This window comes from Phytophthora cinnamomi (assembly GCF_018691715.1).
Source record: "Phytophthora cinnamomi strain GKB4 chromosome Unknown Contig45, whole genome shotgun sequence".
Classification (NCBI taxonomy): domain Eukaryota; phylum Oomycota; class Peronosporomycetes; order Peronosporales; family Peronosporaceae; genus Phytophthora; species Phytophthora cinnamomi.
In genome coordinates this window covers 888,100-960,188 of record NW_027150978.1, presented here as the reverse complement: position 1 = coordinate 960,188, position 72,089 = coordinate 888,100, and the positions used below count along the sequence as shown (strand labels likewise).

Genomic DNA, 72,089 nt, shown 5'->3' with positions numbered 1-72,089 from the left:
GCCCGACATAAAATGTCGGGTGGAGCCGCATGCTAGACGGTATATCTAGCCTGTATGCGTTGCCATGCCGTGCCAACACAGTGAACGGCCCGATGAAGCGCAGAGCAAGCTTACTTGCTCCGAAACCCGACACTGCATGTTTAGGCAGGTTTTTAGTAGATAACAAAACCAATGAATCCACTTTGAATTCATTTGTGTTGCCCCTGCCAATATTATCGGCGTTCAGCTTCTGTTTATCCACAGAAGCTTGTGGCGAGGCGGGTGAGCGCCTTTTGCCGCCCAGGTGTATAGCACGATGCCACGGGGCCGCCCGTCCGGAGAATTACTCCTCCTTACGGATTTTCCCAATGGGGTCAGACTCCGATAGCAGCACTAGGTGCTCCCAACGGAGGTGGCGTGTGACCTTGTGAATCCCTGTAGGTGTCGTTTATCTTCGATAGAACGAACTTCACCTGGTGAGTTGTCTTCACAATGATAAGGTCTTGAGTGTAGAGCGCTTACGTTACTTCAAACGTAGGTCTCCACGACTGGGGTTGAGATCGCAAGCAGATCCTCCCAGCCAAACCTTCAAAATCAGAGAGTTAATATGCAAATATACAAATATACAGCCGCTACTTATTCTTTGGGGGGCCCTTGAGCGGGGGGCCCGTACACCGGTCTACTGGAGTTTCTTCCGGACCACCGGTCGAGCCCGAAAGCACCCTTCACTCACGCGCACCAGCTCCCGCAAGGAGATAATTCGCTCCAGGCGGAAGACTTTCCAAACGTTCAACTCCAAAAGGGGAGAACAACCTCCGGTCAGACAATATACAATCCTATCACACAGTAGTCAATCAATCGGATCTAGGGGTGACTACACACAACCTCCTAGAGACGCAGTTAATATGAAATGGGACCTCCGAACGAAGGACCGACAACTGGAATATGAAATAGGACAGGTCACTTCGGAGCGCGCGTCGCCCGATCACCGCCTAACTTGGTCTTAGCCTTTGGGAGAGTTCCACGGCGGTATTCGCGGTCACGACGCGTCCAAGCGCAGGTCTTGTAGCTTAGGGCCGCCGGCAGGGTTAATCCCTCCGGTCGAGGCTTGTTCCTCTCGCTTACTTGACAGCACACCTCGTCCCTGGGGACGGGGAAGCACTTGCGCCCTTCTTGGCAAATTGAACTCTCTGATTATCTTTTCTTAGGCTTCTGTATCCACTGTTCTCTCTGGAATCAGCTCTTTTATCTTGGTTTCACTATAGTCGGGGCGTGGCGTAATCACGTCGCATGTCGAGCAGGTCATGGATAGGGCAGGAATCTGGTCAGTGCACAACATATCATGGTCGGTCGTCTTGGTCGGTCGTTAACATCTTGGTCGGAGTATACTTGAAACTTGGAAGGCCTTTCTGGGTACAAATCAGGCTGGGACAGGGCGCGACCGGTCGCCCATCGAAGATCTTCGTCCGGAGCCTGGTGTCTGGAATCCTGCGTCCGGGGTCCGGAGACCAATGAGTCTGGAGTTTGACTTGACTTTACTATGGCGGGAGTCTGGACGATCTTGAGCAATCTTCTTCGGCTCTCTGTCTGGACTTGCTTGAGTCTTCTTTCTCGCTTGTGTCTTCGCTCTTCTCTTGTGCTCTTCCGTCGCATGTCTTACGGGCCTGTCGCTGGCCGGGTCACTGAGCAGAGACTTGGGCAAATTTTCTGGAGCCGCTTCGTGTCAACCGTCCCTCTCATCCCAATCTCTCATAGAGGAATTTATTCCCGAACTGATAGGTTGCGATGAGACCACGCGTAGCAAGGCGGACGAAAATATCCAAACGTCGGAGTGGTCCGGAGGGCGGCAAGGTAGCCCAGCTCGCAGAGGTGGCCTCCCTTCTTTGTCCCATGTCGCGTCAGCCAATCGGGTCGCAAAACATCAATCGGAAACTTCTTTCGTCGAAACGCAGCCAAATCGCGATTTCCCATCAACCAAACAAGACGATGGTGGTCGCGCCTGCAACGAGCGCCGCGAGCAGCGCCCCAGCCGGGGCTGGCTCCGCCACATCAGGCGTAGGCGATGGACTTCGTCCGAGCGCCTCTCGTAGCTCGAGCGATGAGAGCGAGGCGGAGGAAGAGGAAGAGGAGGAGGAGATGGAGTGGCAGCCGCCCGCCCCGAAAGGGGGGACTCCGGCCTCCGGATCCAAGAACAAGACGCCCACGCCTCCACCCAGCAGAAGAGCCTCGAGCCCGGCGAATCAGCCACAAGGGTCAGGTGCCGCGGTCCTCAAGAGCCTTCAAACGCTCGACACAGAGCAAGCGAAGGTTCTCCAAGCGCAGGGTCGGCTTTCGTCCGGGCAGGGCTCCACGCCTAGTCAGCCTGCGGCGTTTGACATCGCGCCAGGGGAGGCTCCAGACACCACCGTCCGGGTTGTCGGGATTCCGGCGACCGAGAGACACAACGACGGCAGGACCTTCCTGCATGATGGCTTCGGCGGTCTGGAGGCATTGGTCCAGATGGAGAGTCTGGGGCTGCTGAGTTGGCCCACCTCTATGACTTCTTCGAGGAAGACGATGTCATCAGCGACTTCATCTTGACTCCGCGCGAGGATCCGCTTTCGGAGTCCGAGCTCACGGCCCAACTCAAGAGCTTCCGTGTCAAGCGCGAGCTGGCGAGCATCCTGTCTCAGTTCGACGCCAAGCAACTGGCCTATCGCACATTCGGAACGGTATCCCTCCTTCGGAAGGTGACAGCCAAGTACGACATGATCAAGCGTCGACTGGGACAGGACGCAGCAGTGAAGTCGGAGGTCGAACTTCAGGAGGAAGTTCTTCGGCTCAAGCGCGCGCAGCAGTTCCAAGCGGACTACTGGGTTTCCAAAGTGGCGGGGCTCCAGAAAGAGAAGAATGCGGCCATGGCTCAAGCGCGTGCTGACTTCCTACTTCTGATGGAGGAGCGTGAGAGCGACGTCCGGTGCTTGCGCGCTCAAGTCAAGACTTTGGAAGCGGAGTTGAAGGTCGCGCGGGCGTCTCGACCACCCCTGGCTCCACGGTCCCAAGGACCGCGTCTCCGAACGGCTCATGTGATGAACTTTCTCCACGCGCACGCGGCGGTCATGATGAATTGGCCTAGGCTCCGCGACCTCCTGGACCATCTGGAGTCTGGAACCCCAGTCCCTCCAGAGTGGCAGACTGTCATTACGGTCATGGCCAACGACAACCGGGGTTTCCAGGCACCAAGCTTCGTCCGGCTGGACCCGCCTGCGGACGAGGACGAGGAGACCAAGGAGAGTGAGCCGCCTCCGCCGGGTCCTGTCATCGACTTGTCGCAGGGTTCACCGTCCAAGGCGTCCGGGTCCAAGCGCAAGCGTTCGGGTCAAGCAGAGTCCCTTCCCAAGTCAAAGTCCAAGTCGAGCAAGGTGGCTCCGGACCAAGCGCAGGAGTTCCCAACAGACTGGGTTCCGGACTCGAGCTCTCGGTGCCGTCCAGAGGAATCGCCTCTGCCTTTGTCGAGCGCGAAGGCCCGGGCGCACTTGGCGGACTATCCGGTCGTCTGGAAGGACTTGCGTCCAGATCTCCAGCTCCTGATGAAGGATGGTCTGGAATTCCCGGATGCACTGGACTTGATCAATCAGGACAAGTGTCTCCACTCGAGGTTCCCCTTGTATCACCTAGTGGCCATGCTCGTGTCGATGATGCGCTGGCACCGTCTGGATACTGCGCTGTGGACTAAGCATGTGCCGCGTCGTTACCTGTCAGTCGCCCCGGTTGCTCTGGACAGTCTGCGCAAGGTCGACGACGATGTTCCAGAGTGGGATGGCTCACTCCCGAGTCTCAATCCCGACGCAGCCGAGCTCGAAGATGACGAGGACGACGATGATGACGAGGCTGAAGACAAGGACGAAGAATACGACCCTCAGCAAGATCCGGATGACGGTGTCGACGACGAATATGACGGAGGCAACGGGGATGATGACGCAGGCGAAGTATCCGACCACGATGAGGCAGACGATGATGATGACGGCTCTCCGGATGGCATCCCTCCTAGCATTGCTAAGCGAGCCTCCAAGCGCCGACGTCTGAGTCAATCCTTAGCTGAATCGGGCACGCCCAAGAAGCTCAAGCCGGAGACCAAGTCCAAGTCGTCGTCCAGGAAGAAGTCCAGATCCGGGATCAAGGCGGAGTCCAAGTCTGGAAAGTCGAAACGTCGCAGCTCTGGAGGCCCGACTGCACTCGCGGCCAAGCGTCCGGCCAAACTGACGGCGAAAGAGCGCCGACTGATTGAGTCACCTGGCCCGAATGAAGTGTCCTGGATGTATTTTGGTGTCTGCATGAAACCTGGTAGTCCGACCGCACATGCACCGTTCCAGACGCTGGGTTTTCCGGATTTCGAGCCAAATCGACACGATCTGGACATCTTGAAAGACCGTTGTCAACCCAACGAGCTCAAGGAATTCCTGGCTACACGCCCTTGGGTCAAGATGTCCGGCGAGCGCCGGGCGGAGTTCTTCTTCCACCGACGTTCCAGTCTCAGCACAAGTGCGATCAAGGCTATCGAAGATTGGATCGATTTCATGGAAGACAATGCAGAGGCGTTTTGGCATGCGCTCCACTGGATCGTGCTGGAACGAGACTGCGACTCCAAGTTTGTCCGGAAGCTCAGCCTCCGGCGTGGCAAGAACCATGAGAGCGTCAGGAAGCGGGCTGCCACCAAGGAGAAGCACATTGACAAGGTCGTCCCGGCTTCCATCTGGAACGAGCCGGGCATCTGGAAGTTTCCCAAGCGTGTCTGCTACTGGATCCTGATGAGTCGGGACCACACCAAGCCTGGAACCGATGTCCGCTACACTCTGAAGGAACAGATGGAGCTTCTGGATGCTCGCGAGCCGGCCCGTACGGAATGGGGACTCTGCTCTTCGGACGACGAGCGCATCGCCCATCTGCCGGAAGATGTTCGCCGCACTCTGATTCCAGCCGGACAGCGTGACTCGATCGAAGATTAATCTCCGGACCAAGTCGCAGGCGTAGCGTCTGCACTCATTATGCGTAATTCCTCTTGAATACATCTTCTACGTTTTCCTCATTCTTATCCCTTTGTCACCTTAGTCCTGAAACTCCAAACTTCTCAAACTCCAAGCTTCGTCTTTCCGAAACTCTCCACTCGTTCTCCACTTGGCACTCCGAAAATATCATATCTGAACTCACATCGCAAATCTATCGATTCAAAGCACATTCCGTCGAGGGGCACATCCGCGCAGTCGATCCAGTTCAGACATGTACTAGGCTCTGGGGTGATCGTCCCCAGCCTGCATCGTCTGGAACCGGGCTCGTGCGCGTGCACCTTGATTGAACGCGTACAGCAATGCTCCACAACTGAGTTGAGATACGGGCAACCATTCGGGGTCGTCATACCCTTTCCACTTAACGAGGTACTCTCGAGTGCGTCTAGACGTTCGGGTCCGTTTAGACCACCTGAGGTCCAGAATATTCTCCACTTCATACTCGTCACGCTCGGAGTCTGGCTCCCAGCTGTCCTCCGGAAGTAAGGCCGCGTCGAAATCATCGTCTCCGGACACTTCGACCTCTCCGACTGGACGCTTCGGGAAGAGGGCACGTGGCTTAAGTCGACTGACATGTACCCAGGGATTAACCTGGTACCCAGTGTCATCAATCTTGAGCTTGACTCGGAAGTTGTCGTGCATCTCTTCAATCCGGAAGGGGCCATGCCACATATGGGCAAGTTTACGGCTGAGACCCGGCTGGACTTTCGGAATGTATAGCCAGACCGAATCTCCCTTCTCGAACCCAGACTTCAGTCGTGCGGACAGCTCTCTCCACCTTTGCGTCTGGACCTCAGAACGCTGGCGTTTCGCCTTCTTCTGCAGATCCTCGGCACATGCTTGCGCGTAGCTATATTGTCGTTGAAGCTTCCGACGCCACTCATAGGCAGTCCGCTCCGGAACGCTAGAGGGTTTCGGACCCAACATCGCAGACAGCGTCCCTTGAGCGTCCCAACCATGCACTAGGTAGAAGGGTGTATCCAGACGCGTGGCATCGAACGACGTGTTCAGAGCGAACATGAGCTTCTCCGCGTGGTCGTCCCAGTCACTTTGGTCCGCCTCAGCAATGTACGCTCGGATACTTCGAACGACAGTCTGGACGGACCGCTCCTGTTGACCATTAGCTTGCGGACGATAAGCGAGAGTGGGTCGCTGCTTGCTTCCCAGAAGTTCTCTGAACCGTGTGAAGACCTCACTCATGAAGCGGGGTCCTGATCATGTCGGACTATGGAGCTCGCTCCAAACCTCCGGAACACACATTCTTCGTAGACCTCTGCGACGTCTTGAGCAGTAGTCGACCGCATGGGCTTGCACATCACGAACCCGGAAAACGCATCCTGGAACAACAACAGAAAGGTGTTTCCACGTTCGGACTCCGGCATGTGAGTGACAAAGTCCATCGAGACAACTTCGAACGGACGTCTGGGCTCAATATTTCCGGGCGACGGTCCTTCGTTGGGCGGTCGTCCCTTGCCACTCGCACAGTCGACACACTCCTTGACACAGCGCTCAACATCAGCGTACATCCCTGGCCAGTAGAATTCCGAACGGAGTCTCTCGTACGTCCGGGTGATGCCTTGGTGGCCACCTTGGAAATCCTCGTGTGCGTAGTGCAGCATGTCTGGCCGCAGGGATTCCGGGATCACCAGTCTCGGCTCATCTTCAAAGTTGCGAGGGCGGTCTCGAGTCGATCGGGCCAGACGGTATAACACATTCCGAGCATCTAACGCAAACAAGTCCGCCACCTTAGCAATCTTGCGGAGCCTTCTCGGCGAGAATCCGTCGATATCCCCTTTCAGGAACGACTTGATTTCGGACAAGTAAGCATCCTGATCCTGGTGCGTCCTGATACGTCTCCACCGTTCGGCCTGATACTCGAGGGGACTCATGGGTCGCTGAGGTTCACCATCACCAGGAGGAGCAATGTCCTCAACTCCCGGATCCGGATGTACGGCGTCCCTGGCCTTCGACCTCGTCAACGCAGCGAAGACTCTTGCCACACGAGAGAGCGGCGCGGATTGTGAGTCTGCAGCCACTGCGTCACTTTCCATCCGGGCCGAAGTCTCAGGACGCGGAGATAGGTCTCCTTCCAGATGGACCACCTTTGGCTTCATCAGCCTCTCCGCAATCTTCGACACTCTTTCCAGGTGTGTCCGCTCTTCGGAATCCTGAACAGTCCAGGACCCTCCGAGTGCCAGCGTCTTCGACGTCAGGTAGTCGGCAGCTTGATTGTACTCGCGCTTAACATGGACCAGTCGCAACGTCCGGAACTTATCCCTCTGGACTTCACACTCAGCCAAGTGTTTCTGGAGGTTCGGCTGGTGACAGTTGATGAGACCTTGGACTTGTTGAATCACGATCCGAGAGTCTCCCACAACCACTAAGTCTTCGACCTGACGGTCGAGCGCCATCTGGACTCCTTTCAGGAATCCATGATACTCCGCATCGTTGACTGTCACGTCGTCCAAAACGAAACCTCGGGCTTCGAGCACCTTCCAGCCGGGGAGCTGCCAGAGAATACACCCGCAGCTTCCTTGCCGAGTCGACGTCTTGGCCGCACCATCGAAACTCAGGACGACGCCCTGATAGGTATCGTCGAGCATCTCCACACTGAGAACTGGGGCTTCTGAACGCGTCCCTTGGCAGGTATCAGTGCTTCTGCGACTTCGTCCAAATGCTCACGCGGGGTGATCCCAGCTCCCATGATAGCCGCCAGACCGTCTTCATCCTTCTGGACCTTCCGGACGGTGATGTCCCAGTGTGAGAGCATAACCCCCCACGGAACACAGCGTCCGTCAGCAGACTTCGACTGGAGTATCCACTTGAAGACTGAGTGCCGAGTGTAGACTTCCAGGTGACAACCCTCGAGAAGTGTTCGGAAGACTTGAAGGACTCTTAGCACAGCAATCACCTCCTTTTCAGCTATGTGATAACGGAGCTCAGCATCATTCAGAACTCGTCCAGTAAACCGCACCGGTTGGATCTTTCCATCGTATTCCTGACCGAGGACCGCGCAAGCAGCCCAACGGTTAGCATGTGGGATGATCACGAACGGCTTTGTCCGGTCTGGATGCCGGAGCAGTGGGGTTGAAACGATCTTCTTCTTGAGAATCTCGAACGCAGCCTTGGCCCTGGTGAGATCTCGTCCGGCTTGCACTTGGTCGTCTGAAAGCTCGTACAAGACTGCAGCCACTACCGGAAAGTCTTCAATAAACTTATGATAGTAGTTCAGCCTTCCAAGGAAGGACTGCACTCCTTTCAGAGTCTTCGGGAATGGCAGGTCTTGAACTCCCTTAGCGATTTTCGGAACTGCCCGAATCCCCTCTGCACTAATTTCGTGCGACAGGTATGGAATCGACAGCTTCCCAAACTCACTTTTCGGGAGACTCACGGAAATGCTCCAGTAGCGCAGGCGGAATAGAAGAGCATTCAGATCCTCACAAAGCTTGTCACAGGTGGGCGCGCCATGTGCGATGTCATCAATGTAGGAGCTCCGTCCCAAGACGGGACCCATGTTGTCTGGAGCAGGGATGTTCCTCTGGAACACCGTCGCTGTATCCGTCAGTGCCAACACTTGGCCTTCGGAGTCACTCCTGGACGGGTCCAAGCTCAGGAAGTCCAGAACATCTTGATCCACCTCCAATTCTTCTTCCGGGGACAGTCTCACGAAACCCCACAGGCAGTTATTAATCACTGCCTGGTAGACGAGAGGGGCATTCTTGAGTCCAAACGGCATCCGAACCCACTGGAAGTGTCCGAACGGACAGACGAAGGCCGAGATCATCTTCGCTCGCTCAGGCATCCGGATTGCCCAGAATCCTCTCGCCATGTCCACACTCATAAACCACATTGCACTCTCAAAGCCAATCAATAGATCGTCGATCAAAGGCAGAGGATAATTGGACAGTTGAATGAATCCATTCACCACTCGGTAGTCGATACACATCCGGATGTCCACGCCGTTCTTCTTCAGGACGATGACGATCGGGGAAGCCCACAGCGATTCGGAGTGTTCTATCAGCCCTGTCTCTAAGAGCTTCTTCAGCAACTCGTAGACCTTGATCGCTAAGTGTGGGGCGATTGACCTCGGACGCTGAGCAACTGGTTTAGCATCACCGACATCTAGATCACACCACACTCCACGAGCCGGCGCGGGGGCAGCATTCCCGTCTCCCAAGAATATCTTGTGGTGATACCTCAGGTGCATTCGAAGTTTCTCCTCTTCGGCCGAAGTAGTCCGTCCAGGTTCTCCAACGTCGGCCTTCTCGATATCACACCTTGGACTCAACTCTTGGAGTTCCGGAAGCATGGCCAGTTCGTCGCGCAGCTGAGCCAGCAACTCACTACCTTCGTGGATGTACACGGCTGGTTCCAGGTTCAGTTCTTCCGCACTCATCTGCATGCATCGTTCGTACTCCACTTCGAGCCTTCGGACCGGAATAGACGATCGTTCAGGGCTCCGATCAACATTCGGCTCGACTCCAACGGGGATTTCCGGAACGTACTCGGTCAGACACTCATCGTCAAAACTGATCGCGTCATAAAACTCGTCCAAGTCCGAACCGGAGTCCTCATCCGGGTTCCTATCAGGATCTTCGATCGTTACCAGCTGGACCTTCGCAACTTCGGACACCGAGCTCGCATTCTCAACATTCTCGCCTGGTCCGGGTACCTCACCTGGAGCAGCCTCAGGAACCGTGTATTCTCCTTCGGACGCTCCGGATATCTCGGTTTCCGAAAGGCGAGGAGTCTGATCCGGGCAACGACCTTCCGTCTTCACGCCAGGTTTAGGCTGCAGGCGCACCATGTGCACCTTCGCCGAATCAGCCGGTGACCGAGTGAGTAACTTCGTGGGCCACGTGTAATCGGGAGTTTGGACACACGGCGGTTCGGAACTCTGCTGCGCTCGAGCGAGCCGTTCCTCACGCTCTCTGAGCTCCCTCGAGTTGGTACTTTCATAAATCATCACTTGCCATTCTCGATATCTCCGTAATCCTGGACGGACAAACCTTCCGGCTGTCGGGAAAAATCCAAACTCCACAACCCGGGCCACCGCCGTTCGAGGGTCAATCCAGACTGTCTTGTCCGAGATGTTGACCACCTTCACAGCAACTGGCCAGGACTTCGCAGCATAGATAATCTGCGTAACCCAGCGGTCACCTCGCCCAGCCCAAACGACTTCGCGTTGCGGATTGCTCTGACCGTAGTCAATTCGGACGACGGCCGCCTCACCTGGGGCTAAGTACAGACTCTCTTTCGGAGTGACGGCCAGGTCCAGGCCACGTCCCATGTGGTCCGCAGTCCGACCAGCTAACAGTACCGTCTCTTCGTCCGGCAGCTTGACCAACCCTTCCTGAGCACACAATCGAACCCCAGCCGAGTACATGAAGTTCATACCGAGAAGCACATCCACACCTTCGCCAATGTTCGCGACCCATAGTTCCATAATGTAGACCACGCGAGGTCCTAAGGTAATCTTCACCTCGGTAGTAGCCGTGATAATCGTCGGGACACCACCCAGTCCAGACACCCGGAGCTGTTTGCAAAACTTAAGCCGGAGTTTGAGCCTACGCGCAAGGTCCAAACTCACCATGCTAACAGATGCTCCGGAGTCCAGGAGGATATCCGTTCGATAATTGTTCACAGCGCCATGCACCATCGCCACTTTCTTGGTGTCCTCAGGGTTGTGCTCTTTCCACCATCCATACCTTTGGCCGGGCCCCAGTCGGAATTCGGGAGGGTCGTCTGAATTATTATCCCCCAGACGACCTTCTTCCAGCCGAGACCGCTCCAAACGCTGTTGATCGGATAGGTACTTGTCGTTTTCCTCTGAAATCACAGTCATGCATTGATGGTTATCTTGGTGCTTGTTCCTCAACTCTGGTCCAATATACACTAGGACACAAATTCCGGGGTAGTCTTGAGCCCGACGCGTTCTGGATCCCCATCCAGCGGGCTTGTTAGTTTAACTGTTGTTCCCCAGAGTCGACGTCCCCATCCAGTAGTTGATTCCGGATAGCGGACGGAAGGTCCAGTGTCCCTTGACGAGCGAGAGTCTTCACAGCTTGGAACTTCTTGCACTCTTCACATTGGTCTTCATGAAACTTCTTGCAGAATAGGCAGGGTGCCCTTTCCGGCCGCAGCGATCACACTTGAGGTCGGTCCAGCAGCTCTCCGTAGAATGTCCAAAATCATTGCAGCGCTCACAGAACTTGGTGCGGTTCGCAGTGTCGAAACGAGGGGACCGAGGTGGTGTTCGGAAATCTCCGCTCAAAGGAGGTCTCCAACCTGAATTCTCCATAATCCGGAAGACAGTGCTTGAAATATCTTGCACGCGATCTTCGTCTCGCCTGGAATCACCTCCGGTTGGCGCTCCTCCAACAGCCGAGCTTGCCGTCGACGGAGTGGCAGGAACTTCTTCCACCGCATCTTGGAACCGCACTTCCCGATCATCTTCACCTTCATCCGACACATCTTCGTCCTGAACCACATACGCGCGGCCGGCACGCTTCGACTGGAACCGTCCGTGCGGAACATTGTCCGCCCGGAAGTCTCGCTTGGCCTGAGGAGCATCGTAGTCGTCGCCTTGGGTCATCTCTTCGTGCTGCTTTAGGACGTACTCCAAGTCACGTAGTCTCCGGATGCGTTGGCCTTGCAACGTCGATCGAAGGCGTGAGTCCAAGAGCTTCTTCGTGAATACCTTCAGATGACGTTCCCGCTGCTTGGACGACGAGTCGAAATCGATACCCGCCTTATCTGCCACCTTGTTCAGGCGATAGTAAAACTCTAGCGGGCTTTCTGACTTCCTTTGAACCATCGTGTAGTAGCGTTCGGAGTCTGAGGTCTTTGCTTTGCAATACATCTCACGGAACTCTTTCAGGAACTTCTTCCAGTCTCATCTCACCTTCGGACGAAGGTTCGCGCGCCAGTTCCGGACAGCGGCGGACAACTTGAGCTTCATCTCGTATATCTTGACCTTGTCCGTCCATCCGCCCTGAGCCGCGATGCTTTGGAATCTCTCTAGCCACCTTGTCCGGACCGCCAGCGACGCCTTCTCATCGAAATCCTCCAGGCTGTTCGCATTCACATATGGCCGGAACGTGAATAGCGTTCCTCCGGGCCCTGCAACAGTCGGCGTGTTCGGGGCGACATCTTCAAACGACGAGCTATCGGGGCTGTCGGAGTCCGAAGAACTCCCGTCGGAGCTTGAGCCAGAATCGGAACTATCCGGATCACCACGGTGCTTGGGGGCTTCTTCGATTTCTCTCCACGGGACGAGGCGTCCCTTCCCCTCGCTCTGTCGACTTGCCACTCGCAGACTTCCCCCCGTCTCGCCGAGCCAGCTTGTGCCTTGCGCTGTGGCACGCCCTCCGCCTGCTCCTTTCGTTCGAGGCGCGCGTCGGCGTGTCCTCGTGCGGAGGCGTCGGGGCGCTCTCGGTCTTGGCGCGCGTCGGCGCGGTGTCGGCCTTGGTGGCGGCGCTGAGAGTCGCCCGAAGCTGGGCCGCCAGGAATTCGTCGAGGTTCGTCGAGGTCCGTGTGACATCTCCCCTGATTACGTCATCACTGATTACGCCACTGGATTCTGGACGCCTGACCTGACGACTGGTCGCCACTGGATTTTCCGTTGTCACATGAGGGTCCCGAGTTGCCTAATCAGGTCTGAATGCGAATGGTCGCGGAGGCGTCTGGGCGGATGTTGCACGAAGGTCGCGCAACTGTCCAGTCAGAAACTTCTGGACATTCTTGGCCGCCTCTCGCTCCTGGGCCCGCCCCGCGCGCATGTCTTCTAGCTCGCGCTGCAAGGACTCCATCATGGCCGCCACGCGCTGCGCTTCTTCGGCCTGACATGTCTCCGTCTGGGCACGATACTGTGCCAAGAGTGCGTCCGCTCGCTCACGTTCCAGACGCGCGGCTTCCAGTCGAGCGGCTTCCTGGTCTCCACCTCGCGGCGTGTCCAAGTGTCGTCGGCCGGGTTCCGGGTGGACTCCTCCTTCGCAGGTGGGTCCCGAGCCGGCGGTCCGAACCTCCGAGCGACTTCCAAGTCCAGCTTGGTGTTCAGCTTCTCGAGCGCGGAGTCCTGGTGCCTCTCCATCCTGGCGACCGCCTCCTGCACCTGGAACATGGCGTTCAAGGCAACTTGGGTGCTTCCAGAACTGGCTGAATCATGTGACCGTCCCGAGCGGTACGAACGCTCAGACTGGGAGCGCCGGCTGGACCTGCGGCGGCGGCTATCATCGTCGCTGCTGGAACTGTCGGATGGCGACGGACTTCGACGCTTGGAGCGACGCCGGAATGTCTTCGACCTCCGTCCCCGGGCGTGCGATCGTTCGGACTCCGACATAACGACATCGTCCTGATCCACGCGCACCGGGTTCGGGGGGAGAGCTTCCTGGGTGACGTACATGGCCATCGCGGATTCGACCGGAGCCACTCCACCAAGCGTCTGGGCAGTCATCGCCATCGGAACGGCCGGCATGTGCGATCCAGCGTCTTGACCCCAGCTCAGTCCCGAAGAACCGGACGAGCTGTCCCTCGAGGTTCGCGATCCTGACGTGGCGCTAGCAAGCGACTCGTCCGAGCCACCTGACGTTCCGAAGAGGCTTGACGATGCTCGAGATTCCGACTTGACCGAGGCATCCAGACCGGACGCCACACTGCCAGGTCGAGCGCCTTCCAGACTTCGGAAAGCAGACGACGACACAGACTGCGGGGACTCAGGCGTCGGGATGGACGACGGAGGTGCGAGCGCCGGCACACGTTGGACGCGCTTGGGTCCAGGCTCACTCACCGCGGGGCTCCTCGGACTTCGCAGCGTCTGAAGTCCAGACACCTTGAGCATCTGGATGTAGCCGCGTCCCAGCAACTCGACTTCGTGGTCGGTCATCTCCGCGTCAAGCTCCGGTGCAGCCAAGTCTGGACGCGATCGTTCGGGGCGAGCCGTCTGCGCTTGGACTTCGGTCGCCTTGGTCATCAGCTGCTTCAGCTCGGCCATCTCGATGGACAGCAACAGGAGCATCTCTTCGACGACGTGGCGGACCAAGTCCGGGTGTGCCTTGTTAGCTCGTGTCCGGAACCAGCCAGGAACCAAGTTCAGAAAACTGAAGCCGGACTCGAACAATTGCGTCTGAAGGACCGCGACACACTCGCGTGGGGAGAAGAGTCCGACCGGAATCGTCGCAGCCGTCCAGTGTCGGGTGACCCCAAACGTCCGACGTGTCAGTTCCATCTCGGCGATCCAAGTGTCCGCCTCCACGGCCATCGACGTCCGCTTCCGTAAGTACTCAGATGTAGTCAGGATAGCAGACATGTAAGCCGTTGAATCCAAATGAGCTTGAGGCCATTCATACTTGATGTTCGGAGGAACACTTCTTTCGGAGACGTCCCTCTCCCATCGTCGCACTTGGTCAGCCACATACGCCTTCACTTGATCTTCCGATGGAGACACCGGAGTCGGTCGGACTCGAGTCGGCATTCGGGCAGAAGCCGTTGCGGAGGACTTCGGCGAAGACACTTCTGTGTCCTCGAGCACTTGGTCTTCCTGAACCGTAGACAGGTGAGCTTCCTTCTTGACCGCCGGTTCGACCTTCACCAGCTGCACTTCGTCGTCCGGCTCGGAGTCGACTTCGACAACTTCGACGTCGTCAGCCGGACCTTCCAAAGGCTTCTTCGTTCCAACGTATTGGACTTCGTCGTCGACATCCGAAACCTCGACCTCATGTTCCGGTTGGGGGGAGTCCGAAACTCGACCACCCACCGGGGCTCAACCACATCGGCGCCTCCCGCAGATCGCCTTGGCGGACATGTCCGGAGCGGACTTGTCCTCGTCGTCCGGACCTAGCTTCGAGTCCGCCGACATGGAAGTGTCAGCATCTTCCAGAGCCGTCTCTTGGTCGCCGTTCTTGGACACTTGGTGCGCGTCTGGAACAGCGGGTCCAGAAGTCGTCTCGCTTGGAGCTGACGCTTCCTTCGCTTCCTTGGCAGCCTTGCGTTTTGCCGCGTTGGCCTTCCGGGCGTCACGTTCGACGTCTTCCAGAGGTCGATGCGGCTCGACTCCCAAGTTCGCAACTCGGCGCGACTGCCGGCTTGGTTCAGACTCCGCCGACTGCCGTCGCCCTTCCTTCTTCCTGCTTCCACTTCCAGCCATATCAACCACGGTTAGAAGATCATTAGCAGTCAACACCCTAGATCTCAATCAATATAATATAAAAACAACTCGGTGAAATTCCACGGACTACCAAATCCGGGCACGCGCACCAGCTGTGGCGAGGCGGGTGAGCGCCTTTTGCCGCCCAGGTGTATAGCACGATGCCACGGGGCCGCCCGTCCGGAGAATTACTCCTCCTTACGGATTTTCCCAATGGGGTCAGACTCCGATAGCAGCACTAGGTGCTCCCAACGGAGGTGGCGTGTGACCTTGTGAATCCCTGTAGGTGTCGTTTATCTTCGATAGAACGAACTTCACCTGGTGAGTTGTCTTCACAATGATAAGGTCTTGAGTGTAGAGCGCTTACGTTACTTCAAACGTAGGTCTCCACGACTGGGGTTGAGATCGCAAGCAGATCCTCCCAGCCAAACCTTCAAAATCAGAGAGTTAATATGCAAATATACAAATATACAGCCGCTACTTATTCTTTGGGGGGCCCTTGAGCGGGGGGCCCGTACACCGGTCTACTGGAGTTTCTTCCGGACCACCGGTCGAGCCCGAAAGCACCCTTCACTCACGCGCACCAGCTCCCGCAAGGAGATAATTCGCTCCAGGCGGAAGACTTTCCAAACGTTCAACTCCAAAGGGGAGAACAACCTCCGGTCAGACAATATACAATCCTATCACACAGTAGTCAATCAATCGGATCTAGGGGTGACTACACACAACCTCCTAGAGACGCAGTTAATATGAAATGGGACCTCCGAACGAAGGACCGACAACTGGAATATGAAATAGGACAGGTCACTTCGGAGCGCGCGTCGCCCGATCACCGCCTAACTTGGTCTTAGCCTTTGGGAGAGTTCCACGGCGGTATTCGCGGTCACGACGCGTCCAAGCGCAGGTCTTGTAGCTTAGGGCCGCCGGCAGGGTTAATCCCTCCGGTCGAGGCTTGTTCCTCTCGCTTACTTGACAGCACACCTCGTCCCTGGGGACGGGGAAGCACTGCGCCCTTCTTGGCAAATTGAACTCTCTGATTATCTTTTCTTAGGCTTCTGTATCCACTGTTCTCTCTGGAATCAGCTCTTTTATCTTGGTTTCACTATAGTCGGGGCGTGGCGTAATCACGTCGCATGTCGAGCAGGTCATGGATAGGGCAGGAATCTGGTCAGTGCACAACATATCATGGTCGGTCGTCTTGGTCGGTCGTTAACATCTTGGTCGGAGTATACTTGAAACTTGGAAGGCCTTTCTGGGTACAAATCAGGCTGGGACAGGGCGCGACCGGTCGCCCATCGAAGATCTTCGTCCGGAGCCTGGTGTCTGGAATCCTGCGTCCGGGGTCCGGAGACCAATGAGTCTGGAGTTTGACTTGACTTTACTATGGCGGGAGTCTGGACGATCTTGAGCAATCTTCTTCGGCTCTCTGTCTGGACTTGCTTGAGTCTTCTTTCTCGCTTGTGTCTTCGCCCTTCTCTTGTGCTCTTCCGTCGCATGTCTTACGGGTCTGTCGCTGGCCGGGTCACTGAGCAGAGACTTGGGCAAATTTTCTGGAGCCGCTTCGTGTCAAGCTGCAATCGTGTCCTGGACAAACCGAATTACGGCTTGTCTTTTGGTAAGAAAGTCAATCGCATCGGAGCTGAACTCGTTCAGCTCGCTCTCTCCAAGAGGCCCGGCCTCTGCGTGGTTCTTCGCGGTGTCTGCGCCCTGCGCAGACCCGTGGTCCTTGTTACTTGTGGAGTCTGTGCTCTGCACAGACTCGTTTTCATTGTTCTGGGGGTCAGCGCAGGGCGCTGACCCTTGGTTCTTCCTGCCAAGGTCTGCGCCCCGTGCAGATCTGGTTGTCTTGTTCCTTGTTGTCGCGGCTGACACTGTGCAGGTGTCAGCGGCTTTTTGCGACTGCTGTGTTGCAGTCGTAGATCCTCCCCCACTTAAAGTGGGAGCCATCACTCCGAGTAAACTCGGTAGACGTGGATGCCGCGTGGCATTCGCGTAGAACGGTGTATGCCCGGTCGAGGCATGCACTGAGTTGTTGATGGCAAACTCTGCCATCGATAAGCACTCGCTCCAGTATTGGAACGAGTGAGTGTAGCTCTTCAAAATGTCGACGAGCACGCGGTTCACGCGCTCGGTTTTGCCGTCCGTCTGCGGATGGTTCGCAGTCGAAATTGAAAGCTGGCTCCCAAGAAGTGTAAACACTTCTTGCCACAGGTTCGCTGTGAAGCTCGGGTCTCTGTCCGACACGATGTCGGTCGACATGCCATGGTGTTTGAACACCATGTCGATGAACAGACGGGCCGTCTGTTTCGCGGTCACCTCTGCCGGCACCGCAGCAAGATGTACCATCTTGCTGAAGCGGTCGACAAAGACCACAACACCGGTGTTCCCTCCGCTATCCGGGGGAAGACCAAAGATGAAGTCCAAAGACATGGACTTCCAACACTCCGACGGAGTCGGTAGTGATCGCAGTGGAGCCTGCGCGAATGACGCAGGCTTTACGCGTTGACATACCTCGCAAGCACGGATGTACTTGCGCACCCACTTATACTGGTGGTGCCAGTAGAAGTCGCGCGCAAGAAGGACATATGTCTTCTCACGTCCGAGATGTCCCGCAGTCGGGGCGTCATGATATTCGTACATGATCCTGAGTCGCAGGTCATGGTCATTCGGCACGACAACGCGATCCGCGTTGTCGTCGACTGCATTATAAAGCAGTATTCCGTCGTGCAGTCGAAAGCGGTGTGCACGCGCGCGAAGGTGTTTGGGCAGCTTCTGACGGGACCTGTCAGAAGGCGCTGTGCCATAGGCCAGCAAGAGCTTCGTGTCCGCGTCGTGCGCGTACGCGGCCTTCACATCGCCCAGCAGAGACGATGTGGGTTTGCTCGATCGCATGGCGTCAATGGCATTGACGTCAGCAGCTTCTGCGTAGTCCGGCCGACGTGATAACGCGTCGGCCACCACATTCAATCTTCCGGGTTTGTATTCGACCCGGAAGGTATACTCCGCAAAGAAAGAGAGCCATCTCGCCATTCTTTGTGATATGTGTGGTGACTTCACTGCATTGTGCAGTGATGCATGGTCGGTGCAGACCACAAACGGTCTACTTCCAAGCAAATACACTCGGAACTTTGCCAGTGCGTATTTCATGGCAAGGCGTTCCTTGTCATGTACCGGATAGTTGCGCTCAGCTGGCTTCAGCTGACGCGATTGGTAGTAGACGACACGATCACGGCCCTCGTGATCGTGCTGCATCAACGCGCATCCGATCGCGAAATCGGATGCGTCACACACTACGTGAAATGGGCGATCTTGGTCAGCCACTGCCAAGATCGGCGCCTCAGTCAAGCCCCGCTTGACTGCATCCAATGTCTTTTGGCACTCGGTTGTCCAATTCCACACAGCTTCTTTCTTAAGAAGTTGTGACAGCGGGCGGATCTTGCCCGCGGAATCCTCCTCGTACTTGCACAAGTACGTGGCCAAGCCAAGGAACTGCCTCAGTTCTTTGACACTTGAAGGCGTTGGCCATTCGTTAATCACTCTGACGTTGTCCGGGTCAGGGCGAACGCCATTTTTCCCTACGAGACACCCGAGGACGGGTATCTCGCTCGCCCCGAAGATACACTTCTTCAGGTTCGCGTAGAGCTTATTCTTCCGCACAAGCTCAAGCAGCTTCCGGAGATGCACCCTGTGCATCTCTACGTCAGTCTTCCCGTCCACAGCTCGGCTGTGGATGAACACATCATCGAAGTAGCTAGGTGCGAAGTCGCGCACCGAGCGCAACAAGTGCGTCACGCACCTGTTGAAAGTCGCAGGGACGCTCTTAAGCCCCTGTGACATCACTAGCCATTTCCAGAGCATGCCGTTTGGCGTGCTCACTGCCGTGAGAGGGATATCGCTCTCACGCATTAGGATCTGATAGAATCCATCTCGCAAGTCGAGAGCACTGTAAACGGTGCTCCCGGCCATCGAATCGATGATAACATCTTTTACTTGCTCTCGCGGCAGTGGCCACTGCCGCGTGACACAGTACTTCGTGCCCGACACGAGATCAATCTCGTGCTGTATGCCCTTATCCTGCGGAAGCTCCGCAGGAATCTCTTCCGGGAGTACGTCTTTGTACTCCCTCAATAATTCGTAATAAGGACTCGACTTCAGCGAGTTCCTCGAAGCGCTCTCGCTTCGTCTTCGAACTGAAAGTGTCTTCACTCTCAGTGGCACTTCCCATGAAGAGCTGCCTCAGCTCTTCGCTCTCGCGCTTTGTTCTCTCGCTGTTCGAAAGAACTCAGACCTGCTCGATGCGTCCATCGTGCAAGTCGCGCGTGAAGCGCTTCCAGCTCATGGCTGGAAGCGAAGTCAACTCCGACGCCGTGGTCGGAGGATTAGCGAGTTCCATGTCACGATACTGGAATCTAGTATCGGTGCGCGTCAAGACGCTTAGCGTCTCGACATCCGGCGTCACCGCCTCAGTCTGCTCAGCAGACTGCTCTTGATGTGTCTCGGTCCCGGACCGAGACTTGCGCAGCGTTCTCCGCTTGCGCCGTCTTCTTGTTGTTCTTCTGGTCCAGGCCCGGCCGTGGACAGTTGTTCACCGGCAGACCCTGTCTGCGGGCGCGCGATATCAAGCCCGGCTTGATCGCATGGGCAGCCCAGCTGCACGACAGCATGCAAATTGCGTCAGTGCGGTACGTTTGCAACCGTCCGCACTGTTTGAAGCGTCAACTCCCGGAGTTGACACGCCTTCGCCACCTCGACGCCATTCATTGGCGGAGCCCCTCATGACCGAGGGTGCGTCGTCGTCGACCTGACCTCTTCGGGTCAGGGACTGTCCCATGCGTACTTGAACGCGAGTGTTGGTACCCGAAATCGACATATCCTCATCTTCCGACGTCGGCAGCACCGCAGACGTGGATCCCACTTGTGCGCATCCTCGCGCACCCCTTGGGCACTCCGGGACAGCGGCATTAAACGCTGTCTCGACTGGCGAGTCGCGCGCACATATTGGTGCGTGCGCTGCGGTAACAAGGCCATCGCTCTCTGTTCCGCAGTCGCGACCGAAGCGCACGAGTGTGCGCTTCTTCCAGTCAATTACCGCATCATGCCGTGCAAGCCACTGCATGCTCATAACAACGTCGAACTTATCGTCCAGGACGATAAAGTGTTCGACAAACACTCGTTGTTTGTTCGAGAAGCGCACGTTCACGACGCGCTTCTCGGTCTTCACGATGGCACCTGTTGCCAATCGAACTTCCAGAAGACTTCGAGGTACCTTTACCTCCTCGAAGTCAAGACTCGGTAAACTCCGCAGTCGAACAAAATTGTTCGACGCGCCCGAATCTACCAAAGCGCGAACAGAGTCGCTCGCTCTCTTCGAGCAAATCTTCAAGATGACTAGGTTCGGCCTGTCATCTTGCTTCTTGCAGCGAGATCTGGTCTCACTGGGGGCTGCAGTCCTCAGTGTCGCGTGCCCAATGTCGGCACGCGTGACTGCATTACCAGTAGGGCGCCCCGCGCCTACTGGATGTTCGCGTTTTTTGTTTGTTCGCGGCGATGCCCGGCATCGCCACGACGGCCACCATTGTAGTGCATGGGAGCAGTGCACTCTCTGGCAAAGTGACCGATCCTTCCGCAACGGAAGCATCGCACATTACGTCCGTGCTGCTGGTGACCAGCAGTTGTTGCGTTCGAGAGGTCCATTGGTTCCGGACCTCCCGTGCTCACTACCGGGCGCGGTTGCGGCCTCGGCACGTTCGCATGCAGCTTACCCTGTCGCAGGCTAAACTCTTCTTGCATGGCAAGAGTGATTGCAGCTTCGAGAGTACTCGGGTACTCTCGGAAGAGATAGGTCTTCACAGGCCCATCTCTCAGTCCCTTCATGAACGTGACGACTTTAGTCGCCTCGTCTATCGGGTTGGTCACGATGTTCGAGACCAAGTACCGTGCACGCTGCGCGTAAGCATGGACGTCATGCTTACCCTGCTGAAGGTCGAGGAATTCCGCCCTCGACCGGAACTCATTTCGCGGGGGCTCAAACGCTTGTCTGAGCTCCTCTTTGAATACTTCGTACGTGCTGAAGCACGTAGGATCGGAGAGTCGGCGTCCATACGCCCAACTCCTTGCGCGTCCGCCAAGGCAGGACATGGCGAACGCGGCCATCGACAGCGGGTCGACGATGCGTCGAGCCGCTATGGCTGTGTCGAGCTCGACAAGCCATCGGAGGAGAGGCTCGCCCTTTCTTCCTACATAATTGCTCACGCTCAATTTTAATGATTGAGCACGCGGTGTCGTCCCCGACGACGCCGTCGCTGAGGAAGCAGCATCGCGCTGCTTCTTCATGATGAACCCCAGAGCAACACCATGTTGCTCCGTCGGCGATAGCGTACGCAGCATCGTAGCTATCGCCGCTTCTCCAATGACTGTTGACAGTCGTTGGAGGGCCTCCCACTCTGGATCTGACAGGTGGGGGCAGTCGGCGCGTGCAACATGCGTTGCAGGCGTGTTGGAGCGCTCCATGGGCACCTCCGTGCTCATGTGGTTCTCGGCTCCGCGTTCGTAAACCTCGTACGAACGTCGAGCAGTCGGTCGTTGGACGGACTACAAAGTGCTACCAGGTGTAGTGGGTCTAACTTGACTCACTACTTTAGCTTACACGTTGCGCTACGTGTATGATGAAGCGCAAGTACTTAGTAATTACTTGAGTTAATTATATTTGAATACACAAATATAAGTTAAGTAACAAAAGGATTCCAAGTGACTTAGATTAGGTAAAATGAGAACTGTATTGTTTTGTAAATTGATCTTCCTCCTAAAATCTGCTAAAAACTGTTTATCATCTATGAAAGGGTTGGCAGCGGCTGGCTGTCAGAGCCCCGCTAATATGCATGTCTCTGATTGGTAGAAAGATGCTGCTTTCTACCAATAGGATCTTTGGTATGTGTGGACCACTCACTGTGGTGGTCCACTTCAATGTATCCATCGGTGTGTCTTACACCAATGTGAGGAAGTATCCAAAACGTTTAACAGATAACCTATCTGTTAATTCACAAGTGGCTTGCAGCCACTTGTACGTAACCCCGTTACACCATCCCCCCTTAAGGTTAGACGCGCGGGGTCTCCGCACGTCAATCTTTGGAATTGACCATTCGTCAATTCTCCGCGTTTGAGAGAAATCCGCGCTCATTCAACGATGAGCGCGCCTCAGAAGAAGTCCGCAAGTCGATGGGGAGTCATCTCCATCGACGACTACTTCGAACGCCAGAAGGCGAAGTATGGTGACGTCGTCGACTTCGACGACGACGATGAAGACATGGAGGGCGAGGAGGACTCGCCCTCAAAGCGTAGTGACTCAGTGTCGAGCGAATCGCTCGACCCTCACGCCAAGAATGTTCGCCCGCGTGAAGGGGACGAATCGGACGCTTCGAGTTCGAAGCGTTCGCGTACTGAGAGTGATACCCCACTCGCTTCAGCTGGGGCTCTCAGTACTCCGCGCGCTGCTGCTGCAGCGCGTGATGTTAAAGCTCAAGCTCTCGCGCGCTGCGCCTGCAGCGCGCGATCCATGGATGCCGTCCGCGTCCGAGATCGCGGACCGGTTTGGGAACTCGGTACCTCCGAATGAGGTGCCGCTGGCGTATGCAGCGCCATCAAAGATGACGCTGTGGTTGCCGAGCTGCACTTTGATGCGGAAACGCATCAAAGGCGCGATTACTACATCGGACTCTTTCATGAGCTCCGATGATTTCAAAGCAAGAAGACCTCTTCTCGCAGCAAAGTGCCCGAATGGCAGGCACTTTGTCAAGCTGGAACGCCTTTGTTGAGAACTTCAACAAGAGGCCGAGTGCTTACCGTGATCGGATTAAGCAGCGCGTGATCGCTTCGAGACGTACTCGAAGCGTGGAAAGCTGGAGCAACTTCATGTTGCTGCTGAGGAGGCACAAATGTGCCGTGCGCTGTGCCCGAGGGCTTTCAGTGCACGAAGTGCTTCCAGGCGCAGTCCGCTTGAGCGACCGCGTGTACCTGAACGGGTACACGTCGTTCCGTGTGCCCGAGAGTCTCAAAGAGCTCCGTGCTAAGTTCTTAGCACGTGAGGGTTCGGGCGCTGGCGATGATCGCAGCGCTCGTGTCTACTTCCTGCTGTACCAGTGCGTACTGCTCCTCGTACGCCCTCACCATTTCCGGAACGTCCTCCAGCAAGACGTTCCGCGGCTCCTGTATCTCGATGGGGAGGAAATCCTCTCCGTCGAATACGAAAACGAGCCCCTTGAGGGTTCGTTTCGGGGTACTGTGGTCAACAATCCGCTCAACAATCCAGCGGGTTGAGCCGCGGGCGTCACGGATCGGCGGTGGCGGGGGTGGGAACACGCCCCGGGTATGATCAACCCCGGGCTGATCAGTATGCGCCTCTCCACGACCGGGTGACCGCCGTGGAGCGTCTGTAGGGCGCTGAGTTCGCCGCCCTGAAACCGGAGCTGGTGAACCAGAAGGCCCAAGTCGCGGCGGTCTCGCAGACCGCCTCGAATATCCAGGTCGAGCTGGGGACCCAGATGAAGGGGTTGCTCCAGCGCGTCCGCGCGCTGGAGGAGAGGTTGCTCGTCGCCGAGGCCAAGTCCTCCGCTTCTGCCTCGGCTCCTGCCGAGGCTTCGGGTCAGCCGAGTTAGATGGCTCGTGCTGCCGGTATGGCTTCAGCCGTCCGACGTAAAAGGTCGGATGGAGGCGCATGCTAGACGGTATGTCTAGCGTGTATGCGTTGCCGTGCCGTGCCAACACAGTGAACGGCCCGATGAAGCGCGGAGCAAGCTTGCTTGCTCCGAAATCCGAAACTGCATGTCTAGGCAGGTTTTGTGTAGCTAACAAAACTAATGAACCAACTGTAAATTCATTTGTGTTGCCTCTGCCCGCATTGTCTGCGTTCAGCTTCTGTTGATCAACAGAAGCTGCTATTGTGTCTTGGACAAACCGAATCACGGCTTGTCTTTTGGTGATGAAACTGATTGCATCCGAGCTGAAGTCATTCAGCTCGCTCTCCGCCAGAGGCCCGGCCTCTGCGTGGTTCTTTGCGGTGTCTGCGCCCTGCGCAGACCCGTGGTCGCCATGTTGTTGGGAGTCTGCGCCCTGCGCAGACTCATGGTTTGTCCATTGTTGCAGCTGACACTGTGCAAGTGTCAGCGGTTTTCTGCGGCTGCTGTATTGCAGTCGTAGATCCTCCCCAAAAGTGGGAGCCATCACTCCGAGTAAACTCGGTAGGCGTGGGTGCCGCATGGCATTCACGTAGAACGGTGTATGCCCTGTTGAGGCATGCACTGAGTTATTGATGGCAAACTCTGCCATCGATAGGCACTCGCTCCAGTATTGGAACGAGTGAGCGTAGCTCTTCAACACATCGACGAGCACGCGATTCACGCGCTCGGTTTGACCGTCCGTCTGCGGATGATCCGCAGTCGACATGGAAAGCTGGCTCCCAAGAAGTGTAAACACTTCTTGCCACAGGTGCGCTGTGAAGCGCGGGTCTCTGTCCGACACGATGTCGGACGGCATGCCATGGTGTTTGAACACCATGTCGACGAGCAGACGGGCCGTCTGCTTCGCGGTTACCTCTACTGGCACCGCAGCAAGATGTACCATCTTGCTGAAACGGTCTACAAAGACCACAACACCGGTGTTCCCTCCGCTATCCGGGGAAGACCAAAGATGAAGTCCAGTTATTGACTTCAACATGACGGAGTCGGTAGTGATTGCAGGAGCCTGTGCGAATGGCGCAGGCCATGTTGGCATACTGCAAGCGGATGATGTACTAGCACCACTTTATACTGGTGGTGCCAGCGGTCGCGTAGACGTAAGTCTTCACGTCCGACAGCAATAATCATGACATGATCCGAGTCGCAGGTTCAGAACGAACAACGATCCGCGTTAAGTAAAACGATTCGTTGTGAGTAGTTGTCGTGCGCGTGCGAAAGGTTATTTCGCGCTGAAGGTCTGACGGGGATTGTCAGAAGGCGCTGTGCCATAGGCCAGCAAGAGCTTCGTCCGCGTCGTGCGCGTACGCGGCGCGTCATTATCATCCAGATGATGTGTTTCTTATCGCATGGCGTCAATGGCATTGACGTCAGCTTCTGCATAGTCAACACGTTCAATCTTCCGGGTTTGTATTCGACCCGAAGTTATACTCCGCAAAGATGAAGTATCTCGCCATTCTTGTGAATATGGCGACTTCACTGCGCGATGCGCAGTCGGTGTAGACCACAAATGGTTAAGCAAGTAAAGCGTTTTCACTTGTCATGCGAAGCTCATTACGGCGACCATTGCCGAGTGACGATCACGATCCGTGTGACGTGCCATAACGCGCATCCGCGCATCCGACGCTACACACTACGTGAAATGGGCGATCTTGGTCAGCCACCAAGATCGGTGCCCTCAATCAAGTCAGCCCCGCTTGACTGCATCGACTTTGGCAATCGGCGTTCAATCTCCATTCAGCTTCTTTCTTAAAGCGCATAGCTTGGCAGCGGCGGATCTTGCCTGCGTTTCCGTACTTGCACATACGGCCGGCCGCCAAGGAACTGCCTCAGTTCTTTGACACTTGAAGGCGTTGGCCATTCGTTAATCACTCTGACGTTGTCCGGGTCAGGGCGAACACCATTCTTCCCTACGAGACACCCGAGGACGGGTATCTCGCTCGCCCCGAAGATACACTTCTTCAGGTTCGCGTAGAGCTTATGCTTTCGCATAAGCTCAGTAGCTCTCCGGAGATGCACCCTGTGCATCTCTACGTCGATCTTCCGTCCACAGCTCGGCTGTGGATGAATACATCATCGAAGTAGCTCGGTGCGAAGTCGCGCACCGAGCGCAACAAGTGTCGCACCTGTTGAAAGTCGCAGGGGCATTCTTAAGCCCCTGTGGCATTACTAGCCATTCCCAGAGCATGCCGCTTGGCGTGCTCACTGCCGTGAGAGGGATATCGCTCTCACGCATTAGGATTTGATAAAATCCATCTCGCAAGTCGAGAGCACTGTAAACGGTGCTCCCGGCCATCGAATCGATGATAACATCTTTTCGCGGTATCGGCGTCTGCGCCGGTACCGTCGCATCGTTCAGCTTGTTGTAGGCATGAATGAAGCGCCATCCGCCCTGTGGCTTTTGACACAGAACGTCGAACACTGTGCGGGGACTTTGATTCCCGCACTTGTCCTCTTTACGACGACTTTCAAAGTCGTCGATCGCTTTCACTTGCTCTCGCGGCAGTGGCCACTGCCGCGTGACACAGCTTCGCCCGACACGAGATCAATCTCGTGCTGTATGCCCTTATCCTGCGGAAGCTCCGCAGGAATCTCTTCCGGGAGTACGTCTTTGTACTCCCTCAACAATTCGTAATAAGGACTCGACTTCAGCGAGTTCCTCGAAGCGCTCTCGCTTCGTCTTCGCACTAAGAGTGTCTTCACTCTCAGTGGTACTTCCCATGAAGAGCTGCCTCAGCTCTTCGCTCTCGCTCGCCGTTCTTTCGCTGTCCGAAAGAACGCAGATTGCTCGATGCGTCCATCGTGCAAGTCGCGCGTGAAGCGCTTCCAGCTCATGGCTGGAAGCGAAGTCAACTCCGACGCCGTCGTCGGAGGACTAGCGAGTTCCATGTCACGATACTGGAATCCAGTATCGGTGCGCGTCAAGACGCTTAGCGTCTTGACATTCGGCGTCACCGCCGCAGTCTGCCCAGCAGACTGCTCTTGTCGTCTCGGTCCCGGACCGAGACTTGCGCAACGTTTTCCGCTTGCGCCGTCTTTTCTTGTTGTGCGGAGCCCGGCTCCGCACAGTTGTGCTCTTCTTGTCCAGGCCCGGCCGTGGACAGTCGTTCGCCGGCGGACCCTGTCCGCGGGCGCGCGATATCAAGCCCGGCTTGACCGCATTTCCTTCGTGCAGCCCGGCTGCACGGTAATGTCCCTTCGCCGGTAGACCCTGTCTGCGGGCGCGCGATATCAAGCCCGGCTTGATCGCACGCTTCGTCGTGCAGCCCGGCTGCACGACAGCATGTAAATTGCGTCAGTGCGGTACGTTTGCAACCGTCCGCACTGTTTGCAGCGTCAACTCCCGGAGTTGACACGCCTTCGTCACCTCGACGCCATTCATTGGCGGAACCCTCTTGACCGAGGGTGCGTCGGCTCCCGGAGCCGACGCGTCGTCGTCGACCTGACCGCTTCGGGTCAGGGACTGTCCCTTACACGCTTGAACGTGGGTGTTGGTTCCCGGAACCAACACATCTTTCTTCCGACGTCGGCAGCATTGCCGACGTGGGTCACTTAATGTGCGCCCCTCGCGCACTTTTGGCATTCCGGGACAGCAGCATAAAGCGCTGTCTCGACTGTGCCGCGCGCACCTGTTGGTGCGCGCGCTGCGGTAACAGGGCCATCGCTCTCTGTTCCGCTGTCGCGTCCGAAGCGCACGAGCGTGCGCTTCTTCCAGTCTATTACCGGATCATGCCGTGCAAGTCACGGCATACGTTGAACTTATCGTCCAGGTCCAGGACGATAAAGTGTTCGACAAACACTTGGTGTTTGTACGAGAAGCGCACGTTCACGACGCTTCTCGGTCTTCACGATGGCTCATGTTGCCAGTCGTACTTCCAGAAGACTTCGAGGTGTATCTACCTCCTCGAAGTCAAGTCTCGGCAGACTTCGTAGTCGAACAAAGTTGTTCGACGCGCCTGAATCTACCAAAGCTCGAAGAGAGTCACTCGCTCTCTTCGAGCAAATCTTCAAGATGACTAGGTTCGGCCTGTCATCTTGTTTCTTGCAGTGAGCTAGTCTCACCGGGGCTGCAGCCCTCAGTGTCGCGGGCCCGATGTCGGCACGCGTGACTGCATTACCAGTACGGCGCCCCGCACCTACTGGATGTTCGCGTTTTTGTTGATCCGCGGCGATGCCTAGCATCGCCACGACGGCCACCTCCAGGGGGCATGGGAGCTGTGCACTCCCGTGCAAAGTGACCGATCCTTCCGCAACGGAAGCATCGCACGTTACCTCCCTGCTGCTGGTAACCAGCAGCCGTTGCATTCGAGAGGTCCATTGGTTCCGGACCTCCCGTCCTCGCTACCGGGCGTGGTTGCGGCCTCGGCACGTTCACATGCAGTTTAGCCTGCCGCAGGCTAAACTCTTCTTGCATGGCAAGAGTGATCGCAGCTTCGAGAGTACTCGGGTACTCTCGGAAGAGATAGAGCCCCACGGTGGGCGACTGCTTTTGTCGTTTTTAAGCCCCTTCATGAACGTGACGACCTTGGTCGCCTCGTCAATCGGGTTAGTCACGATATTTGATACCAAATATCGTGCGCGCTGCGCGTAAGCATGGACGTCATGCTTACCCTGCTGAAGGTCGAGGAACTCCGCCCTCGACCGGAACTCGTTTGCGGGGCTCAAACGCTTGTTTGAGCTCCTCTCTTGACTTCGTACGTGCTGAAGCACGTAGGATCGGAGAGTCGGCGTCCATACGCCCAACTCTTGCGCGTCCGCCAAGGCAGGACATGGCGAACGCGACCTTCGACAGCGGGTCGACGATGCGTCGAGCCGCTATGGCTGTGTCGAGTTCGACAAGCCATCGGAGGAGAGGCTCGCCCTCTCTCCCACGTAATTGCTTACGCTCAACTTTAATGGTTGAGCACGCGGTGTCGTCCCTGACGACGCCGTCACTGAGGAAGCAGCATCGCGCTGCTCCTTCTTCATGATGAACCCCAGAGCAACACCATGTTGCTCCGTCGGCGATAGCGTACGCAGCATCGTAGCTATCGCCGCTTCTCCAATGACTGTTGACAGTCGTTGGAGGGCCTCTACCTGGATCTGACAGGTGGGGGCAGTCAGCGCGTGCAACATGCGTTGCAGGCGTGTTGGAGCTCTCCATGGGCACCTCCGTGCTCATGTGGTTCTCGGCTCCGCGTTCGTACGCCGCGTACGAACGTCAAGCAGTCGGTCGTTGGACGGACTACAAAGTGCTACCAGGTGTAGTGGGTCTAACTTGACTCACTACTTTACCTTACACGTTGCGCAACGTGTATGAGGAAGCGTAAGTACTTAGTAATTACTTAGGTTAATTATATTTGAATACACAAATATAAGTTAAGTAACAAAAGGATTCCAAGTGACTTAGATTAGGTAAAATGAGAACTGTATTGTTTGTAAATTGATCTTCCTCTAAAATCTGCTAAAAACAGTTTATCATCTATGAAAGGGTTGGCAGCGGCTGGCTGTCAGAGCCCGCTAATATGCATGTCTCTGATTGGTAGAAAGATGCTGCTTTCTACCAATAGGATCTTTGGGTATGTGTGGACCACTCACTGTGGTGGTCCACTTCAATGTATCCATCGGTGTGTCTTACACCAATGTGAGGAAGTATCCAAAACGTTTAACAGATAACCTATCTGTTAAATTCACAAGCGGTGGCTTGCAGCCACTTGTACGTAACCCGGTTACAAAGGCTAATCGACTACATTGCGGAGGCAAGGTGCTTGTCCGCGGTGGTTCACGGGCAAAGGTGGCGGATGTCCTCCGGGACTGCAGGGTCACGCGCTTGCTGTCGGCGAGGTGGACGAGCGTCCTCGCGGAGGTAGTTGTTGTGCAGATCGTGTCCCCATCTCCGCACTGAGTCAGGGTGTTTGCCAGCGCCATTGTCCACTCATTGGACTGAGTAATTGCACGCAGTGCTTCAGCAATACTGACCATCACTGCGCGGAGTCCGACTGTAGATGGGCGAGAGCGTTGCCGAGGAAATTATGTGCATGCAAAAGAGTCAGCAGCACGCGGGCCGGTGTATTGCTGGAGTCGGCCTACTTGTTCTTCGAAACGAAAACCCGAAGACGCGACGTCAGCGTGCGGACGTGACCGTGCCATAATTCGTTCCCTAACGCTACCACGCCGTACACAGCATCCAGGATATTCTCGTACGACGCACAGAAAGTGACCGCGGGCGGCAGTTGAGCTGCTGGGCTGAAATCGCTCGAGCAATTCTCATTGTTCGAACTGCCTTCTAGTGTATCCATCTCACAGACCTCTAGAAAGTGCATCAAGGGCAGACCCCGCGAGCCCAGACGACCGCTAGAAAGCGCCATCACCGCTGCTAGCGTGGCGAGAAACTTGACGCACTCCGCCTCTCGAACCCATTAGATAGAAAGTCATTGCAAATAGGGGTCTACCTTCATTTCAAGCGAAAACCTTTAACACCCTGGCGGCTGCGGCCAGGTGAGACTGCGGGGGTGGGGTGGGGTGGGGGGGGGGGTTGTACTCGCACTTCGCTTTCTTCGGCCCTTTCGGGAAGCTGACATACGATAGGAACCGCAGTGCAGCTGGAAGCAGCTCACCATTGCGTTGGTTGCCGTACCACCAGTGCCAATCTCACTTGGAATGACAGGTATATTGCATTGCAACAGCTGCTTAAGACGTTCAATTTCCGCCGTTAGTAGGCTAAGCTCAGCTAGCACATCAGCGCCGTCTTGGCTTGGAGAGTTACTGCGGAGGACCGCCACATTGCGCTCGCCGGCAGCCGACGCGGAGGGGGCTCCTGGCTCAAAGCAAGCCATGAAGGCATTGAGATTAAATCCATCTCGTAGGCCAGTTGTAACGGGGTTACACACACAAGTGACAACAGTCACTTGTGCACGATAACGGTCACAAGTGACAACTGTCACTTGTGCGTGACATTTGTCACTTATGGTTTAACAGATAAATATCTGTTAAAGGTAATGGATACTTCCTCACATTGGTGTAAGACACACCGATGGATACATTGAAGTGGACCACCACAGTGAGTGGTCCACACATACTAAAATCCTATTGGTAGAAAGCAGCATCTTTCTACCAATCAGAGTCATGCATATTATGGGGCTCTGACAGCCAGCCGCTGTCAACCCTTTCATAGATGATAAACAGTTTTAGCAGATTTTAGAGGAAGATCAATTACAAGCAATACAGTTCTCATTTTACCTACCTAATCTAAGTCACTTGGAATCCTTTTGTTACTTAACTTATATTTGTGTATTCAAATATAATTAACCTAAGTAATTACTAAGTACTTACGCTTCCTCATACACGTTGCGCAACGTGTAAGGTAAAGTAGTGAGTCAAGTTAGACCCACTACACCTGGTAGCACTTTGTAGTCCGTCCAACGACCGACTGCTTGACGTTCGTACGCGGCGTACGAACGCGGAGCCGAGAACCACATGAGCACGGAGGTGCCCATGGAGCTCCAACACGCCTGCAACGCATGTTGCACGCGCTGACTGCCCCCACCTGTCTGACCCAGAGTGGGAGGCCTCCAACGACTGTCAACAGTCATTGGAGAAGCGGCGATAGCTACAATGCTGCGTACGCTATCGCCGACGGAGCAACATGGTGTTGCTCTGGGGTTCATCATGAAGGAGCAGCGTGACGCTGCTTCCTCAGTGACGGCGTCGTCAGGGACGACACCGCGTGCTCAACCATTAAAGTTGAGCGTAAGCAATTACGTGGGAAGAGAGGGCGAGCCTCTCCTCCGATGGCTTGTCGAACTCGACACAGCCATAGCGGCTCGACGCATCGTCGACCCGCTGTCGAAGGTCGCGTTCGCCATGTCCTGCCTTGGCGGACGCGCAAGGAGTTGGGCGTATGGACGCCGACTCTCCGATCCTACGTGCTTCAGCACGTACGAAGTGTTCAAAGAGGAGCTCAAACAAGCGTTTGAGCCCCGCAAAACGAGTTCCGGTCGAGGGCGGAGTTCCTCGACCTTCAGCAGGGTAAGCATGACGTCCATGCTTACGCGCAGCGCGCACGATATTTGGTATCAAATATCGTGACTAACCGATTGACGAGGCGACCAAGGTCGTCACGTTCATGAAGGGCTTAGAGATGGGCCTGTGAAGACCTATCTCTTCCGAGAGTACCCGAGTACTCGAAGCTGCGATCACTCTTGCCATACAAGAAGAGTTTAGCCTGCGGCAGGCTGAAACTGCATGTGAACGTGCCGAGGCCGCAACCACGCCCGGTAAGCGAGGACGGGAGGTCCGGAACCAATGGACCTCTCGATGCAACAACTTGCTGGTTACCAGCAGCAGGGAGGTAACGTGCGATGCTTCCGTTGCGGAAGGATCGGTCACTTTGCACGGAGTGCACAGCTCCCATGCCCCTGGAGGTGGCCGTCGTGGCGATGCTAGGCATCGCCGCGGATCAACAAAACGCGAACATCCAGTAGGCGCGGGGCGCCCTACTGGTAATGCAGTCGCGCGTGCCGACATCGGGCACGCGACACTGAGGACTGCAGCCCCAGTGAGACCAGCTCACTGTAAGAAACAAGATGACAGGCCAAACCTAGTCATCTTGAAGGTTTACCTCGAAGAGAGCGAGTGACTCTTCGAGCTTTGGTAGATTCAGGCGCGTCGAACAACTTTGTTCGACTACGAAGTCTGCCGAGACTTGACTTCGAGGAGGTAGATACACCTCGAAGTCTTCTGGAGGTACGACTGGCAACAGGTGCCATCGTGAAGACCGAGAAGCGCGTCGTGAACGTGCGCTTCTCGTACAAACACCAGAGTGTTTGTCGAACACTTTATCGTCCTGGACCTGGACGATAAGTTCGACAGTAATGGGCATGCCGTGGCTTGCACGGCATGATCCGGTAATAGACTGGAAGAAGCGCACGCTCGTGCGCTTCGGACGCGACAGCGGAACAGAGCGATGGCCCTGTTACCGCAGCGCACGCAGCAGGTGCGCGCGGCTCACCAGTCGAGACAGCGCTTTATGCTGCTGTCCCTAAATCCCAAGAAGTGCGCGAGGGCGCGCACAAGTGAGACCCACGTCGGCAATGCTGCCGACGTCGGAAGAAAAGATGTGTTGGTTCCGGGAACCAACACCCACGTTCAAGCGTGTAAGGGACAGTCCCCTGACCCGAAGCGGTCAGGTCGACGACGACGCGTCGGCTCCGGGAGCCGACGCACCCTCGGTCAAGAGGGGGTTCCGCCAATGAATGGCGTCGAGGTGACGAAGGCGTGTCAACTCCGGGAGTTGACGCTGCAAACAGTGCGGACGGTTGCAAACGTACCGCACTGACGCAATTTGCATGCTGTCGTGCAGCCGGGCTGCACGACGAAGCGCCATGCGATCAAGCCGGGCTTGATATCGCGCGCCCGCAGACACACCGGCGAAGGGACACATTACCGTGCAGCCGGGCTGCACGAAGGAAAATGCGGTCAAGCCGGGCTTGATACCGCGCGCCCGCGGACAGGGTCCGCCGGCGAACGACTGTCCACGGCCGGGCCTGGACAAGAAGAACAACTGTGCGGAGCCGGGCTCCGCACAACAAGAAGACGGCGCAAGCGGAAAACGCTGCGCAAGTCTCGGTCCGGGACCGAGACGCAACAAGAGCAGTCTGCTGGGCGGCGGCGGTGACGCCGAATGTCAAGACGCTAAGCGTCTTGACGCGCACCGATACTGGATTCCAGTATCGTGACATGGAACTCGCTAGTCCTCCGACGACGGCGTCGGAGTTGACTTCGCTTCCAGCCATGAGCTGGAAGCGCTTCACGCGCGACTTGCACGATGGACGCATCGAGAAGTCTGCGTTCTTCGACAGCGAAAGAACGGCGAGCGAGAGCGAAGAGCTGAGGCAGCTCTTCATGGAAGTACCACTGAGAGTGAAGACACTCAGTGCGAAGACGAAGCGAGAGCGCTTCGAGGAATAAGGTTGGGACTCGCTGAAGTCGAGTCCCTATTACGAATTGCTGAGGGAGTACAAAGACGTACTCCGGAAGACATTCCTGCGGAGCTTCCGCAGGATAAGGGGCATTCAAGCACGAGATTGATCTCGTGCCGGGCACGAAGTACTGTGTCACGCGGCAGTGGCCACTGCCGCGAGAGCAAGTGAAAGCGATCGACGACTTCTTTGAAAGTCGTCGTAAAGCAGGACAAGTGCGGAATCAAAGTCCCCGCACAGTGCTCCGACGTTCTGTGTCAAGAAGCCACAGGGGCGGATGGCGCATCGTTCATGCCTACAACAAGCTGAACGATGCGACGGTACCGGCGCAGACGCCGATACCGCGAAAAGATGTTATCATCGATTCGATGGCCGGGAGCACCGTTTACAGTGCTCTCGACTTGCGAGATGGATTTTATCAAATTCTAATGCGTGAGAGCGATATCCCTCTCACGGCAGTGAGCACGCCAAGCGGCATGCTCTGGGAATGGCTAGTAATGCCACAGGGGCTTAAGAATGCCCCTGCGACTTTCAACAGGTGCGTGACGCACTTGTTGCGCTCGGTGCGCGACTTCGCACCGAGCTACTTCGATGATGTATTCATCCACAGCCGGGCTGTGGACGGGAAGACTCGACGTAGAGATACACAGGGTGCATCTCCGGAAGCTACTTGAGCTTATGCGAAAGCATAAGCTCTACGCGAACCTGAAGAAGTGTATCTTCGGGGCGAGATACCCGTCCTCGGGTGTCTCGTAGGGAAGAATGGTGTTCGCCCTGACCCGGAAAAGGTCAGAGTGATCAATGAATGGCCAACGCCTTCAGTGTCAAGGAACTGAGGCGGTTCCTTGTCGGCCACGTACTTGTGCAAGTACGTGGAGGATTACGCGGGCAAGATCCACCCGCTGTCACAGCTTCTTAAGAAAGAAGCTGTGTGGAATTAGACACCCGATTGCCAAAAGGCATTCGATGCAGTCAAGCGGGGCTTGACTGAGGCGCCGATCTTGGCAGTGGCTGACCAAGATCGCCCATTTCACGTAGTGTGTGACGCATCCGATTTCGCGATCGGATGCGCGTTGATGCAGCACGATCACGAGGGCCGTGATCGTGTCGTCTACCAATCGCGTCAGCTGAAGCCAGCTGAGCGCAACTATCCGGTGCATGACAAGGAACTCCTTGCCATGAAGTATGCACTCGCAAAGTTCCGAGTGTATTTGCTTGGGAAGTAGACCATTTGTGGTCTACACCGACCATGCATTCACTGCGTACCGCAGTGAAGTCACCACATATTCACAAAGAATGGCGAGATGGCTCTCATTCTTTGCGGAGTATAACTTCCGGGTCGAATACAAACCCGGAAGATTGAACGTTGACGCGTTATCACGTCGGCCGGACTATGCAGAAGCTGTTGACGTCAATGCCATTGACGCCATGCGATCGAGCAAACCCACATCATCTCTGTTGGATGATGTGAAGGCCGCGTACGCGCACGACGCGGACGCGAAGCTCTTGCTGGCCTATGGCACAGCGCCCTCTGACAAGTCCCGTCAGAAGCTGCCCAAGCACCTTCGAGCGCGTGCACACCGCTTTCGTGTGCACGACGGACTGCTACTCTACAACGCAGTCGACGACAACGCGGATCGCGTTGTCGTGCCAAATGACCATGACCTGCGACTCAGGATCATGTACGAGTATCATGATGCCCCGACTGCGGGACATCTCGGACGTGAGAAGACTTACGTCCTTCTCACGCGCGACTTCTACTGGCACCACCAGTATAAGTGGGTGCGCAAGTACATCCGTGCTTGCGAGGTATGCCAACGCGTGAAGCCTGCGCCATTCGCGCAGGCTCCTTTACAATCACTACCGACTCCGTCGGAGTGTTGGAAGTCCATGTCTTTGGACTTCATCTTTGGTCTTTCCCCGGACAGCGGAGGGAACACCGGTGTTGTGGTCTTTGTAGACCGCTTCAGCAAGATGGTACATCTTGCTGCGGTACCAGCAGAGATGACCGCGAAGCAGACGGCCCGTCTGCTCGTCGACATGGTGTTCAAACACCATGGCATGCCGTCCGACATCGTGTCGGACAGAGACCCGCGCTTCACAGCGCACCTGTGGCAAGAAGTGTTTACACTTCTTGGGAGCCAGCTTTCCATGTCGACTGCGGATCATCCGCAGACGGACGGTCAAACCGAGCGCGTGAATCGCGTGCTCGTCGATATGTTAAAGAGCTACGCTCACTCGTTCCAATACTGGAGCGAGTGTTTATCGATGGCAGAGTTTGCCATCAATAACTCAGTGCATGCCTCGACCGGGCATACACCGTTCTACGTGAATGCCATGCGGCATCCACGCCTCCCGAGTTTACTCGGAGTGATGGCTCCCACTTTAAGTGGGGAGGATCTACGACTGCGATACAGCAGCCGCAGAAAACCGCTTGACACTTGCACAGTGTCAGCTGCAACAATGGACAAACCATGGGTCTGCGCAGGGCGCAGACTCCCTGGCAACAACATGGTCAGCGCACGACCACGGGTCTGCGCAGGGCGCAGACACCGCAAAGAACCACGCAGAGGCCGGGCCTCTAGCGGAGAGCGAGCTGAATGACTTCAGCTCGGATGCAATCAGTTTCATCACCATAAGACAAGCCGTGATTCGGTTTGTCCAGGATGCAACAGCAGACAATGTTGATCAACAGAAGCTGAACGCAGAAAATGCGGGCAGAGGCAACACAAATGAATTTAAAGTTGGTTCATTAGTTTTGTTAGGAACTCAAAACCTGCCTAAACATGCAGTTTGATTTCGGAGCAAGCAAGCTTGCTCCGCGCTTCATCGGGCCGTTCACTGTGTTGGCACGGCACGGCAACGCATACACGCTAGACATACCGTCTAGCATGCGCCTCCATCCGACCTTTTACGTCGGACGGCTGAAAGCCATACCGGCAGCACGAGCCATCTAGCTCGGCTGACCCGAAGCCTCGGCAGGAGCCGAGGCAGCAGCGGAGGACTTGGCCTCGGCGACGAGCAACCTCTCCTCCAGCGCGCGGACGCGCTGGAGCAACCCTTCATCTGGGTCCCCAGCTCGACCTGGATATTCGAGGCGGTCTGCGAGACCGCCGCGACTTAAGCCTTCTGGTTCGCCAGCTCCTGTTTTAGGGCGGCGAACTCAGCGCCCTACAGACGCTCCAGGACGGTCACCCGGTCGTGGAGAGGCGCATACTGATCAGCCCGGGGCTGATCATACCCGGGCGTGTTCCCACCCCGCCACCGCCGATCCGTGACGCCCACGGCTCAACCCGCTGGATTGTTGAGCGGATTGTTGACCATAGTATCCCGAAAACGAACCCTCAAGGGGCTCGTTTTCGTATTCGTTGGAGAGGATTTCCTCCCCATCGAGATACATGGGAGCCGCGGAACGTCTTGCTGGAGGACGTTCCGGAAATGGTGAGGGCGTACGAGGAGCAGTACGCACTGGCACAGCGGAGGTAGAGCGAGCGCTGCGATCATCGCCAGCGCCCGAACCCTCACGTGCTAAGAACTTAGCACGGAGCTCTTGAGACTCTCGGGCACACGGAACGACGTGTACCCGTTCAGGTCGCGGTCGCTCAAGCGGACCGCGCCTGCAAGCACTTCGTGCACTGAAAGCCCTCGGGCACAGCGCACAGCACATTTGCCTCAGCAGCAGCAACATGAAGTTGCTCCAGCTTTCCACGCTTCGAGTACGTCTCGAAGCGATCACGCGCTTGCTTAATCCGATCACGGTAAGCACTCGGCCTCTTGTTGAAGTTCTCAACAAAGGCGTTCCAGCTTTGACAAAGTGCCTGCCATTCGGGCACTTTGCTGCGAGAAGAGGTCTTCTTGCTTTGAAACCATCGGAGCTCATGAAAGAGTCCGATGTAATCGCGCCTTTGATGCGTTTCCGCATCAAAGTGCAGCTCGGCAGCCACAGCGTCATCTTTGATGGCGCTGCATGTACAGCGGCACCTCATTCGGAGGTACCGAGTTCCCAAACCGGTCCGCGATCTCGGACGCGGACGGCATCCATGGATCGCGCGCTGCAGGCGCAGCGCGCGGAGAACCTGAGCTTTAACATCACGCGCTGCAGCAGCAGCGCGGAGTACTGAGCCCCAGCTGATGCGAGTGGGTATCACTCTCAGTACGCGAACGCTTCGAACTCGAAGCGTCCGATTCGTCCCCTTCACGCGGGCGAATGTTCTTGTATGAGGGTCGAGCGATTCGCTCGACACTGATTCTTTACGCTTAGAGGGCGAGCCCTCCTCGCCCTCCATGTCTTCATCGTCGTCGTCGAAGTCGACGACATCACCATACTTCGCCTTCTGGCGTTCGAGTAGTCGTCGATGGAGAGATGACTCCCCATCGACTTTGCGGACTTCTTCTGAGGCGCGCTCATCGTTGAATGAGCGCGGATTTCTTCAAACGCGGAGAATTGACGAATGGTCAATTCAAAGATTGACGTGCGGAGACCCCGCGCGTCTAACCTTATGGGGGATGGTGTAACGGGGTTACACGTACAAGTGGCTGCGAGCCACTTGTGAATTTAACAGATAGGTTATCTGTTAAACGTTTTGGATACTTCCTCACATTGGTGTAAGACACACCGATGGATACATTGAAGTGGACCACCACAGTGAGTGGTCCACACATACCCAAAAGATCCTATTGGTAGAAAGCAGTATCTTTCTACCAATCAGAGACATGCATATTAGCGGGGCTCTGACAGCCAGCCGCTGCCAACCCTTTCATAGATGATAAACAGTTTTTAGCAGATTTTAGAGGAAGATCAATTTACAAACAATACAGTTCTCATTTTACCTAATCTAAGTCACTTGGATCCCTTTTGTTACTTAACTTATATTTGTGTATTCAAATATAATTAACCTAAGTAATTACTAAGTACTTACGCTTCCTCATACACGTTGCGCAACGTGTAAGCAAAAGTAGTGAGTCAAGTTAGACCCACTACACTACGTTTGTGAGCGTGGTAGCAAACAACATACCCTAGAGAACAACCGCACTCTAGCAAGTATGCACTATACGCATAGTTGGGTGAACCACAGTCTCAATTTCGTAGACCCCGTCACTGGCACACACACAAATACAATCGAGGGGCTGTGGGAGACTCGGATTAAGCGACATATCAAGAGCATGCGCGGCATGACCAAGGAAAAGCTAGACTCCTACCTTGACGAGTATATGTGGCGTTCCTGGTTCTTCCCTCCTAAGGCCAGCATAGACCAGTACCTAGGTAAACTAGTTGTAGCTATAATCAGAAATGAATAATTTTAGGTTGCCATTTCTAAATTTGGTACGTTCTAAACAGTGGGCTTGTTTTGCCGGTGAGCCTCCAGGCCTATCCCAAAGCTATCATCCGAGTGCCTCCGAATGTGCGGAGTATTATTTCTAACAGTTTATTAGAGGCAGGAGCCGCGAAAACGGGGGGTCGCACTGTAGGTGTCGGGTCACATACTTGTCATCGAATTTTGGTGTGGCACTCCACCACACAGATCTTGAAGCGGATCACGGGCAAAACACATGTCTGTTCACAGATCCAATCCGGAGGTAACCGCGAGGTTGTCTGGCGCCTAGTCACGCATTAATCATGACGTTTGGCGTTAATACGGAGACGGGTCTTTGAATCCCTTCAGCCAACCCCTTCCTTGTCGGGACGCTATGGAGCCATACCGAAAGTATTGACAATTCCTGGGCCGATTTTTTAACGTCCACATGTAGTACGTTCATTACACGATAGGTCAACCACTTGTAACCCCCTCCCCTTTGCGATTTGCATCTTAGTGCACAAGTCCTGTTTTGTCTTCGCTACCTGCTTGCAGTCTTGGCACGCTAATATCCTAAGTGCTCAAGAGTCGACGATAGGAGCACAAAAGTGACGAACGAACCACCCGCTGGACTCCGCGCAGGCTTGTTACGAAGTTTTACAGTTTTGGTGGATCAAGACAAACTGGATCGACTCGAGAGTCCGTCGTGGCGCACTCTTCTGTTTGCTGTGTGTTTCTTGCATGCCGTGGTGGTCGAGCGCCGCAAGTTCGGGTCGCTCGGGTTCAGTGTGCCGTACGAATTCAACGCTTGGGATATGGGCGCTTCGTTGAGTTTCTTGGAGCGCCATTTGTACACATCACCAACGCCTTCGTGGCCGACAGTGCAGTATATGGTGGCTGAAGTGCATCTTGGTGGTCGGATCACGGACGAGCTGGACCGAAGACTCTTCCGTGCCTACTGCGACGCGTGGTTCAATCCAACGCTGCTCGGGAACCCGTTCTCCTTTAACCCGGAGGCGAAGCTCTCCACAGGAACGGGCACCGTGTCTTCTTCAGGCCATTTGTTCAACTACTGTCTGCCGGATTCCTCCATGGCGGAGATCGAAGAGTACCATCGGTTCATTGCTGGGTTCCCGAGCGTAGACTCACCAGAAGTATTCGGATTGCACCCGAACGCCGATCTTACGTATCGCGTCAAGGAAGTCTCAGCACTGCTTGGAACGATTGTCGACACGCAACCTGCCGACGCTGAAAGTAATTCCGGGAGCTCTACTGCTGCCAGTAAACCGGGCGTGGTGGAGACTCGAGAAGACATGATCCAGCACAAGATCCGTGAGCGAGGAATCGCTGGCACAGGCTCTGCGCTCAAAGGTTCTTGGAGGTGGCCTGGAACTCCCATTGAACCTCTTCTTGTGTCAGGAAGCTCGAGCGCTACGACACGTCCTGAAGTTTGTCCGCGCTTCTCTAATAAAGACCCAGCGTGCGTTGGCTGGCGAGGTGCTTCTTACAGCGCCGCTGCGTGAGACCAGCCAAGCACTGTTCGATGGCAAGGTGCCTCCGTCGTGGGTGGCCAACGAGCAAGCGTGGCTGGCAGGAACACTGGGGCTGTGGGTCTCAGGTCTCATTGATCGAGTGACGCAGCTACGCGTGTGGCTGGATCGCGGTCGGCCACTGCTGCTCTAAGGTCACACCCTGACCGACCTGGACACTCTACTTGATCGACATCAGCACCCCATCATGGTGCCACTAGAAGATGACACTGACAACTACAACAAGGGCGGCGTCAATCGATCTATCAGCACAACGCACGCGTACGAAGTTGTCAGCGTCTGCTTGCCTTGTCGACAGCACCGAAGCGAACCCTCCCAGATTGTCGTCGAAATGGGCTTGAACTTGATGGACGACAAGGAAAAACTTCTCCAGCGTGACCCAAGCGCGAACTAAGCGGCCCAATGAAACTCAAGTACCTAAACGGACCGCGAGGTGTGGCCAGTTTGCTGGTCGTCCATTCTCACGCTGGTTACCTGTCGGTGTCGACGATCGCGCCGACGTTGGGATGCTATTATACGTTATGTATGAGGCGACGAGGTTCCTGTAGTGCGTTCACAGTGATTTCACGCAACTACGGCTTGGAGAAGGGTTAACGGCCGTAAAAAAAGGCTGCTGTGAAGTTGAGGCTCAAGTTTAGTATAAAACCGAGTGAAATGTTCAACACGTTTAAGCTGAGCGGCGTGGAGTTCAAGGAAAACGCTCTGTTCCTGGACTGGCTGAAATACTCGGGTCGCTAAAAATCAAAAGCCAGAGAGCCAAGGTCTAGTTTATCGGAGCATTTAGTAAAATGCAGGTACGATATTTTAGTAGACCTGAGTGAATCCATGGAAAGCCCATCCTACAGACGCAACTGAATCATTTGGCACCCTAGCTTGTTGCAACATATCGTTAAAAGAAGCCTAGCATCAGCAGTGTCATCATTGAAGACACCAGAGGCCGTGCGGGAACCCGAAAGTCGGGGTACTGGTCCCCCCTTGTCTTCGTCTTCATCTCTTTCCACCTCATTCGATCTCAAAACCGGTTTGTCGGAATCAGATACTTGTTAACAACAACTGGTAGAAGAGATGAAAGTTCAGCTTGGTCCTGGTGAAGGCACAGGGCAGCGGTACTGGTGCCTGCTATGAAGGTGAAGCTGGTGGCCAGCAGCACGATGCAATACCAACGCATATTAGGGTCCGATTTTGCGGTGGGCGGGCTTGGGGGCGAACTTCAATGTGAGAATGCAACCCCAACGCAGAAATGGATTACATGTACTTTAACTTACGGGTACCTAGTACCTCAGACCCAATTAGTGCCTTTAGACTCGCAAACGCCTTTGCACAGCGTAAGAGCATCCTGAGCCGGTGCATGGTGTGCTATGCATCCATGCACTATCCTAATATGGATAGCTCCCAATATATCGATCATCGATTCGATGCATTGCGCCAGGTAAATATCACAATGCACCTTCTTGTAAAGCTGCACCTTGTTCTTTAGCCAGCAATCCAAAGAAGAGGTGGGGGGGGGGTCACTTGGACTTTGCACGACAATTCTTTCACTGAGGAAAAACAAAACCTCCACACGCTCAACGCTAATCCCACTTCGAAGTTTTTTTATAACACATGTATGGATAAACGGAATTCGTCGCACGAAGCATTATGTATGGTTGACATTCGCAGGATGTTGCGGTTTCCGGATGGGTACTTTGGTCGTGGTGCCATTCAAGTTCTGAGCACCAAGGTCAGAATCTGAGGACGAGACAAGAATAACACTAGAGAAACCTCCGCCCAGCTAGAAAGTAGTCATTCGCCGATTTTCATCGTTCCGAGGAGAGCTTTCCAGTACTAGTCTCTCAATCAGAACCGTTACACGCCGACTACTCACCCTCAACGTCATGGCATCAAACTCGATTTCCAGTGGAAGCCTCGTGTTCCTCGGTCCTTCGCACGTTCCTGCGTTGGAAGCGTTCACGTACGTGATCGTGGTGGCCGCTCAAGGGACCATGGCCACCGTACGCGTTGTGGGAACAGATGCTGGTTGCGACCCTCAAGAATTTGATGTCTAGGTGTCGGTGCTCCGGCACCGCCTAGTCGCGGCTGCTGAAGCGGACCTGTGGCCCGGCACGTTTGTTGGACATCCGATTGCCTTTGTTCAACCTACAGGAGCTCACTGTGATCAATGGGCTCATGGTCTGGTTGTGGGCTATCACATGTCAGAGGCTGATGCTTATCTACACGTCCAAGTTGATGATGTGACGTTGCGGATTCAGCTTCATGACCCTCCACGCGTAATTATTGCTGACCGTCTCAATTACGCGTTGAGTACGGGAGCTAGCGTGAACATCACTGTGATTAATGCAGCCGAGTTACTTGATCGCCAGAATCAAGTTATCGTCGCATGTGGTAAAAGCCGGTCTGGGATTCCAGCAAGTGTGACAGCAACATTACTGAGCGTTCCATACAAGCCGGAAGAGTGTGTACCGCTCATTCGGCCGGACACGTTACAAATTGTTCAAGTACGGCGTCAACACATAGTGACATGCGAGCTTGCACCAAGAGGGGCTACCTCGATCGACGTGTTTACGGACGACTCACCTGATGCGCGGTCAAACGTCAACACTACACGATCTCAGCTGCTTTCGTCGTCAGAACTCCCAGATTCTGATGACTCCGATCGCGGTGACTCAAGCGTGATGGCGCCGAGTATTCACGGCGATATCGCAGCAGTGCGCCTTCAAAATAGACAACTTCGCAAGCGAGCTCACGAAGTTGATGATCCTGGCCAGGACAGGGTGCCGACTCTCGCATCTACACAGGGCCCACTCAGCATCGCCACATTGATGACACTCACACGTCTTCTTTTCGACCATCTGTTCTCGAGCGGCGAGTTCATGACGCCATTGTCCACCCGACTCTAACAGGTAAGAACCCTCAAGTATCTATTGAATCTGTGCAACAAGCTCCAAGTACGACCTTTCTAGCAACCCCACCAGTTCTGCGAGCACTATACGATTTCAGTTTTGGGTTACGAGGGCTCTCCATCATGCACCTCTCGCCCGTCACGCCCAATACACTGATGAGAGCAACTACATTTGGCATCAACATGACCAATTTCTCCCGATCGAACGCTATTCAGCAACCTGCACAAGCTTCAACAATCGGCGAGATCGTAGATGCTCTCGATGCTCTACTTCGATTTGCAACATGCTTCTACAATTCGGCAGTGCTCAATTTCATCAAAGCTAGTCGCACGTTCATGGCTGGCTACGCTTCGTTCGAGTGTCCTGACTCCGTCACGTGCAACATGCTTGTATTCTGGCTGAACAACAAGTTCGGTAAATTCCGCAGCCAAGTTATCTCCCACGGCATTGATGAGGCCACCAAGATCAGTTCTGAATTCACCAGGCACGACAACCAGCTGATGGAGCTTTATCAAGCTCAGCAAGAAAGACGTATTGCTTCTATGCTGTCAGCTACTGGACCCAAAATTCAGCAACCCCCCGTCCTCAGTATGGCCACCGTTCTCAACCATATCGCGACGTGCGACGAGCAACTAAGGTACCACGAGAGGTATCTGGCCTTTTGCCGTCGCAGGGTGGAAAACAGCTTTGCCTCCGATATCTATCACGAAAGGGGTGTACGGGACCAAGCCCGGGAAAACGTTACGCAACAGACCGAGCTCACTTTAGTCCGTTGGCGCTCTTAGCAGATGAAAAGCGATTCATTGACGACAACTTCGGTGGGTTGTCGGCAGAGTTTCAGGAGCGGTGAAGCCAGGAACGGGTCGAGGACGCATCAATATCTGCGTTTTCTTCACGTTCACCCCTCCGAGTGAATGGCTCCGGTGACCTCATTCATCCATGTCAGTCTCAATTGTCATCAATTCATCAGTCTCAGCTCAACATTCAATCCAAGCAACTTACTGAAGCGGCTTACTGTGAATCTCTCAAACGAGATCACAACCGATTCACGAACACTCAAAGCGCGCTCCTTAACGCATGGCTAAAAGCGAAAACTAATCATTACCTCACTGCTGCGCAGAAGTGGGGATTGAAGTATCCTGCTCATCACGAATCCGAGAGTGGTGAGCTAGACTACAACCGTATCAAATTTGACTCGGCAGTTGCTCGGCGCTCGGGTCTGCAATTGTCTGAATTTGTTCGATTGTGGCGGGGTCAAACTGACGAGGACGGCCGACCGAACAAATCCTTATACGAGCTGCCACTACCTACGGACCCTCACATGCGGGAGTTTGTGCTGCTATGGAATGACGTAGTGAAGCACGGAGTGCAGCCTCAATGGACGCCAGCAAAACCTGTCCGGCTAGCGGTATGGCCAAGAAATCACAGTTCTGTTCAGGCGCATTTGCACCAAATTCGACGTCATGTACAAAACGGCCACCGGCAAGGACGCTATCTAATTGTTGATGAAGACCTGTGTCAACAATGGCCTGAAATATTTGTAAGCCCTATCGGTGTCGTGGACAAGTCGGGTGGTGCTGACAGTCGACTCATTAACGACTATTCTTACCCTGACGGAGCGTCTGTCAACGATTTCACCGATCAAGAGGTGCTGCCGCCTATTTCATACAATCCTCCTGCTGACATCGCCCGGCGTCTGCATCATTTACGTGCCCGCTATCCGAATTCGGTGATTTTGATGAAGGTAGGCGACGTCACTGGAGCGTTTCGGCATGTTCCAGTCCACGAAAATCACGTCCACATGTTTGTCTTTGTGCTGGGTAATTATCTTGTGATCGATCTTTCGTGCGGTTTTGGTTGGAGCGGTTCTCCTGCATATTATGCGCTGGCTGGACGACAGATACATTCACTGTACGGATCCCGAGCTCCTCATCCAAAATTCTCAAAGCTCGACAATAGTCGGTTCGGCCCGAACACGTGGTGCGATGACCACACGTGTGCAGAGGTTGACACGGGTTCACGCTGCTTTGAGGCGAACCTTGCACTTAGCCACGCTATGGCTACAGTTTTGGGTCCTGAAGCAGTCAACGAAGATAAATTCACAAATTGGTCAACGAACACAAAATCGTTAGGTCTGCTGTGGAATACCACCAGGAACACAGTCTCAATACCTCAAGAGAAAATTGCACAAGCCAGAGCTCGTATTCTCGGCGTTTTACACGGTGAAGCGATTACAGTTACGATTATACACCAACTCGTTGGAAGTTTGCGCTACGTGGCTACATGTTTTCCACCAGCGCGCGCTTTCTACCAAAATCGTCAGGAATTTGAAGCCAGGTTTCGAAGGTTTGACCAGGGAGTACTGACTCCGGACGTAGTCGACGATTTGAAATGGTTTCTGGCCGTACTGACGCACGAAAATCGTTTGAACTCAATTCCAGTGGTGGAATCGTTCATATTTCTACGCCATCCATTTTCGTGTATATGGATGCATCATATACGGGCCTCTGTGCCTTGGCACCCCAGAGCAAGTAATATCTTCGGGTAAAGTTTGACGAAGAAACTAGAAATCAATTCTCAGCATCTAAAACAGACAATTCGATTAATGTTCGAGAGCTTCTGAGCGTAGTTCTAGCGGCTCTGCATTGGGGACCAACCTGGGGTGAAGCATATCAGCAGCAACGTGTTCACGTCCGATTTCACATCGATAACACAAGTGCTGTGTCGTGGGTGAAGAAAAGAAACAGTCCACATCCTCTGGCTCGGCTGTACAATCGTTTAATTTCGCTCGCAGAATTTCAATACGGTCTTACATTTTCGGCAGTTCATATTCCTGGACCCGAACATGTGACGGCGGACGCCGGATCGAGATTTTGGCACAAAAATCATCGACTACACGATTTATGGACTAACTTATCATCTTCGTGGTCACAGGTACCAATTCATCCAACTTACGAAAATCTCTTGAAAACCTGGGCGAGTTTCTCAGAGATGTCGCTCTTGCAGGATCTAGTTCGGAGAAGTACCAGTAAGCCTGGAATCAATGGTGCCAGTTCTCACGAAACATCGGATGGTCGCCATGGTTAACTAAACCAGGGCGCTCGAGCAACAACAAGTTGGGGTGTTTCGCGGTTTTCTGCTGGAAATTTGGATTCAATCGGGCGCGACAAGGCAATTCTTACGACACAATCAAATTAAAGCTGGCCGCGGTAAAATGGTTCCACCGCCGATATGTTGGCATTGATTTGGCTGGCACACCCGAATTCTCAATTCTGCTACAAGGAATTAAGCGGTTGTCTGCACCAAAACGGAAGCTTCAGCCTATCACACCCGCTTTTCTCCGCCTCCTCTACAGCTGCACCAATTTCGCACAACCTCGCGAGCGGCTATTGTGGGGTAGCGTTCTGATGGCTTTCTTCTTCCTCTTGCGGAGATAAGAATATCTTAAGATCGGCACGAAGCGGCATTTCTACTGCTTGAAGACGCGCAATGTGTTCTTTTCGGACAAGCATGGAAGGCAAACCACGCCAGATCGGGCGTCTTCCGTCACATTGGGTCTAGAAGGTGCCAAGAACGACCAGTTCGGCCGAGGTGCCTACCGCACAATGCACAAGTCAGGACATGCAATCATTTGTCCTGTCGAAGCCCTAAAGCACATTCTACAAGCACGACAAGAAAGTGGTCAACATGGATCACAATATTTGTGTGCGGATCTAGACGAAACGCGTGTGGTATCGGCTCTCAAATCGGTTGCTCGAATGGCCAACGTTCCGCCTTCGAACTACTCGACACATTCCATCCGGATTGATGGAACATCCGCCTTACTCAGTGGTGGAGCAGATCACTTGTCTATAAAGCTGCTTGGCCGTTGGGTACCAAATTATTACCAGGAGTATCCATCACAAGCTACGAGTTCGACTAGATCACTTTCACGCCGAATGACGATATCTGAGCGCTTTGCAGCCCACTAACAGCGCGGATGAGCAATTTACATCGGGGGCCGCTCGCCACGCCTTTCTAATGGACTGACAGGCGACAATACAGTATTGCCCCCTACCACTACCGAAGTATCATCCTTAGAAATGGTTGACATTCGCAGGAAGTTGCGGTTTCCGGATGGATATTTTGGTCGTGGTGCCATTCAAGTTCTGAGCACCAAGGTCAGAACCCGAAGACAAGACAAGAATAGCACTAGAGAAACCTCCGCTCAGCTAGAAAATAGTCATTCGCCGATTTTCATCGTTACGAGAACCCGCCTCGCCACGCCCTTCTAATGGGCGGACAGGCGACAATACAGTATTGCCCCCTACCACTACCGAAGTATCATCCTTGGAAAGATATATTTCTGTGCTGTTTCTATGTTGAAGTTGCAATTTAGAAACCATTGAAGTGAGAAGCCAGTCGCAATCGAAGGTCTGGATGCACGCGTCGATGAAGTGCTGGCGAACACCACGTCAGAGGACACCAAATACGTTTAACGACGAGCACTGACCAACTTTGTGGAATGACTGTACACCAACAAGTGGTGATCATCGATCGATGTTGGTAACGATTGATGGAGAGTCTATTTCAAAGTGGTTGTCTGGAGTACCTCTCGTCAGTCCTTTGAATTTTGATGTGCTAACTACCCAAGACTGCCTGCGCTACCTGACTTCGATGGAGAAACACGGTGTAAAGGGAAATTCTACTTATGGTAACGTGCATGCGCTGTCACACATACCGATGCGATGACCCGAAGCTTGAGGGCGCAGTGGCGGGCGCCCGTCGAACACTTGAGAGGAAGATTGGAAGTTGAAAAGTGATTGATTGAATCGTTAGTTTGGCGTCGGCTCATTGCCGCCGCACCACCAGTAGTTCTTGGCGACCTGGACACGCAAACAAGTATCCAGGTCCCATCCTAAAGTCTATCAATCTCAGATCCTAATTCTATCCTGATCTACCGATGAGAATCTACTAATCCAAAACGTAGCTTGATCCAAATATGCGACTCGCGTCCCATAATCAAAAGTTCGGCTCGAAAACTTGATTCTTGCACATCTCAAGGATTTTAGCCAATGAGGTCGCATGAAACTCCATGTTTATGCGTCCCATAATCATGATTATTCTTGATAATGACCAGTAGGATAGCATGTAACGAATATAAACCATGCAGTGTTTTATTACGCTGCACAGCGTAAACAGAAAAGTATGCATTATCAATTGACGTGGGAGTCCTCTGCCATCTCATTGGCAGACGGACGTCCACGTCACATGACCTCCCTTCCAAGAAGACCCCGCTATTTCGAAGCTGGCTTTGTCTTCTTCTTGGTTTCCCAGTACTTGTCAATGAGACCTGGAATCTGATTCAGGTTCTCTACTGGTTCCCACGTTGCTTCTTCGCGTGATTCACCAAGCCACCAAATCCGGTATTGGAGTTTCTTCTTCTTGTTACGATGACCAATGACTTCGCGCACAAGCTGACCTTCCGTACCGTCCTTCAAAATCACTTTGTTCACACTTTGGCTCCGTGATTCATCACTGCGATATGGCTTGAGCAATGAGGTGTGAAATACGGGGTGCAACTTGAGACCCTTTGATAAGTTCAGCTCGTATGAGTCACGATGAATTTGTCTCACAACCGAATAAGGTCCAATAAACCGCGGTGCGAGCTTCTTTGACTGTGCGAAGCCTTTATGACGAATGTCCAAGTTTCGTCCATCTAGGCGTACCATATCTCCAGGTTTGAAGTCTTGAGCAAGCCTGTTCTTGTCGTAGTAAGACTTCATACGAGTTTGTGCTTCACACATTGCATCTTGTGCCATCTTCAAAATTGCATCTTGCTTGAGCAGAAATTCTTGCGCCGATTTGTGCAACTGTTCAAATTCCGGGTCCCTAGCCACATCATCTGGCATATAGGGCACATAACCCAGATCAGCCTCAAACGGTGACATACCGATTGAGGAATGAACACGTCTATTGTACGCGAGTTCAGCGACATGCAAATATTCATCCCAGTCATTTTGGAATGGGTTCACCACACCCCGAAGATAATCTTCAATAAACCCATTAGTACGTTCGGTCTGACCATCAGTCTGTGGGCGAAAGGCAGACGACAGATTGTGGGTCGTCTCCAAAATCTTGATCACTTCTTGCCAGAACTTGGACGTAAATTTGGAGTCTCTGTCAGAAACGATCGATTTCGGCACGCCATGGTCTTTCCCATAATTGACCATGAATAGCGCAGCAGTCTCTTCTGCTGTCGCATTCGTATTGGTTGATGAACTTCGCACGCTTCGTCAACCGGTCCACAATAACCATACTGACGTCTTTTCCGGTTTCCGTGCTCGGCAGTGCAATCATAAAGTCCATCGACACATCAACCCATCTACCTCCTGGAATCTCCAAAGGCCGTAGTAGTCCGGGCGGCTTCGTTTGGCGTGCCTTATTCCGCTGACAACGTTCACACGTGTTGACATAGCGTTGAGTGTATTTCGACATCATGGGCCAGTAATACTTTTTCTGGACACCCAAGTATGTCTTAAACTATCCGGGGTGACCTGCCGTGACCACATCGCGGTTTTCACAAATAACACGGTTCTTCAGATCTTCATTATCCGGAATTACCAGTCGAGCATTTTCATCATCTGTCGTTTGGTAAAATAACAACCCATTCTTCACAGAGTAGCGTGGTACCTCTGTACCACTAGAAATACTCTGCAACAACTCCTGAACTCTCCGGTCGGTAGAGTACAGTTGTTTGGCCGAGTGCGTCACAGTCGCATTTGGCGTTTGGATACTAGAAACAATTTCACGGTTTCGATCAGTTTCGATGAGCTCACTGAGACTAACCTGAGCGGCTTTATGCTCAAAGAGTGGGTTTCGGGACATTGCATCCGACACTTGGTTACTTTCTCCTGGAATCCACTTGAACTGCGGTTGGAATTCAGCTAGCTCGTTAAACCAGCGCGCAACACGACGATTTGTTGTCTTTTGCGTCAATATAGTCTCGATGCTCTTGTGGTCTGTCTCCACGGTAAATGGGCGATCGAGAAGGTAAACTCTCCACACACGAAGGGCATGCATGATAGCCAGTAACGCCTGCTCACGAACAGGGTAGTTGAGTTCCGCTGGTTTCATTTTGCGTCCTGTGTATGCAATCGGATGCTCCAACCCTCCCTCGTTTTGAAACAAGACTCCCCCTATGGCAAAACTCGAGGCATCCATACGAATACCGAACGGTTTGTCGAAATCAGGAAGTTGTAGTACATGAGGGGTGGAGAGACGGCGTTTGAGTTCATGGAAGCATTCCAACTGATGCTCTGACAAGTGTAACGTTTCCTTTGGGCGTAAACCCTTAGTACTTTCGTGCAGTGGGCCTGCAAATTGTGCGAAGTCGGCGCAAAAGCGCGAGACGTAGACCGTCGTACCTAAGAAGCTTTCCATTTGTTTCTTGGTACGTGGAATCGGCCAGTCGTTGATTACGCGCACTTTGTCAGGGTCCATTCGAACACCATGACGACCAACAAAGTCACTGAGACAGGGGATCTCTTCGACGCAGAACTGACACTTCGACAATTTTACGTACAATTGCTATTCTTGACACCGTTGAAGCACTCTGTCCAACGCGTCGACATGCATTTGCACGTCCTTGTCTTGCGTAAAAACGTAGATGTCGTCAAAATAGATGCGCATCACATCGCGCAAGTCACTGAACACTCGCTGTAACAGCCTGTTAAATGTGCCCGGACTACCGCGCAAACCCATCGGGGTTACAAGATACTCAAACAGCCCATCGGGCGTCGAAAAAGCAGTAAATGGAATATCAGCTTCACGAAGTTTAACCTGATAGTATCCTCACAAGAGGTCCATGCAGGAGAACCAGTAACTACCGCCCATCGCATCAAATGTGTCCTCCTTTCTCGGCATCGGTATCGCTGGCAAAATGGTGGCACTATTGAGTTGACGATAATCGTGCACGATGCGCCAACCCACGGGCTTCTTGACGCAGAACGTCGGAGCGCTGAATGCAGAGGTGCTAGGTCGAATAATACCTGCCTGCGCCCACTCTTTCGTCCAATACTGGATCCCCGTCCGCTGCTCCGGGCTTTGGCGCCATTGTTTCACCGAAATCGGTTGTGTTCCCGGCTGAAGTTGAATTTCGTGTTCAATGCCTTCGCGGACAGGGGGTGTCGTACTTGGCAGCTCAGTGCGAAATACAGTATCGCGATACTTGAGCAAGACTTCATATGCGGGGTTGTTCACCAGTGCCTCTCATCCTTGTTGCTTAAAACGCTCAGCCTTTTCTGAGTCGTGTGGATTGACAACAAACACAGCTTCGATATCCTTCTCTTTGCGGAGTTCCTTCAGCAATTGCTTCGTTGTGATCAGTTTCGTTTCACCGAACGCACCCTTGTGACCATGCCGACGGTAGTAATGGAAGATTTCGCGGTTCTGGTTTGCGTTCTTGAAACGACGGCCTCCGATCATACGCGTTCGAGGTCTGTTAGGTACCACCAATCGAAGAGCCTGGGGTTCCTCAGTCCTTGTACGCGGGCGCAATAGTAAACGTTCCCAATCGATGTCCGGGTTATTCTCCCGAAGCCACTTCATTCCGAGAAGCACATCCTTATCCTCCGGGACAAGCATGACCGTAAACGTTTCACACGTCACCGGGAAATCCGGAATCTGCAACATCATTTCGACGGTACGTCTTGGTCTTTGCACTGTTTGGTTGTATCCTAGACGAACTGTCATCATGTCGTCAGGATGCTCCTTGATGTCCAGCTGAAGCCGTACAGCTAGATCTTCAGTGACACCGTTGAGGCTGCTTCCATTGTCGACGAATATTGAGACGTCAGTCACTGCCTCCTCCTGATTGTAGGCTAATGCTTTCACTTCCAAAATGGCGTAGAATGATCCGCCAACATAGTGATTGCTTTCCTTGATGGACTTGCATTGCGGCTTGATATGACCGACTTGTCCACAATTATGACAAGTGGCTGACTTTCGCCAATCCTCTTTTGGTCCACTCTTCGGTGACAGCTTTCGCTCCGGCGGCTTGCTTGATTTGTTAGCCGCTGGTTTCACAGATGATACCGCTTTCGAAGAAGGCTGGTGATTCGCCGTGGTCTTTGCCGAGAGTCCTCCATAGTGAGCAAACTCGAAATTCGTTGCAATCTCAATTACTTCATTGCAAGAATCTTGAACTGAGCTCCTTCACCTTTTTCGCTGTCTCCGGCCGAAGTCCGTTCTGAAAGTAGAACCGCTTCTCCATCTCCGAATCTCCAACTCGGATTGAGACATCAGATCCTGAAACGATGACACATATTCATGGATGGTCCCGTGTTGTTTCAGCTGAAACAATCGCTCACGTAGATTGTATTCAAAGTCTTTGGGACGAAAGCGTTCACGTAGCTTCGCCTAAAACAATTGCCATGTTTTGGGAACTCCTGCCGCTTCACAATCTGACGAAAAAGCGCGATACCAGTTTAGCACAGATTTACCTAAACTGCAGGATATCATGGTCACAAAATCGGACGTATCGGCCTCCATCGATCCGCGCTTGTTAGCGTAATATTCCTCCATGGCAAAGATCCATAGTTCCAAATCTTCACCGAATTTCCCTTCATACATGGGAGGATCCTTCTTCCGTCGTTCACCTTGCGATGCGAGCAAGTGTTCAAAACGGTTATTGGCTTGCTGCATTTGCATCTGAAATTGCGTTTGCATCTGCATCTGATACATTTGCTGTTGTTGCGTTAACCAGATCCTTAACTGTTGCATTGACATTGCGTCAGGTGCAACGTTTGCCGTTCCGGCGGGTGGGACTTCGTGGTGAGCTTCCTGCGGCGTTGCAGCCTCCGTTTGAGCCGTCCGCGGCACTTGGCGTTGCCGCGGGTTAGGCGATTCACTCTCTGCTGCCCTACTCCTCGTCATAGTCATTTGGGGTAGGACAGATGGACTTTTCGGTGAGTAATCCGTAAAATACGGCGAAATAAAACGGAAAAGGAATTAAAAGCTCAAAAAGTGTTTTACAACTTAGTGTTGCTGCGGTTCCTGGCGAATAAGGCCATTAAGCTTAGCACCAAGGTTGTTTGGCACTCCGAAAGGTTCAGGAACGCCAGGTTAAGTTGACGATCAACCTGGGCCTCGATGCTCTCGTCCTTGATCCAGAAAGTTTCTTTGCGAAATTTGCCCAAAACCCGCTTAGCCGTTTTGACCTGGCGGAGGAGATCCACTTGAAGTTTAGCGAAACTCTCCGCCTCGGCTGGCGAGAAGAAAAGACTGGTGTCAATCGCCGTAACAGGTGGAGGAGCAGGAGTGGACGTCGATGATACTTTGACATCACTCGCTTTCTGATGCTTCCTCTTACTGCTTTGGTTGTTATCCTTCTTGTAGCGGGCCATAGACCGACTCCAAAGATCGCAAAAGAGACAAGTGACTACCACCGGGTAACCAAGGACCGTTATACTTCTACAAAGTTCCGCTGTCGCAGACACAATGCAGGCGTCCGGGTGCTAAACCGGCTTCTAGTGAAAGCCCAGCACACAGCGAAGGTTAGGTACAATCCGATCTAGGCGGAGGCAAAGTGGTATTTCCACCGGCCACACGGAGTGATAATGTACCCACTTCTTCGAAGTGTGCTCCTCAAAAGCTGCACGTTCGCAACCTAGAGGTTCCCCACGATGTGGCTGGCTCCAATAGTCACAAGTAAACTCGCTTCCCACGATGTGGCCACGAGTAAACCTTTCTTGAACTTGAACCGAAGCTTGAAACGGCAAGTGATACTATATCACACATACCGATGCGAAGACCCGAAGCTTGAGGGCGCAGTGGCGGGCGCCCGTCGAACACTTGAGAGGAAGATTGGAAGTTGAAAAGTGATTGATTGAATCGTTAGTTTGGCGTCGGCTCATTGCCGCCGCACCGCCAGTAGTTCTTGGCGACCTGGACACGCAAACAAGTATCCAGGTCCCATCCTAAAGTCTATCAATCTCAGATCCTAATTCTATCCTGATCTACCGATGAGAATCTACTAATCCAAAACGTAGCTTGATCCAAATATGCGACTCGCGTCCCATAATCAAAAGTTCGGCTCGAAAACTTGATTCTTGCACATCTCAAGGATTTTAGCCAATGAGGTCGCATGAAACTCCATGTTTATGCGTCCCATAATCATGATTATTCTTGATAATGACCAGTAGGATAGCATGCAACGAATATAAACCATGCAATGTTTTATTACGCTGCACAGCGTAAACAGAAAGGTATGCATTAACAATTGATGTGGGAGTCCTCTGCCATCTCATTGGCAGACGGACGTCCACGTCACATATGCTCTGCTATTGTGTACCTCTATACAACGACGGAGCACTCCCGACCTAGGTTTCTTGACTCTCAGATGAAGCGATTTTTCAAGGGGCTACACCACACAGTGACACAAACCGCTCAAAATATGAACGAACACCTCCGCGACGGAAAGAAGCCTTTTCGAGGTTTAGAGCGGTAAACAATGCTACAATCTCGAAAAACATTGGATTCGGGCACTTTTTTTTTTATTAATTTGTTGGAATCTGATGTGTCGTGCCGAAAATGCGGTGACGATTCGGCATCTACAGCTCGTGTGGCAACAGGATTCAATCGCTATTTTTGTTGCCCACATCAAGAACAATCAATATGAAAATCGGCCGAGAGACCCCCGCCATGTTTACACCAATCCGGTAATGCCATAAGGGAATCTGCCACTTTAGTGCACTAGAAGCATATTAGTGCACTAATAGAACCAATCACGCCAAAACCCTACGAGCTCTGGTATATTACTGGATGAAATATTTGAAACCGTAAAACCTGCCATTATGTATACAGCTCCTGTTCGACCATCCGATTTGTCTCGTCTGCTTTTGCAGTTAGTACTAGTGGCATGAGCTTGACTATTTGACTATCACTACCAAATTGACCTCGCCGACCAAGAAGCGCGGAGACTACACCAAAAGCAAGCTAAACTCTACCGCAAGCTAATTAAGTGGGTAGGCAAGCGCAAGAAAGACGAATCGATGGAGTCTCAGTGACGTGGCCCTCAACCACGCCTGACAGCTGAGGCAGAGCAAAACCTTTGTGAGTGGATTATGGGGCGACAGCTTATCGGGAAGCCGGCCAAACGTGGGGAAATCATTGCCAAGGCCAGCACGATCGCTGAGATGACTACGGGAACTGGCGTTGGTAGCGGCTTGTACAGGCGCTTTATGAAGCGGCGCCGGCGTCGATTAAGCAAGCCGCTTGGCTTCACGTGAAGAAAACCGTCCAACAACAGCTTCTCGTCCTCCCACCACCACGCACGAAAGGCAGGAAGCGGAAGACAGAGAGAGTTGGTGGGCGATTGCTAACCCGTGAACTACTAGAGAACCTACAAGCAAAACCTCGAAAGGCACAGCAAAAAGGTTCCCGACTGACACCGGTTCATACGGAGGTTGAAAATGCTCCAGGCGCACCCGAGCAATCGCTGTTTGAAGTTTAGTCAAGAGATAAGACAGACAGGCAAATCAATGTTAGTTACTGTAAGTCAATTGCACACACAGATGAGCAGATAATCATACCTTTATAACAGTGCGGAGAATTAACGTGTCCGAGGGACTCGAACCCGCGACAACCATGCTCCCCGTAGGGCCCTCATTAAGCCAGCGGCGTTAACCGACTGAGCTGTCAGCACTGTCGAAATGACAAATTATTTCCAAGATACATCTCCTTTCAATACTGATGTGTTTGCGTTTTTATCGAGTATTATAGGTTACCTAACCACTGAACGAAAGAAACACTGTCCCAGTTTGAGAAATGCTGGTTCATACAAATACTAAGATAAAAGGAGCACTAAACTGGCAATCAGCAGGAAATAGGCCATTCACTACAGTCCATCCAAACTACCCAATAAGAGCCTCTCCATACCAGAATTAATCTGTGAAAGAGAGTAAACAAACACCTGTCTGGGCATGCATATTGCACACTGAAACTCACAGTAGACTTTCGGCTATCGCGCCTTGACTGATGCCCTTTGAAAAGTGCACTAAATTGGCAAATTCCCTTAGATTTGTCCAGTGCTGGTTCTTGGGATTTTTTGCTGTGTTTAGGTTTGATAGCAATGTTAAGGCTTTTCCTGGGAGAGATCAGTACAGTCAATTTCTTAAGGTATTGAGAAGTGTGTTAAAGGGAGATTGTACGAAGCAAGCATTGGCTGAGTTCGGGATGGCCGCCGCAGACTTTAGAACATACTCTGCACAAAAAGGGGCTTCGATGTATGTGAGTGGCTGATCAACATCAGGTCCATAAGCTGCATATAATTGCTTTCGGGCTGGGTGGACGCTTCATGGTGTTCAAGACAAATATGTGAGATATGAAGCTGGTGGTGATATGGTGGTGGGTCGATATGTTGCCAGACTCCATTTGATTCCCCTCAATTTGCAACACTTCCACCTTTTCTCAATGTGGCGATGAGAACGAGCTTCAGGAACATCTCGTCTCCGCAATGGCAACGATTTTCCCAGGAGGAACACCGTGCTTAATGATGATCTGTCAGCATGGACTCGCTTCCATGTTGTGCAATAATGAGGTTATGGAAAGAGAGCTATATACTCCTCACCACCCAAGTTTTTGCTACTCGAAATCAGCTACAGCTGGAGTGGCTGCGACGGCATGTTGTATGTCGTAACTCTGAGCCTGACGATAGCATCTGCCCGACGGGAATCCCTCCTCAGGTTGGAATCATGGTCACACTATCGCATTATAAGACTGAAATCGGAGAGATGAGAAAAGTCTTCGCTCAACAATTTGCCAATAGACGACCTGTTCATGGATCTGTGATGGTAACGGAAGCCATGGGAGTAGTATTTGCAGCTGTCCTTGCTCACTCGAGATTTTGCTACAATCATTCAGCAGATCCAGTTGGCGAAATTGAACGTCTTGTCTCTGATCTTACGCCCCCTCGCCAGGGTAAGCTTTTTCACTACCCGTATACCACCCTGACCGGAACTTTTACCCAGCCAAATTTTGGGTATGTTTTGGAGGTGTTTTTATTGACCGGAGGAGTACCCGGACGTTATACATATATCAAGTACAACACGGATATCAGCTTCATTATCGCAAAACTATTCTTCTAAAGCTATTCTTGCCCATGACACAGTCTCATGGTGTCGCCTGGCTGCAGTACCAACACAACACAACTAACACATCAATTGCTTTCACCCTCCCCGAACACACGATTCCCCCCACCTTCGTTGTCGGCCAGGGCGACCTCAAGCCACCTTTTGCTGCTAAGGGTGACTCGGCAGAGCACTCATATGCAGACCAAGAAGAAGCGCACCATGGGCCGCAAGGCGGTGGACGACGGGCATGAGACTGCTGTCCAACTTGAGTTTATGGTGCTTCCAGATCGTGCGAGCAACCTCAACGTTGCCAGTGACAGCGCAATGACATATCATGTCGTCCAAGCTCCATTCCTTGAGCACTACAAACTATAGGATCCGCAACGACCAAGAGTTGCAAGGCTTTAGGTACTGCTGATCATAGTCCTCATCAAGAACATTGTCTATCGCAGCAGTACATCCACGTCTAGTAAGTGTAAAGCTACGCTCAAGATAAGCATAAGTGCTGAATGGCGTATATAGACTGAGCTCACTTGCCGTTGAGGTCTGGTTGTTAATGGCCTTTTAACCGACGAACCCGATGCGATGAAATGAACTACCGAGCGGCTAGCCACAGAGCTACCCGCTGCGCCGGAATATGATATCTAGGAAGAAGTATGAGCTGCTTCTTATGGGGAAAGGGATAAGCTGGTAGATGGATTAACATACGAGTAGTAAGGCGTGTCCGTTGTGTCTGGCGCCAATATTATGGCGGTCGATGATCCGGCCCGCGACCAATTCACACCGGTGTACTTCGTGCTGTAGGCATCTCAGACTAAGGGAATGTATGACGATGTAGTACACACTGGCAAAAATCTAAATCCTGCGTGCGATTTTGAGTTTAGTCTCACCTGACTGTACAAACTTGGTTCCCGAAAACCAAAGCGGTGGAATGTTTTTGTTAAGTAGGCCCAAAGCCTTCTCAAACGAAAACATCCTGGATCGAGCGGTGTTTCATCAGTGCGTGGAACGTGTTTGGTCTAGCAAACATTTTAGTGACATGCACAATCCCACATAGATATCCATGGACGCGGTATTCAAGAAACCTCACCCCAAACTGCAACAATTTGCTTTAGCAATGGAAAAGATATCAGCCGCGCGTGCGCAGGGTCAAGCCAGTATCGCATGCGGTCTCCGCAAAAAGAACCCGCGCCCTCCCCGTATTAATCTAACGACTGCCCCCCGACTTGATATTGTTTGAAGTCCCTCCTTATTCGGAAGACGAGGTCTATGCTGATGAAGAAGCCGCAAATTCTGACGACTGTATTGAATCTTATCGCGGTGGCTGAAATCTTTTCACTCAAGAGGAAACCCGCAGAGCTCTCCCGATTCAGCAGACCTAAGGCAATAAATCAGTTGTCATTCTCGTCTTCTTCGGGGAAGGGAAAACAACGGAGGCTGGACCAGTTGTCATGGAAGAGGTTAGCTAGAGAGTTTATAGTTCAAAGTTTTACTTGAGTCAATGTATGCGATGGTTTCTATCAGTCGGACAAATCTGCACGACGTTTTACAGTGAATGATTGCAAATTTGGGAATTTGATTTGGGTTTTTGTACGCGTGCCATTACTTTTGCATGAGGAGAATACGTCGTGCAGACTGCACGACGAAATCCATCCAAGACGCAAAATTTGCACGACGCCTTCCTTAGAAGTTTAGATGCTGTCCTTCGATCCGGCAACACTCAGAACAATAATGTTTGCGGACTGAATGACCCTAACCAAGTTCCACTAACGTACTGCAGCTTCAAAATAACCTGCAAAGCGGAAGGAGTGTTTACGAGGCTGTGGTTGAAGGGGACAGTAGACCTGAACACCTTCCGTTATCAAGTATAATGCTAGCGAAAGGGCCAACCAGGACCAACAAAAGGTCGTTCGGAAAATAGATTGAATCTTTCCGAACATGTCCAAACAGCATTTGCCAGCACAGCAAAGTGCTAAGAAGATAAGCAATAAACATAATCTCGCATCCCGGATCGGGCTGCTCCAATAAGCAGAAGAGCGAGTCTGGTACGACGGGCCGCTCAGCAAGCATGGCTGTGGAGAGTAGGATGACATATGACGACGCCGGCGGCGGCGGCGTAGTTGCGTCCCTAGGGAGGAGGAGTGAGGAGGCGCCCCTGGTGTGGTTGCTGCTGGCCAGCCATAGGCTCTCTACTGAAAGGAAACTGTGGGGATCGCTGCGAAAGATGTGCCTCCTCTTCTTCACCTTTTACTGGCGATAAAGTAAGTATAAAGCTGAGTGCGAAACGTCATTATTGCTGACGTCGCAAGGTTATGACACTAAGATACCAATTAGGATCGGTTTCGGAACGTCATTATTGCTGACAACGCAAGGTTTTGCGACAAAAATACAAAAGAGGATCGGTTGGCCGTTCATGAATGGAGAGTTCGGCTTTGTATCATACCGTGAAAAGACAGTATGTATCTACAATAGTGCCGGCAATGCATACGGTACGCACCACCTTATCTAAATTGATTTCCGTAATTTTCACCAAGACCTACAACATGTACAGCACCACACTCCTATCTGTTCATCAGTGGGGCGGACACAATCCTCGTTTGATCTCATCTGTGTACTTAAGTACTCCGACACATGGTGTCACTAAGTGGCGTATTCTCCGCCTCCATGCTCAAAATCCCGGATTCGGGAAGGCGCGGTGTGTAGGGAAAACAAATACCGGGTTGCAGCGCTCGCTCGACCCTGGGTGTTCGTGATCGGTGAAGGGTGGTTTTGTAGGTAGCTTCACACTCGCTTTAAACTTTGGACTCGCATAAATATAGTGATTTAAAAAAATACTTAGTACAAAGACAATTGAACCGGACATTGCCTAAGATAAGGTAATCCCTTCGTAAATTTGCCCCAACTGCAATTTCGTCAGCTTTATCGAAAAGTAAATAGCCTTTTTATGATGAAGACTGCATCATGGAGTGCTCTTTGCCCCATCGGCACGATGAATCTGGTACCACTAAAGACTCTTATACGCTGCAATCCGTTCATACATGTGCCCGTACTTCGCAGATTAGTGTTGAAGCATTACGACGAGCCGTGTGCCACTCACGCTGTCAAATCGAACCGCCCGAGCACCTTGGAGTAGGAGCCTCTCACTTTGCTATTCACTTCCAGCTACATCAACACTGACGGCTTAACCCCCCAGTCGGTCTTGAGCGCCAGAGCTCCCACTGCCACTTTGAAATATACCGTCCAACCAGCAGAGCTCCGTGTCCAGGGTGACCGCTGGTCCAGTGTTACTTCAATGGTTCTGCTTCGGGAAACTTTTGGTCGTGCTTGCTTTCTTAGCATGTGCCACAGGTGTCTCGTCAATGGACACCGCCATCGACAATGCTACCCCAGCATACTCTCTACGCGGGCATGATCGAATTCGCATCCTGGAAAAACAGCGACTCCTCTTTGAAGAGAGAGTTTCCGATATCCCCGGGGCTGCAAAGACCATTTGTAAGCTTACGCTGAAGAAGCTAAAGGCTACAGAGCAACTATTTAAGCGTTACCCAATTGACAAGAAAATTCCCGACATTTTCACGAATACGAAGTTTCAGAAGTGGGAGAGAACCGTGATTAGCGCCTTCAAGAAAAATCCCGATGCAGCAAATACGGTGAGGTTCTTAATGCTGAAATCTCAAGTCGGGGACGAAGGGCTCGCAAACGTGCTATCTACAGCGAGGGAGGTATCTGACTCGAGCTCTATTGTTGGACGATTGCAAGGCGCCCAGTTCACGAATTGGGTTAGCAGCGAAAAAACGGTAGACGACGCGTTCAAGATCCTCAAACTGGATCTAGCAGGGGACACACTCTTGGAGAGTCCGGCATTTCACAGCTGGATCTCATACTCAGAAGAAGTGGGAAGTGCGGGTAGGCTCGGCGTCGTTTCAACGCTAGTAGCTCGTTATGGAGACGAAAATCTAGCGAAGATACTATACGCGGCGAAGCAAGTATCTACCACGCGAGTGCTCGCTACCGAATTGCAGAACATACACTTGGCGCAATGGCTTCACGACGACAAAACGGGACTCCAGGTGTTCACGCTCCTCAAACTGGATAAGGCAGGAGACGAGATTTTCCAGAGTCCCGCATTCAGCACCTGAGTCTTATACGTTGGGGAGATGAAACAGAAGAACGCGTATTCAACAGACACCGCGCTCAGGGGCATTTATTCGTTGCTGTTGAAGCTTTTGATGAGGTGGACCTAGCAAAGCTGCTTTTTGCCGCGAAGGACGATGCCTCCTCGCCTCGCATAAAAAAATACGTCATTGCTCAACAGAAAATGCAGTTCAAGATGTGGAAAGAACGAGGAGAAGTCCCTGACACCATGGTTAAAATGATAATGTATTTTTCGTCAGGTGTTGACAAACAGAACGAAGGTGCTGTCGTCGACTACTCCCGCTGCTACAACACTGAGCCACGTGGAACGGAGCGCAATCTAGGCAAGGGTGGAGAGGTAAGGGTGTAAAGGTAGGGATAGTACGATACGAGTGCTTTCGCTGCGATTTTCGCACTTAAATACATAGCTACGCGCTATTCCATCACTAGACGACATCTACTTACCCAAAGAAGGTGACGTACCTTACCACCTTTCAATAGAATTCAACGGTCTCAGCCAACGTGAGTACCATACAGCTCCCTGTACGTGCTCACTGAAGTACATATATGATCACCCTTTGGTCCTCAGTTGCAGCTTTAGATGCGGCTGTACGCTGGAAGCGTGGCTTGAGCGCCGAAGTAGCAGCTTCCTATTTTCCAAATACACAAAACCAGGTACTTCAGTTGCAGCCTCTCAAGCGTTATGAATTCCAGGTCTTTAGCCCCTTGGCCGGCTGTCACACAGCGTCGAAAGATGCGGACGACCCTCTCGTTGCGGACGCGAGGCCCCCAATTCGTGATGCGTTCATGCCATGAGAGCACTTTGCGATACCTGAGCGCCTTCTTGGCCAGCAGCAGGTTGCTCTCGAGCTGAAGGAGCTGGCGGCTAGCGCCACGAGGCTGGTGAGCTTGCTTCGGTAGCGCTGGCACTTGGTGTTCTCGAATACAACGTCCTGAGCCATGCAGATGAAGCTCGCGCACTTGGAGCGCCGCTCCAGCGCACCTAGGCTCTCCCCGCCTTGGGGTAGCAGCGGGTGGAGGTCGTACGCTATACAGAGGGGCACGTATCGCTGCTCCAGACTGGAGGGGGGGGGGGCATGTTACCACGAGGCAGGAGCTCCAAGACTAGCTTCAGACTAATAGAGCGGGTCAGGTCATGGTGTGCGGAATTGTTGGTTTTGGTACTTGTGTGGAAGAGGGCAAATGCCGAAGTGAGATTTATCGTTAAGCCTAAATCTACGTTACTGTCCTTTTCTTCCTGTTGTTCCCCTTGTGCTCCTTGATGCCTCTCAGCATGTTGTTTACCCTACCGAGGACTCAGTGCCAGTCTTCGGTCTATCCAACCACATCACGGCTAGGTACGTGCCGTGCCTACCGTCAACTCGTTCACCGCGGAGTCATCTCCGGACGAGTCTTCGCTGGGTCCATCCTGTCTACACTGGCGGTACACAATACCATCAGTCCTGTCTACACTCGCGGCGCACAATACCAACACTCCCACTCGCCGCTAGTGTTGAGCAGCCTTGGCGATGGCTCGAGTCGCCTCTGGCAGGTACTGCAGGCGCTGGGTTCCCACAGCCTTCGTTAACATCTCGGCGAGCTGATCCTTCGTCGGCACGTAGTCGACTCCCCGCTCCACGTTCTCACGGACGAAGCGGTGCTTGATGTCCACATACTTGGTTCGAGCGTTGTATCCTGCGTTACTTGCTAACGCGATAGCACCTTGGTTATCCTCCCACACTCGCGTACCTCCCACTTACTCGTGGCCCAGGTTCTTCAGCATGGCTCGGGCCCACAGCACCTCCTGGGTGCACAGTCCGAGTGCCATGTACTCGGCCTCCGCCGAGCTTAGCGCCACCGTTCGCTGGTACTTCGACTTGAAGACCACCGGCGCCCTGCTGATCATCACCATCGTTCCGGTCACCGAGCGACGGCCGTCCAGATTGCTGCCCCAGTCCGCGTCCGTGTACGCCTCCACCGCGATCTTGTCGCCGTTGCCGTTGTAGACGATGCCGACGTCTCGGGTGCTCTTTAGGTACCGGAGCACTCGGACCGCAGCCTTCCAATGCTGTTGCCCAGGATTCTCCAAGAATCTCGACAACTGTGTGACTATGTATGCCACATCCGGGCGAGTGTACGTTGTAATGTACAACAGACATCCAATGAGTGCTCGGTATGGCTTTACCTGCATTGTCTCACGTTCGGTGTGAGTCGTCGGTGACTGAGTCTCCGTCAGCTTCAGGCCCGACTCGCACGGGTTCACCTCCACCGTGGCGTCCTCCTGATTGAACCTCTTTACCACGTCGTCAATGTAACGCGTCTGCTTTATCATGAGCGTCTTGGACATATAGTCGTGGTTGATCTCCATACCATGGATGAACTTGGCCTCGCCCAACTCCTTCATCTTGAACGGGTTCTTGAGCGCCACCTTGACCTCCTGGATCTCTGCAGTGGTCTTGGCCGCAATGACCATGTCGTCCACGTACAGGCAGATGTACACGTACTTGTCATCCTTGCCCTTGACGTAGACGCACTGGTCGGCACCGCAACTCCGAAATCCGATGTTCACGAAGACTCGGTGGATAGTCTTGTGCCAAGCACACGCTGCTTGCTTCAGACCGTAGATCGCCTTCTCGAGTCTGCACATCATGTTCCTCGCGTTCGCGACGCCGTAGGGCACCTCCATGTACACGCGCTCCGTGAGTACGCTGTTGAGGAACACAGTGTCCGCATCCAACTGCTCGGTCTCGTACGCCTTCGCCACCACCACCGACAAACAACTCGGATTGAGTTCATGTAGGCCACTGGCGAGTATGTCTCGAAGAAGTCTACGCCAAACTTCTGCTTGAACCCTTTCGCCACCAGGCGAGCCTTGTACCTGATTACTTGGCCGTGCTCGTTGCGCTTCTTCGCGAACCCCCACCGACATCCGATCGGCCGAGCATTCGCTGTCCTTTGTACCATCATCCAGGACCCATTGTCGGCGTGTGCTTTTAGCTCTGCGTTCATCGCCTTGATCCACTCCGAAGACTCGTTGCTACGCATCGCCTGTTGATACGTGCTTGGCGCGTCGTCCGCCTCACCGACATCTGCAGCGTACGCCAACACAGCTTCAGTAAGTAGGTTATCCTCGTCATACCTCGGTCGCTTAGGTGATGGAGGCCAGAAGTGATCGTCGTTGTCTGAGTCTTCGCTGCTGTGCATCCTCGAGTCTTCGGCGCCTGCTAATTCATCTCCAAGAATCGCAGATTCACGTTCACGCCGGATTCGTTCCGGTTCTGGGTGGAACACCATTCCCGCAGTCATCGCTGGGTTCCCCACCCTTTGGAAGTTCGTCAGATCCTGTACCGATGACTCGTTCAACTCCGCCTCTCGCATTTCCGAGTCTTCGGCGGTTTCTCCCACTGACTCCAATGGGTTATCAATCGAAGTTTGCTGCGCAGGCTCCGGTAATGCAGCATCCTCTCCATCCTTCGTCACTTGGATGGTCACCGAGGCTTTGGTGGACGCCGTGTCGTAGATGCCATTTACTTCTCGTTCGTCGAGTTTCACCGATCTGGTCACCTTCACCTTGTTTGACTCCAAGTCGTACACTCGGTAACTCTTCGAGTCTTCGGCGTACCGCAGGAACATGCACTTGAAGCTCTTTGCTTCCAACTTCGTGCGTTTTGCCTTGTCAATGTGTGCATACACGATCGATCCAAAAACACGTAAGTGGTCCAACCGAGGATTCACCTTGAACGACAACTCGTACGGAGTCTTCGTTGGGTGCATACTGTTGGTCGACCGGTTGGTTAAGTACACTGCCGTGCCGACTGCCTCTGCCCTCGACAACGTGGTCACACCCTTGTAATGCAGCATGCTGCGAGCCTTCTCCATGATCGTACGATTCATCCGCTATGCAACTCCATTCTGCTGAGTGCTAAACGGGACGTTCTTCTGGTGCATGATCCCGTTCTGCCGGCAGATCTCGTCCATCGACTTGTTGACGAACTCGCTGCCATTGTCCGAGCGCAGACACTTGATGCGCTCTCCCCACTGATTCTGGTACAGCTTCGTGAACAGCTTGAACTTGACCGCGACCTCGCTCTTCTTAGTCAAGAAGTACACCACGACGTGCCGCGAGTAGTCGTCCACGAAGGTGAGCACGTACCTAGCCCCGCCCTTAGACTTCGTCTTCATGGGGCCCATCACGTCCGTATGAACGAGTTCTAGCGGACGTGTCGTTTTCTTTAACGATCGTGACGGGAAGTGCGCGGCCGTCTGCTTGCCCTTCATGGATCCGCCGCATAGTATCTTAACCATTTTCTTGGTCATCGGCAGCTCAGTCGTGGCTTGCCGAGTCTACGCAAACGAGTCGTCGTTGAGGTGTCCCATTCGAGCGTGCCAAAGATCCCACCCGCTTTCAACCCCCCGAGTACTCCGTGTAGTACGCCGTGTCCTGCTGGCATTCCAGCACGTACGCCTTGCCAATCTTCTTCCCTGAAGCGATCGCCGTCGACTTGTTCCAAATGACACACGACTTGCGCTGGAACTCCACGCTCATGCCGCGCTCAGCCAACTTTCCAACCGAGAGCAGTCGTCGGTCGAGGACGGGTATGTGGAGTACATCTACCATTCAGATCCGCTTGTCGTCGATTCCCGTCAAGCATACTGACCCCGTCCCAGCCACGCGAATCTTCTTTCCATCCGCGATTGTCACAAACATGTCCCCCGACATGTCCGCGTACTCGAACAAGTCGTCGCGGTGTGGCGTCATGTGCGCCGTCGCACCGCTATCGATCAGCCACCCTGCCGACCGATCCTCACCAACACCGAAGACTGAGTCTTCGTTGGTGTCACCATTTCCTTGCTCCGGGCAGTCCCGCTTCATGTGACCGAATTTGTCGCAGTTGAAGCACTTGCCCTTGAACCTGCCGAGCTTTCGTCCGCCATTGCTCTTCCGGTCGAACCCCTTGCCGACCTTGTTGATCCTTTGGTTCTTACCCTTACCTCCGAACGGGGTAGCCTTCAGCGCACGCTCCGAAGACTCCTTCTTCTCCTGTCGCTCGTACGCCTTGAGCAACTTCTCCTTGATCTCGATGAGCGTCACGTCCTTGGAGTTCTCGACGATCGATGAGATCAACTCGTACTCAGAAGGCAGACTGCTCAGCAAAATAACGAGTTGTCGGCCATCGTCCAGCGGCTCACCCAGCGTTTGCAGGCCCACGATGAGCTCGTCGAACTTGTCCAGATGTTTCGCCATCGTCGAGCCTTCCTCCATCTTGAACTCATGGAGGCGACGAGTCATCGCCACGCGGTTATGCATCGTCGTCCGGTTGTAAAACTCTCCCAGAGTATTCCACGCTTGAATGGCCGAGGTGGCCGACCGAATCTTCGTGTGGTGCTCCACCGCCACCCCTTGGGCGATGAGTCCCAGCGCCTTCATGTCGTTGAGCAACCAGGCCTCGGTGACCTCACTCGGGTCCTTCACCACTTGCACGTGCGCCAGCAGCCCCATCCTCACCAGCGTCATCCGCATAGCGAACTCCCAGTGGAAGTAGTTGTCGCTTCCCAGGATGCCTTCGGGCTTCTTGCTGGACGTCGTCATGTCCGTCGTCATGGGCTTGAGCTTGCGCGGCTGTTAACCTGTTGGTTTTGGTACTTGTGTGGAAGAGGGCAAATGCCGAAGTGAGATTTATCGTTAAGCCTAAATCTACGTTACTGTCCTTTTCTTCCTGTTGTTCCCCTTGTGCTCCTTGATGCCTCTCAGCATGTTGTTTACCCTACCGAGGACTCAGTGCCAGTCTTCGGTCTATCCAACCACATCACGGCTAGGTACGTGCCGTGCCTACCGTCAACTCGTTCACCGCGGAGTCATCTCCGGACGAGTCTTCGCTGGGTCCATCCTGTCTACACTGGCGGTACACAATACCATCAGTCCTGTCTACACTCGCGGCGCACAATACCAACAGGTATACGTCCCGGCTACTAATAATAGTTCTGGTAGATGAGATCATGAGTGGCTTGGCAGCGACCCAATACAATATATGTATTATTCTCCGAAGTACACTGCTCAATAAGCTGATGCAGTAACTGTTATCCGTGAATAATGTGTTAGGGCGACATGAAACATGCATCGTGACAGATTCATTCTTCATACATCTCGCGCCGACAATCAGCAAATAATAACTCAACTACCCAATGGATACACAGAAAAGTTCGACAGTATAATGCTAAGAGTACAAGCACATGTATTGATCCTTCATCCTTTCCAACCCTTGTACTATAGGCGTCAGTCCAAGACATTTGCCTGACGAACATGAATGCGCGATGACAACGTGTGGTTTGGCGTGTTCGACTTGTACATATAATAACTGGATTGGGCTGCTTCAGCTGCAAAATAGCAATTTAACCTAACACAAACATGCGCAAAGAGCTGCTTTATCCCTAAATGACTGGTCCGAAAAACAGGGTAGGGTTGTTTTTCAAACGCCACGGCTGGAATACAGGATTCGAACAGGATTCCCAACCGAACGCATACAGGACGTAAGAAAAGAAAAACTTTCTTGCCTCTTCAACCCGAACCCCCACACGGTTTTACATCTAGCTAGAAACCGCAGCCACTGCTCGCCGCTCGCCCGGTCAGATCACTAAGCAGCGCCACCACCTCACCAAGCAACTGCCGCTGCGCTTGTCAGCCGGTCGTTGCACGCGCCACACGCCGACGAGGGGACGACCGCTAGCACCTCTTCACTGGCGCGATGAGGGGCACAAGGCGCAGTCGATGGTTTTCGACGCGCAGCAGCAACCACCAGACACCAGTACACACTAACTACGCATGTGAGGCCCCCCAAGCATGCGCCAAAGTGCCAGTGATGACCAGCCCACACGACACGGCTTCGGGCGGCGATGGTATGGAGTCAGCGCAGAAGGCAACGTGGACAACTGTGCCGATGAAGGAGCTGATTCTGCTGGTCGCAAGGATAGCATCCAACACGAGGATGTGTACGAGGAGCACACTGACGAGGACGTCGAAATCTGTGGTGGTGAAGATGCTGGCGATGGCGACGACTGCTTAGACGTTGGTGATGTGGAGGAGCCTCAGCCTCCGACGGTAGTGGACGGGTCCAGGTTTCATCCACGATTCCTGTGTGGATTCGTGCTCCGGTGCCGGTGTTCATAAACGCGCCCACAATGTGGGATGATGGCAGAAAAAAATGGGACAAATATTTCTCGGAGTATAAGGATCAAACACACCAGGTGTTGCCTCGGTTGGAGGTCATGTCCAGGACTCAACGCAACCAGCGGCTTCTGAACACGAAGCAAAGGCAAAACGGTGATGTCGAGCTGGTGCCAGAGGGTTTAGACTCGTGTCAGCGGACGTACATATACAATCATGGATGGCCTCCATGGGTGAAGAAGCTAGGTGTGTTGGGAAAGTGGCCGCGACAGAATATCCGCTACACTGAGTGTCCGTTCCGATTCTTCGTGCAGTGGAAGATGGAGAACAACCGATGGCAGCTACAGGTGCGAGGGGGACAGTTTGTTCACAATCATAAGTACATACAGTGCATACCCCTGTGCAAGGGGTATAAAAGACGGGTGTGCCGCAGCACGCGCGGAAGGAATGGCGGAAGCCGGAGTGAAGCGGTCGAAGATCTATGACTGTCTACTGGAGCATAACCAGAACGTGATCCAGTCCGACGTGGACAGCTTAGTGCGGGCCCACTCATCGGTGGTGTCATCCGCGAACTACGATGATGCTACTGCTGCGGAGGTAGCTCGGTTCATGACGGAGGCCACAAGAAACCTCTTGACCGTTGCTGCTACTTCGGCGGACGAGTTGGGGGTCATATCGCTCGCCTCGGCTCATATGCGGGAGCCGTACGAGCGTTTTCCTGAGATGATACTCGTTGACTCCAGCCACAAAACAAATAGGTATGTTAGCAGCAGTATTTTGATGTTTTAATTATATCCGCGACTTACCGAATGTGCTCTATGCAGACACAACTATTAGCTGCTAACGATGATTGTGACGAATGAATTTGGCGGAGGTTCACCTGTACAGCACACCATTGGTGAAGCGAAAGGCGATTGGCACATGGTGAGAGTCACCGCACACTTTAAACGCATGCATCCTGACAAAACAAAGTTGCTTCGGGTGACCATGGTTGACAAGGATCTCACTGAGATTAAAGTGCTCCAATTAGCGTTTCCAGAGGCACGCGTACTCATTTGCCACTTCCATGTCATTAAATAGCTGAAGGATACGCGCAGAAAACCTGAGTGTAGCAAGCTTTCCAACGAGGATACGGGTTATGTGGACTTGACTATACATGGAATGGTCTACGCTGAACACGAGGACGCGTACAATAAACACCACGTAGCATTCGAGAGACTGTGTAAATACATGGGGCTGACGGACTTCTTCATATACTTTGAGCGCAACTGGCATCGAAGCCAAGAAATGTGGGTGATGTACCACTGACACAAATTGCCACACTTCCGCAACCATACGAACAATCGCCTTGAGAAAATTTTCGGCAAGCTCAAGGGATGTTTAGATGGGAGCTCAAACATGGCCGCATGTGTTAATGCGCTGGTGAGTGCAAGTCGTCGCGCGTGTAAGGACTACCATTATCGAAGGTCGCGGATAGGTTGTAATATAAACCCGAACTACGACGAGGAGATCTCCACGGTGCTTCGGTATACAACTCACTATGTGGCTAAAGCGATAGAGCTCCAGTACTCAATCGGTTTGTCAAAGGTAGATAGCTACACCTTTGAAGTTGGTCAAGATGATGCCAACTTCGTCCACGTACAAGGGGATTGTGCGACCTACAAGCTATTTGCAGTTGGCTGGAGATGTGAATGTGACTTTGCTTCCTCGATGCTGTTACCGTGTCGACACGTCTTAGTGTATCGTAAGCATGCTGCTGTGTCAGGTGCTTTAATTCAACTTACACATGTGGACCAGAGGTTTGTACTTATTGGAGCTTCATACAGGATTCATACGTGATTAGTAAGTGACTCAATTGATTTGCTGCATCTAGATGGACATTCCCCGCTGTGGAGCTGACAGAGGTGAATCAGTTTGAATACACAGATTTCGAGTGAGGCGCGAGGCAGCGAGAGTGGAAGTGGTAATCGAGAAAAGCTCCTCGAGAAGAACGATGTCCATCAATCACCATCTAGGACCAAGGCGGATCCGGATCCAGGAAAGGCGATGACGAAGGAAGGCGGAAGAAGGCTCGCGATCTGGCTAAGTGACACCCGGGCGTCAGGAGTGGCGAAGACAGCCGATCCGGAGTGGTCGCTACCGCTCATCGCAACTTGAGGCTACCGGATCTGGGACTGGACAAAGTCGGTAAGCCTAGAGCCGTAGGAACATACGCGCGAGCGCAGAGAACAACGGGATCGGCAGAGTGGGACCGCGCCAGGGCGAGATCGGCAGCCGATCATGACAGATATTGATCGAGGCAGATCGCCGATCGGCATACATGTTTGGGGAATCTCGCGATCGGCATACGGATTCGCCGATCGGTGTAGGATGGGAAACGATTGAGGGCGCAGCCAGGGCAAGAATCTAGTCGCCGTCGAGTGGTAGGACCAGATAGGGAGGGTAGGCTATCGGAAGACACAGGCTAAGCATAAATCATAGTCGAATTTGTATCGAAGAGCGCAAGTGCCTTCCAGATCATCAGATCTCGGGCAATTACATTGGCCTTGACACCAACACAAAGGGGAATGTAGCTGATCTAGCAGTTTGGGTTAAGTCTGGAGTAGTAAATAGGTCAGCTTTTTCTAATCTAGTGATCGTATTGGCCGGCTATCGTTTCTTCTCTCATCGAACTCGACCCCGCTATAGGAAACGGCAAACAACTCAAGGAAAGGAAGAAGGAAAGGAACACCAACGAATAGTCCACAACAGGCCCCGGATTAACTCCAGGCCACTCGATCGGAGCTGATGACACTAGATCGAGACACACAAACGGACGCAGAGCGAAGATTCCCGCGCTGCTCCACCCCATTTCCCTGCGTCACGCCAAGACATTCAATCCTCATCGAGTGCTGCATATTCGGAGCCCCGAGAGAGCAGATCCAGCCCGCCGACGGGTACACAACGTGAGACCAAGTTCAGCCGATCACGGATCGTTGGGGGGCCGCCTCCGTTAGTCGATGTCGGAGCATTGGTGGGAAGCTCGATCTAGCCTTAACCAGATATTGGCTGATCCCGCTACCCCACATGAGCTCGTCAAAGTCCTCCA

At 53.4% G+C, this 72,089-nt stretch overlaps 1 protein-coding gene across 1 annotated transcript; it reads left to right on the top strand.

Moving 5' to 3' along the window:
- Positions 1 to 40,034: 40,034 nt before the first annotated feature.
- Positions 40,035 to 40,827, top strand: IUM83_15681 (dynein heavy chain, outer arm; the record flags this gene model as incomplete). The annotated part of the gene is made up of 2 exons (XM_067940515.1): positions 40,035 to 40,515; positions 40,655 to 40,827. 2 exons carry the CDS (start codon positions 40,035 to 40,037, stop codon positions 40,825 to 40,827), a joined length of 654 nt encoding a protein of 217 aa, XP_067790622.1.
- Between the last annotated feature and the right edge of the window lie 31,262 nt (positions 40,828 to 72,089).